General features: G+C 39.5%; 1 long non-coding RNA gene across 1 annotated transcript; it reads right to left on the reverse strand.

Moving 5' to 3' along the window:
- Window positions 1-25,283: 25,283 nt before the first annotated feature.
- Window positions 25,284-49,797, reverse strand: LOC133549404 (uncharacterized). The gene is made up of 2 exons (XR_009806079.1): window positions 49,738-49,797; window positions 25,284-26,143 (listed from the first exon to the last, which is right to left on the reverse strand). It is a non-coding gene; the product is annotated as an uncharacterized LOC133549404 (long non-coding RNA).
- Between the last annotated feature and the right edge of the window lie 22,292 nt (window positions 49,798-72,089).

Below are 72,089 nucleotides of genomic sequence, written 5' to 3' on the forward strand. Positions count from 1 at the left end.
GTCAGAACGTGGACTTTTTCGCAACTTACTGCGAGGATTGTTTTCCCGGGATGCAATCGGACAGGACCGTACAAGGCTTGCAGGTAAATACATGATTTAATTTTGACAAAAAATGTACAAACAAAAAGAACTCACAGCAGAGGCACGACTTGGCTAAGGAACAAAAAACAACCCGAAGGCGAGCGTGCCTAACGCATGTGAAAGCAAAGGCAAAAAACTTAGGACATGAAAAACTCGCTAACTGTGCACCTCTGCAAAACATAACATCCTTATTGATATTAAAGATAACAAGAAATAAAGCATAACTTTATTAACATTGTTTTTTTCAGTCAAAAAACCCCCAGCAATCCTAATTTAAACTATACATGTTTTTTGACCGATTTGAACCATTTGATACTGAAAAAACATTTGAATAAACCCAATGAATAATGTTAAATTGAAATTGACCAGCAACATTAACTCAGGAGCACTGCAATACAAAACACAATTTACAAAACAAACATGATTTTCAGGTCAAGGGTAATGGCTAAAATGAGCATGTTTTATACTGCGCAGCTTTTTGAAGTGAGGTTTGAAGCATGTTACTGATAAAGCATATTCCACGAGGCTACACACGCCTCCTTGGCATTGCACTGCGCCTTCCAGAAGAACTTCCAGTGACACTCTAGTATGGGGAACATATTTCTATGTAACAAAGACTTAATTTAGAGTTATTTGGTTAGGGATAGGGTTAGAGCAGGGGTAGGGAACCTATGGCTCTAGAGCCAGATGTGGCTCTTTTGATGACTACATATGGCTCTCAGATACTTATATTTATATAGCGCTGTTCTCTAGTGACTCAAAGCGTTTTACAAAGTGACACCCAATATCTAAGTTACATTTAAACCAGTGTGGGTGGCACTGGGGGCAGGTGTGTAAAGTGCCCAAGGACACAACGGCAGTGACTAGGATGGCAGAAGCGGGAATCGAACCTGGAACCCTCAGGATGCTAGCACGGCCACTCTCCTAACCAAGCTATGCCGAGTAACCGTGTAATACTCTTCCATATCAGTAGGTGGCAGTCGGTAGCTAATTGCTTTGTAGATGTGGGAAACAGCGGGAGGCAGAGTGCAGGTAAAAAGGTGTCTAATGCTTAAACCAGGGGTAGGGAACCTATGGCTCTAGAGCCAGATGACTGCATCTGGCTCTCAGATAAACATTAGCTGACATTGCTTAACACGATAAGTAATGAATAATTCCGCTGGTAATCACAGTTTCAAAAATAACGTTCAAATTATAAAACATTCTCATGCATTTTAATCCAACCATCCGTTTTCTACCGCACCTGTTCAAGATGTCGCATTAATGGTAAGAAGTATTATATTTATTATCTGTTAACTTTTAGAATAACAATGTTGTCAAAAAGAATAAGAGACTTATTACACTCTACAAATGTTGGTCATACTTAAAAATGCACGAATTTATTTGTATTCAGTATTGAAAAATGTTATATGGCTCTTACGGAAATACGTTTTGAAACATTTGGCTTTCATGGCTGTCTCAGCCAAAAAGGTTCCTGACCCCTGGGTTAGAGGGTTAGGGTTAGGGTTAGGTTTATTAATGGTGAATATGTTCCCCATACTAAAGTGTTACCGGCTTACTGGTTGTATAATAAGGCCATGCAGAATAAGGCAATAATAAGTACTTAGTAAAGATTAATTAAGAGCCAATATGTTACACGGCAGCATATAAACCCAATCCTCGAGAGTGTGCACTTGCTAGCTGTTCATTTTAAAATTGATTTTAAAACCTTGCTCTTTGTTTTTAAAGCTTTACATGGACTGGGACCTCATTATATCTCGGACGTCATACAAACTTACAATCCTGCACGCGCTCTGAGGTCCGAGAGCCAGCTCCAGCTCGTGGTGCCCAAGACCAGACTTAAAACTAGGAGAGACAGGGCCTTCTCTGGGAGACTTGCGTGGCATAGCGATCCCGGATTTGTTCTTTTGTGGATGTGTCGGGCAAGAACACAGCGTAAGGTAAGCAACAATGGATTTATTAAACTAACAAAAAGGCTAAAAACAAAAAACACTGGTGCTAAGCAGAAAAGGCAAACAAAAGGAGCTAGCATGGGAGTTAGGGAAACAAACAGAAACACCAGACTTGGCACGAAGGCACAAAAAGGGAAAACAAAACCACTAGCATGATAACTAGGGAAAAACGAAGTGTTGCGCGAAAGTAGCGTGTAAATGTAAAGAAAAGCAGTCGTCATCTGTTGCGTGAAAGCAAATTATGATCCGAGAATGAACAAACAAAAGGGGGAGTCTTAAATAAGGCAGGTGATTAGCAAAACAGGTGTGTGTAAACCGAGAGTAGCAGGTGGAAACAATATGCAACCATGGTGCCAGAGCAAAACAGGAAATAAGGAGGTCAAACTACAGAATGTGATACAGGAAGGAACAAAACTACAAAATGGAACGATCTGGGCAGTTGATCGTAACAGGATCCCTCCCTAAAAGGACAGATCCCAGATGTCCCGAAAACAAAAAACTTGAACCCCGCCCCCCTACAACAAGAAAGTTCACAAGCGAAGGGAGGACGGAAGGAGGACACGGTGGAGGGTCGCCAGGTCGTGTGTCCCCGAATCCACCGAGGACAAGTCAGGTGGCGGCGGCAGATAGTACGCCGCTGTCTCAAAAGTCTTGGTGGGTGACCTTGAAAAGGCCACATCGGTGGCCGCCGAGAAGGTGGGTGTGAGTGGCGCCAAAAGTTGAGTAGCCGGAGAGTTTTAAGATAAAGTCTTCTGTTTGGCTGCTGTTTGCGCCAATGGCGTCCATGTACTGACCTCTAAGAAGGCCGTCTGCAGGCCCCAGATTGCTGCTTGCGCAGCTGGCCAGCTCGAGGACGCTGAGACATCGTCATGGAGGCAGGATGGAGAGTTGTCATTGCGGTAGAAGCAGGAGGCGGAATCTTTGTCGTTGGGGAAGCAGGAGGCGGCGTCGTCGTCGTCGAGGAAGCGGGCGGTGGTGGTGTCGTTGCCGTGGAAGCAGGAGGCGGAAGCATCGTCGTCGCCGTAGAAGCAAGTGCGGGTGCTGCAGCCGAAGAAGGTGGCGTCATCGTGGAGACAGTAGTAGTCGTCGTGGAGACAGACGTAGTAGTCGTCGACGTGGAGACAGGTGTAGTAGTCGTCGTTGTGGAGACAGGAGTAGTAGTCGTCGACGTGGAGACAGGCGTAGTAGTCGTCGACGTGGAGACAGGAGTAGTCGTAGTCGTCATGGAGACAGGCGTAGTTGTCGAAGCAGGAGCTGGTGTGGGCTCCAGCCCTGGAGCAGGCACTATGGTGGGCTCCAGCCCCGTAGTAGGTACTGGTGGGAGCTCCAGCCTTGAAGCAGGTGCTGAAGTGGGCTACAGCCTTGGAGCAGGTGCTGGAGTGAGATCCAGGCAAGGGTCAGGTGCTGGAGTGAGATCCATGAAAGGGTCAGGTGCTGGTGTGAAAACCAGGCAAAGGTCAGGTGCTGGTGTGAGAACCAGGCTTGAGTCAGATACTGGTGTGAAAACCAGGCTTGGGCTAGGACTAGCTACAGGTGCTGGCCATGGTGCAGGTGGAGGCGGCCTAGCGGGCCGCGGTTTGACAGGCCGGAACACGGGTGGAGGAGGACGCACAGGAGGTTGTGGCTTAGCGGGTCGAAAAACCGGTGGAGGAGGTCTAAGGGGCGATTTAGGCTTGGCGGGGCGGAAAACCAGTAGAGGAGGACGCGCAGGATGTTGCGGTTTGACGGGCCAAAAACAGGTAAAGGTGGCCGTATAGGAGGTTGGCGTTTGACAGTTCGAAAAACCGGTAAAGGTGGCCTGCTTGGGGGTTGCGGCTTGGCAGGTCGAAAAACCGATAAAGGTGGCCTGCTTGGAGGTTGCGGTTTGGCTGAGTGCAGCTGTGTTACCTCAGTAGTACAGCTTCTAGCCCTAGCCTTTGTTGTCCTCTGTGTTTTAAAATGTTGATTTCTATTTACTGTTTTAATTGGTTTTACCCTTTAAAATTGTTTTTAATCATATTTATTTTATATTGTTTTATATTGGTTTTATATGTATTTATTTTATTGTTGTTTTTATTAAGTCATTGGTGGAGCTCAGGATTGTATTTGAATGTTGTTTTTAATATTGTTGTGCGGCACTTTGGAAACATTTTGTTGTTTAAATGTGCTATATGAATAAATTGGATTGGATTGGATGTTACTAATGTGCAAGTTAATAAGCAACTATTCAATGGTGAATATGTTCCCCATACTAAAGTGTTACCAAACTTCCTAAATTGGACAACATTAAAGTTTAAAACATGACATTAGTCAATATAGACAAGTGTTAAATGATTATAGTTGTATATTGCTTACACATACTGTACAATGTCTCCAAGACAGAAGAAGCACATTTGGAAGTATCCAGTAACAAACGTGTCTGCAGCATTCAACTTACTGGGACTTGAGCGGAATAACAAATAACACATTTACCATAATTAAAACTTAAACGTGCATATATTTCTATGTCGGTGATTTAATTCTCAGCACCAGTACTAATTTACCAGCGCAGCACTGTGCGTGTCAGTGGAAATTTGCTGTTATATTCTTACCAGTGACAAAGCAGGAAGGGGCTTGGAATATGTTTGCAAGAAAATGTCCATTTTAAAGCACCTGGTCATTCATTAATTGCCATTTTCCACATCAAACAGGAGTTATTGTTATATTTTGTAGAAGTGTAATGATAAAAGGTTTGTGATATTGCGTCCCGCTCGCTGTCTGTCACCAAGAACCCTCGCAAAGGGATTTCCTTTAGTGAGGCGAATTCCAGCATGTACTCGCCAAGCGACCCATGACCATGACCCCCCACAGGAGGGTCACCGGTCCCGACTTTTACAGCCATGTCTGTGTCTGTGTCTGTGTCTCCCCTCCCGAAATAGTACATAGGCTGGTAATGAAAAGCAGCAAATTGTGAGGACGAAACCGCTGCTGCTCCGGTGCCCTCCAGGCTTGAGCTGACAAAAACATCCAGACAATGACGGCAAAATATGAGAGGGGAAAAAAACCCCAAAGGATGTTCCAGGGGAGACGGGAGCAAAAGGTGACAGAGTACTAGAATCTACGTGCTGAATAAAAGAGCAATTTAGCACCTTTATGGGTCCGGGGTCTTGCGTGCTGCACCTGTGGGGTGGAACTCATCGCTACATGTGTAACCTTTTGTACTCACACCTATTCAACATGATCCATGACGAAGAAAATGTATTTATAAGTGCATTCATACAATACGTTACATTGTAAATGGAATATAACGGTTTTGTAGCGGCTGCTATTTTGTCAACATGCTTTATTGAAAATATATTTATTAGGGATGCTAAAAAAAAACAGATTCATATCGAAATCGCAAATTGTATTTATTTCTTTTTAAAATCGATTCATAATTTTTGAGATTATATATATGTGTACATGTGTATATATACTCTATATATTAAGTGTATGTATATATACTGTACATGCATATATATATAGATATATATATATATATACATATATATATATACATACATATATTTGTATGTATGTATATATATATATATATATATATATATATATATGTACACACATATATATACATATATTTGTATGTATGTATATATATATATATATATATATATATATATAGATATATATATATATATATATATATATACATACATACATACATATAAATATATATATATGTAGGTGTGCGTTCAACCACGGTATCGAGCACTATTCTCTGGATAATCCAATCAAGATACATATATATACATATATATATATATATATATATATATATATATATATATATATGTATATATATATATATATATATATATATATATATATATATATATATATATATATGTATATATATATATATATATATATATATATATATATATATATATATATATACACATATACATATATATATATACACATAAATAAATGTATATATATATATATATATATATATATATATATATATATATATATATATACACATATATATATACTAGGGCTGTGAATCTTTGGGTGTCCCACGATTCGATTCAATATCGATTCTTGGGATCACGATTCGATAATGTATCGATTTTTTCGATTCGATTCGATTCTCGATTCAAAAACGATATTTTTCCGATTCAAAACGATTCTGTATTCATTCAATACTTAGGATTTCAGCAGAATCTACCCCAGTCTGCTGCCGTTTTGAACGCTCAGCAACACACCAGACAAAAACGCGCTCTGGCCACATGGCAGACAGAGAAGTTTACGAGGGATTGCGAAAATTCTACGTTTTTAAAGAAAAAATAATCCAAATTGGCGAAGCTAAATGAAAATTTAAAACTAACAATTACAATTATTTTATCATTATATATTTTATTTCTTTGCATTATCACAGGTGAGGCACTGCCTCCCCTGACTGCACCTCATTGATTTTACATATATATATATATATATATATAAATATATATATATATATATATATATATATATATATATATATATATATATATATATATGAAAAATATTAAACCACTATTACTGATATTACTATCATTATTTTTATCAATACTGTTGCTTTTATCAATTTTTGGTTTTCCTTTTGTTTTTCTTATTGTATTTGTAAGCCATCTTAATAGCTTTTAATATTTGTATTTTAACTATTGTAAAGATGGGATTGAATTGGTGTTTCTCTATTTTATTTTGTTCTTTGTTATTTTGTTTATTTGAAAAATATGTGTTTTAGGCCAAACCTGCACGTATAGGTCAAATGTCAGCAGCTAAGAGGGGCTTTTGTAACGTGTGACGTGTTTTCAAAAGTTTGTTTTAATTATAATTCATATAACAAATAATGAATTGCAAGAATCATGTTGAAAAGAGAATCGATTCTATATCGAATTGGAATTGCATCGAATGATAAGGTGCCCAAAAATTCCCACCTCTAATATTTATAAATATTTTTTTAGGAACATCTTTTTCCAATAACATTTTGTTCAAAATACTGTGAAAAGTAAGAAATCACATTCAGTTAATGTTTAGTATTTGACTAATCAGAAATGTCTACATTTAGTTTATGGCACCATTAAGAAAATGAGTTATCATACATTTGAGTTGCCCACAGGAACAGATTTATTAAGACGTACAGAATCCACCATTTCCTTCATATTTGTGTTTTTAAAAACAAATACTCCTCTTAAAAAAAACACAATAATTCAAATATATTTCCAAAGTATGTATGTCGCCACAATTTTAAGAACACGTTCCAGAGCAGGGGTCGGGAAACTCTTGGAGTGAAAGAGGCATTAAAACCCAAATATTTGAAATGCATTTCTGTGACAGCCACATAATATTTAAACATGAAAATTAATATTACTGATTTTTGAAACAACGCCATTGGTGGCCACAGTGATGGATGTTGGCTGGATCTGATATATATATATATATATATATATATATATATATATATGTATATATATATATATATATATATATATATATATATGTGTCTTGATTGGATTATCCAGAGAATAGTGCTCGATACCGTGGTAGAGCGCAATATGTAGGTGTGGGAAAACATCACAAGACTACTTCATCTCTACAGAACTGTTTCATGAGGGGTTCCCTCAATCATCAGGAGATCTCCTGATGATTGAGGGAACCCCTCATGAAACAGTTCAGTAGAGATGAAGTAGTCTTGTGATTTTTCCCACACCTACATATATATATGTATATATATATATATATATATATATGTATATATATATATATATATATATATATACATATATATATTTTTTTGTTTTCTTTTGTAAAACGTAACCTAACATAAAGGTAGAGGAAGCATGCATGGCTGGCAGTCAGTTGTCAGTATTAGTGTGTGTGTGTGTGTGTGTGTGTGTGTGAGTGTGTGTGTGTGTGTGTGTGTGTGTGTGTGTGTGTTCATAGAGGTATGAGTGCACATGGTACCTGAGATCACAATAAAGCGCCACCTGTACTGCCAGGGGGCGAAAGATCCAGGCTGGTGCTGAGATCAGAGGAGGAGGAGGAGAGAAGCGTTAACTGAAGCCAGGCTTTGGACGAGCGTCTCTGTTTAGCACAGGTGATGACAACACACACGTGTCAACAACAACTCTCTAGGCTGAGAACACACATGGGAATATGCAGTACACATTTTCTCTGCATATTGTGTAAAGCCCTCTTCCACGTAGCAAATCACCCCCATTGTCACCTTCAGAATGTCACAGTATGTGTCGGAACTCATGTTTCCCTCAAGGAACCGTAGCTCCATAGTGCCAACGGCACTCATGCATAAGAACGCTACCGTCACCAAAACACAACTATCCCTGCACTCGATGCGTTTAGTCATTTTCAGCGGAAGGTACATCTACAATACTGTATAAAACTGTCCACTAAGATTGTAATGATCTGAACATTTCATATCACAGTTATGGTGACCAAAATTATCATGGTTATCATTATTATTGCGGTGCCAAAAAGTACTTATACATATTGAACTATATTGACCAAGTTTTTTTTTTTAATAACTAAAATAAATAGACACATTGTTAAAAAAATATATATATATTTTGCATGTTTTGTGTTTCTTATACAGTACTTCACAAAACATGTTTGAGTCTTAGTATTTTTACTCATTTAATGGCTAAGCTTTTATTGTTTTAAATATTGGTTTGTACTGTAGCACTTCATATTGATTTACAATGTAAAAGTGGGTAAAAAATAAAATATTGTATTATTATTATTTTGTTTTTTTTCTGGCAAGCGTTGGCGTCCTACTCTGTTCTGCGGTCCTTGAATGCACTGAAAAAACCCAACCTGTGTGTTGTATTAATCTGAGTATAGAACATTTTTTTATGTTCTAAGAGCGCAGAGCTTGTAGGTTCAATGTACACAATGTTTTTATATATGTGTAGATTGGGGTGTGTCAGTTTTTAATGGGGAAATGCATTTATAACTCTTGTTTTATGTTAGCATTTAAGCTATCGGGCTGGTGCCAGTCAGTCTGTGAGTTAAAGGGGAACATTATCACCAGATCTATGCAAGCGTCAATATATACCTTGATGGGGCAGAAAAAAGACCATTTATTTTTTTAACCGATTTCCGAACTCTAAATGGGTGAATTTTGGCGAGTTAAACGCCTTTCTGTTCATCACTCATGTGGTGATGATGTCAGAATGTGACGTCGCCGAGGTAATACAGTCGCCATTTTCATTTTCAACACATTACAAACACCGGGTCTCAGCTCTGTTATTTTCCGTTTTTTCGACAATTTTTTGGAACCTTGGAGACATCATGCCTCGCCGGTGTGTTGTCGGAGGGTGTAACAACACTATCAGGGAGGGATTCAAGTTGCACCACTGGCCCGAAGATGCGAAAGTGTCTGCCGCCAGAACCCCATTGAATGTACCAAAGTGACTCCCCATTTTACCGGCGATGACAGACATGGCACAGAGATGTATGGAAAACCTGCAGATGCATTTGCAACGATAAAGTCAAAGAAATCACAAAAGTGAGTTTTGTTGATGTTGACTTATGTGCTAATCAGACATATTTGGTTGCGGCGTGACTGCCAGCTAATCGATGCTAACATGCTGCACTAATCGACGCTAACATGCTATTACTGGCGGTGCTAAGGCAGACATGGCACAGAGATGTATGGATAACCTGCAGATGCATTTGCAACTATAAAGTGAACAAAATCACAAAGGTGAGTTTTGTTGATGTTGACTGCCAGTTAATCGATACTAACATGCTACGCTAATCGATGCTAACATGTTATTTACCGGCGGTGCTAAAGCAGACATGGCACAGAGATGTATGGATAACCTGCAGATGCATTTGCAACTTTATTACGTTTCCTTCCACCCACATTTAATGCGAAAAAAACACTTACCAATCGACTGATTTAAGTTGATCCAGTGTCAAGAGATGAGAAAGTCCTGATCGTTTGGTCTGCACATTTTACCGGCGATGCTAACGCAGCTATTCGGCCATGCTATGGCTATGAATAGCGTCAATAGCTATTCGCTCAATAGCTTCAGTTTCTTCTTTAATACTTTCATACTCCAACCATCCGTTTCAATACATGCGTAATCTGTTGAATCGCTTAAACCGCTGAAATCCGAGTCTTAAACCGAGCTAATGTCGCTATATCTTGCTGTGGTATTCGCCATTGTTTGTTTGTATTGGCAGCACTGTATGACGTCACAGGGAAATAGATAGTCACATCGCAAATAGCGAAAATCAAGCACTTTAATGCTGTTTTTAGGGCTATTCAAGGACGGGTAAAATTTTGAAAAAAACTTCAAAAAATACAACAAGCCACTGGGAACTGATTTTTATTGTTTTCAACCCGTTTGAAATTGTGATAATGTTCCCCTTTAAAGTTAAAGTTAAAGTACTAATGACAGTCACACACACAAAAGGTGTCGTGACATTATCCTATGCATTTTAATCCATCACCATCACCCCCTAAGAGGTGAGGGGAGCAGTGAGCAGCAGCGGTGGCCGCGCCTGGGAATCATTTTTGGTGATTTACCCCCCAATTTCAACCCTTGATGCTGAGTGCCAAGCAGGGAGGTATTGTGTCCCATTTTTATAGTCTTTGGTATGACTCAGTCGGGTTTAAACTCATGACCTACCGATATCAGATCTAAAACTGTAACACTAACTATCGGGAGTTTTACCGTGGTTATTATTGCTGTTTACAGTTCCATCCCTTCTGTACACAACTACTTTAAGGTATATCTTTGTTTAACATCTACAGAATACTATTGTCCCATGAGAATATATATTGGAATTCAAAGTTGCTCACATTTGTGAAATTATGTACTTTCTTGTAAGAATATTTCAAACCAAAAATAAATAATTAAATTAATAATAGTACCTTTGGATTAAGTCTGACTGTAGAGTCACAGGCACTGTAGGTCACAGGTGTCAAACTCAAGGCGTGGAGGCCAGATCTGCTCCGCGACATCATTTGTATCAATTAAGTACTGAATATTTTCTCACTAAATGCATTAGATTTGTTTCATTTCGACAGAAGAAATTGCAAATGTTGCTGTATATTTTTATACTTTCCAAATGTTTTTTTCTCTAAATAAAAATACTTAAATATCTGCTTGACTTATCATTTTACAGCAAACTAGCCATCAAATTAAAACAATGACAATTAATTTTACAGAGATCTTTACAGCATTTTACTGTAAATTGAAAAAAAACTACCATTTTTTTGTTAAAATTCTGTTGACTGAGCTACCATATTTTTATTGTAAAATCTTGTTTTTAACGGTGTATTACTGTAAATGGAAAAACGATACATTTGTTTTTTTTAACGGTAGAAAAACTGGCAGCTAAATTGCCAGAATAAAAAAGGAACCTGTACTGTGTTTCCAATAGATAGATGGATAGAGATATAGTACTTTATTGATTCCTTCAGGAGAGTTCCTTCAGGAAAATTCAAATACAATTTTATAAAATAAAATGTAAATTGAACACAAAAATTATTGCAGTTAAGCTGCTAGCTTTTACCGTAGTACCCCCCCGCCCCCCTTAACAACAACAAAAACAAAACAGTGGTACTGTTTTTCCTTTCAATGTAAAATGTATTAAAAAACAAACAAACAAAAAGTTTGTTTACAGTACAATTCCATAAATGTAAAGTTTTTACTGTAACATCGACAGTCCACTTAAAACAATTTATATAATTAATAATGAAATCCAGAGGCTAATTCATACATTATTCACTGTTACATAACTGCCATGTGGCCCTCAATGAAAACCAGTTTGACATCCATGCTCTAGGTAGTTAAAATAAAGGTTAACATTTAAAAAAACAAAACTATACATGGGTTTAACGAGGCTGACATGCACAGCCCTGCACTTCAATAGCAAAAAGTAGCGATGTCACATGCAGGCTCGAGGGGCCTGGCCAGTGGGGGTCAGTTGTATGCTGCTCAGTCACTTTGTGCTGTCCTGAGAGGAATTCTTCACCAACCTGCTCCTAATTTCATGGCAAATTTCCACCCCGGACTACATCTGTTAGGGGAATGTAAAGCGAGGCAGCAGGGGGCAGTTCTCAAGGATTAAGTCTGCTCGCCAGTTTATCATTCATCAGACAGCAGGAGTTGGAGTACAGCGTCGTGGATTAATGGCAGGACTACAGATCAGATATTAAAATAGTACAATTTAGAGTTCATATTTTTTGGCCCTCTACTTCATAGCATAGTCGGCGGCTGATAGCGAAATATGTTATTGCAATCTTGAATCGTACTAGAAGACCGCTACGGAACACTAACTGCCATTACTGTAGTTGGTGTTATTAATGGTGAAAACACACAATGAGCGGTACAAAGAGCAACTTCCTGAAAGCAAGCAGAAATGTCTCTGATCATCTCCTGGGGGACTCAACAGTGTCAAAATGTATACCATTTTTACATTTCATTGTTGTATTTATAGTGACTTAAAGCAGGCTTGGGCAATTATTTTGACTTGGGAGCCAGATTTAAAGAAAAAAATGTGTCTGGGGACCGGTATATCTATTTTTAGGAACACTAATAGAAAACCTCACAATAAAGTCTGATTGAATGCTAAAAACATTATGACAGACCACCTTAAAAAAACGTAATGGAATTTTAACTTTTTCTATGAACGATAAAACACTGAATATTGACAAAATATGAATGTCACAACATCTTTTGATGGACATATTTTACAATCGAGTGAAACGCGACAAAAATGCAACAAACTGTGAAATATGAACACGAAAGGTACAAAATAAACCCACCTACAAAATGATTTAGCTGATATATCACTAAGCTTTAGAACTTTGTTGTGAAAATCTCCTTCCGCGGCTGTGGAAACGCTTCCCACCCACACTGCTTGGTGCCTCGTCTGAGCTGCTGTGACGTAGATTACCATAGTAACTAATTAGATTACCATAGTAATTAATTAGATTACCATAGTAACTGGTACATCATCCAAAAGTGCAGATTCCAACCATTGAAATACATTGAATAGTTCAAGACATACGGTCATTAGAAAACATGACTGCACATCATAATGGCAGCTACACTTTCCATCTTAAAGATCTAAAAAAAAAGTATTTGGTAATGTCCGGCGGGCCAGATTGAAAAGCTTAACGGGCAGCATGTGGCCCACGGGCCTTAATTTGCCCTGGTATGACTTAAAGCCGACTTATAGTTGTCAAGAAGTGGACTATGGTGAGGTTTTCCAAAAATTATGGACATAAATCAAAAACTGGCACTAAGGCATGAATAACGAAAAACTTACCTCGAACGAGATATGGGCATGCATCATCGGCATACATAGCAAGGGTGTGAAGAGGGTGATAGAATGTGATGTTGCCAGGCTGACTGCCTAGCATCTACAGGTTTAAATAGTGCTGTGGTGCTTGAAAACAGGTGCGTGAGTTCAGGGGGACAGGTGAACTTTTCGGTTGGCATGGTGACAAAACAAAGAAGAGTGCACAATGAATCCAAAATAAAACAGAACGTGACCACAAAACATGACAATAGTTTCTGGTAGCAGTTTTTAACAGACTTAGGCCCCTTCTACACTAAGGTTATCCAGGGTAAATCCACCTAACCTTATCCTTGTCCACAAACACACAGTGGTCGTTTAAGACCCCCTCACCCCCTCTGTCCAGCGGTGAGACGCGACCTAGTGTGCATGTGTGGAAAATGCGCATGTCATAGTCACCTCCAGTGTTGCTTTGTGTGCAAGTTTTTAAATTAAATGTATCTTATCTGAACAATATCCAGTGTTGTGGTCCATCTTCTTCCGCTTATCCGAGGTCGGGTCGCGGGGGCAACAGCCTAAGCAGGGAAACCCAGACTTCCCTCTCCCCAGCCACTTCGTCTAGCTCTTCCCGGGGGATCCCGAGGCGTTCCCAGGCCAGCCGGGAGACATAGTCTTCCCAACGTGTCCTGGGTCTTCCCCGTGGCCTCCTAAAGGTTGGACGTGCCCTAAACACCTCCCTAGGGAGGCATTCGGGTGGCATCCTGATCAGATGCCCGAACCACCTCATCTGGCTCCTCTCGATGTGAAGGAGCAGCGGCTTTACTTTGAGTCCCTCCCGGATGGCAGAGCTTCTCACCCTATCTCTAAGGGAGAGCCCCGCCACACGGCGGAGGAAACTCATTTCGGCCGCTTGTACCCGTGATCTTGTCCTTTCGTTCATGACCCAAAGCTCATGACCATAGGTGAGGATGGGAACGTAGATCGACCGGTAAATTGAGAGCTTTGCCTTCCGGCTCAGCTCCTTCTTCACCACAACGGATCGGTACAATGTCCGCATTACTGAAGACGCCCCACCGATCCGCCTGTCGATCTCACGATCCGCTCTCCCCCCACTCGTGAACAAGACTCCTAGGTACTTGAACTCCTCCACTTGGGGCAGGGTCTCCTCCCCAACCCGTAGATGGCATTCCACCCTTTTCCGGGCGAGAACCATGGACTCAGACTTGGAGGTGCTGATTCTCATTCCGGTCGCTTCACACTCGGCCGCGAACCAATCCAGTGAGAGCTGAAGATCCCGGCCAGATGAAGCCATCAGGACCACATCATCTGCAAAAAGCAGAGACCTAATCCTGCGGTCACCAAACCGGAACCCCTCAATGCCTTGACTGCGCCTAGAAATTCTGTCCATAAAAGTTATGAACAGAATCGGTGGCAAAAGACAGCCTTGGCGGAGTCCAACCCTCACTGGAAATGTGTTCAACTTACTGCCGGCAATGCGGACCAAGCTCTGGCACTGATCGTACAGGGAGCGGACCGCCACAATAAGACAGTCCGATACCCCATACTCTCTGAGCACTCCCCACAGGACTTCCCGAGGGACACGGTCAAATGCCTTCTCCAAGTCCACAAAGCACATGTAGACTGGTTGGGCAAGCTCCCATGCACCCTCAAGAACCCTGCGGAGAGTATAGAGCTGGTCCACACTTCCACGACCAGGACGAAAACCACACCGTTCCTCCTGAATCCGAGGTTCGACTATCCGGCGTAGCCTCCTCTCCAGTACACCTGAATAAACCTTACCGGGAAGGCTGAGGAGTGTGATCCCACGATAGTTGGAACAAACCCTCCAGTCACCCTTCTTAAAGAGAGGAACCACCACCCCGGTCTGCCAATCCAGAGGTACCGCCCCCGATGTCCACGCGATGCTGCAGAGTCTTGTCAACCAAGACAGCCCCACAGCATCCAGAGCCTTAAGGAACTCCGGGCGGAAGTCATCCACCCCCGGGGCCTTGCCACCGAGGAGCTTTTTAACTACCTCGGCAACCTCATCCCCAGAAAAAGGAAAGCCCACCAAAGATGCCCCAGGCACTGCTTCCTCATAGGAAGACGTGTTGGTGGGATTGAAGAGGTCTTCAAAGTATTCCTTCCACCTATCCGCAACATCCGCAGTCGAGGTCAGCAGAACACCATCCGCACCATACACGGTGTTGACAGTGCACTGCTTCCCCTTCCTGAGGCGGTGGACGGTGGTCCAGAATCGCTTCGAAGCCATACGGAAGTCGTTTTCCATGGTTTCCCCGAACTCCTCCCATGTCCGAGTTTTTGCCTCAGAGACCGCTGAAGCTGCACACCGCTTGCCCTGTTGGTACCTGTCCACTGCCTCCGGAGTCCTATGAGCCAAAAGGACCCGATAGGACTCCTTCTTCAGCTTGACGGCATCCCTCACCGCTGGTGTCCACCAAGGGGTTTTAGGATTGCCGCCCCGACAAGCACCAACTACCTTGCGGCCACAGCTCCGATCAGCCGCCTCGACAATAGAGGTGCGGAACATGGTCCACTCGGACTCAATGTCCAGCACCTCCCTCGTGACATGTTCAAAGTTCTTCCGGAGGTGGGAAATAAAACTTTCTCTGACAGGAGACTCTGCCAGACGTTCCCAGCAGACCCTCACAATGCGTTTGGGCCTCCCAGGTCTGTCCGGCATCCTCCCCCGCCATCGCAGCCAACTCAGCACCAGGTGGTGATCGGTAGAAAGCTCCGCCCCTCTCTTCACCCGAGTGTCCAAAACATAAGGCCGCAAATCCGATGACACAACTACAAAGTCGATCATGGAACTGCGGCCTAGGGTGTCCTGGTGCCAAGTGGACATATGGACACCCTTATGTTTGAACATGGTGTTTGTTATGGACAAACTGTGACGAGCACAAAAGTCCAATAACAAAACACCACTCGGGTTCAGATCCGGCCGGCCATTCTTCCCAATCACGCCTCTCCAGGTTTCACTGTCGCTGCCAACGTGAGCGTTGAAGTCCCCCAGTAGGACAAGGGAATCACCCGGGGGAGCACTTTCCAGTACTCCCTCGAGTGCTCCCTAAAAGGGTGGGTACTCTGAACTGCTGTTTGGTGCATAAGCACAAACAACAGTCAGGACCCGTCCCCCCACCCGAAGGCGGAGGGAGGCTACCCTTTCGTCCACCAGGTTAAACTTCAACGTGCAGGCTTTGAGCCGGGGGGCAACAAGAATTGCCACCCCAGCCCGTCGCCTCTCACTGCCGGCAACGCTAGAGTGGAAGAGGGTCCAGTCCCTCTCGAGAGAAGTGGTTCCAGAGCCCTTGCTGTGCGTCGAAGTGAGTCCGACTATATCCAGCCGGAACTTCTCGACTTCGCGCACTAGCTCAGGCTCTTTCCCCCCCAGTGAGGTGACATTCCACGTCCCAAGAGCTAGTTTCTGTAGCCGAGGATCGGACCGCCAAGTGCCCTGCCTTCGGCTGCCGCCCAGCTCACATTGCACCCGACCTCTATGGCCCCTGCTATGGGTGGTGAGCCCATTGGAGGGGTGACCCACGTTGCCTCTTCGGGCTGTGCCCGGCCGGGCCCCATGGGAACAGGCCCGGCCACCAGGCGCTCGCCATCGTGCCCCACTTCTGGGCCTGGCTCCAGAGGGAGGCCCCGGTGACCCGCGTCCGGGCGAGGGAAATCTGGGTCCATGTTTTTTCTTCTTCATAAAGGTCTTCGAGCTGCTCTTTGTCTGATCCCTCACCTAGAACCTGTTTGCCTTGGGAGACCCTACCAGGGGGCATAAAGCCCCCGGACAACATAGCTCCTAGGATCATTGGGACACGCAAACTCCTCTACCACGATAAGGTGGCAGCTCAGAGAGGAGCAGTGTTGTGGTATTTCAATTAACTGGAATCCAGTGTGCTGTGGGGAACTATTGTCGTAAATCACACCTGAGCCATCATAAATTAATCAAATATTTAATGGACATGAGAATGTAAACAATGTGATAAATTTTACATCAATAAAACTAGGGATCTAGATATCTGGTCAGGACACTCCTCACTCTTTTGCCTTCACCTTCATTGTCCATTCGTTTTTGGTGACTTTTTATACTCTGGACCTAGACGGTGAGCCCGCAACATACGTGGCGGACAATAACTGATACAGTCTGCTTTGCCAGTCCAAATGCATTCGTGTCAGGTTGAAACACTGATGTCATCTATTAAAACAGACAAGAAGCAAGGAGTCATGCAGAGACAGAGTTAAATATTGCTCAATTGAGGAGACACGTTATTTGGGCTGTATTCTAGTTACAGATCCAAACTACGTTCTAAAATTCCAGCCCGCGTGCTTCCTCTATTTATTTGGGAGGTCCTTGTTTACAACACTGAAGCTGTCGCTGAGCGAAGGGGGCTATCTCGACAACTCCAGTTAGACACAATATATGATCATACAAAAATGCAAATGTGTTGACGCTGGTGATATCGCCTTGTCTCTGCACTGTCTGCGTCACGGCGGTGTTCGGCCTTGGCAGTCAGCAGGCCGTTCCTGGACACAAACACTGATACCAGACTGGCTTGCAATATTTTGGATTGCCAGCTTTGCACAGACAAATAAAAAAAAAACACTTCAGCACAATTGACAATAATTATAGCAATGGCCCTTAAGCATAAAAGTTTTGTGATAATATTTACATAATTATCCTAACAATTCGCTGTTTTCCGTAGTCTTCCATCGACGGCCAGGTAATACAAAGCCCACGTTACCTTTGTTATTAATCACATCCATAGGAGTCCGAATTTTTGTTGTCTCTCCTTTGACAAATGGACAAAGTTTTTCGGTAAGTCACAGCTGACCTGGACTTTCAAAACTTCTCTTGCCGTCTGAGAAATGTTGTATCTGAAATAGCTGCAATCGCTTTCTCTTAAGGTAGTCATGTGTGATTTCCACAAGTGTCTGTACATGTAGAAGAATGAAAAACACGGGCATGTCTGGATGACTCGTCTCCATCTTTCATGTGGTCAGCTCCAGTTGTTATGAAGCTGGCTGACGTCACTTCCTGTGTGGGCGTGGCCTTTCTGACTTCACTTCCTCTAGAACTCTGTTTGTAAACAATCAGTGAGTCCATACAAAGCTACGAGCCAGAGATTGAAAAAATACGCGGCGCACTTACCCGTATAAAAAAATATCCAAGGAGGGGAACTTTAAGCCAGGGGTGTTGAACATACAGCGCGGGGGCCGGATCAGGCCCGCAAACAGGTTTTATCTGGCCCGCGGGATGAGTTTCCTCAGTATAAACATGAGTCAAAATATTTGAATTGAAGAAAATCAATCAATCAATGTTTAATAAAATGGCCTTAAATCACGAGTGTCTCACAGGGCTGCACAAGCCACAACGACATCCTCGGTTCAAATCCCAAATCAGGGCAAGGAAAAACTCAACCCAATAGGACAATGAGAAACCTTGGAGTTGTTCTAATGCTGTTCTAAATGTGTCCACTAGATGTCACAATAGCAATTCTTTGTATCTTTGTAGATGATGCTAAAGGTGTAAAAAAATTAATAAATAAATAAACTACATGATGTTAGTGCACCAGTTGAGGAAAATGATAAAACTACATAAATAACATCCTGTAATTTGATTTTGATATTATTTTTGTATCTTGATCTTAACACCAGTGAGTTGACTGATGAACATTATCACAAAATATATTCAGAAAGTATAGATAACGACATATAAAGATAGAATACTATTAACCGCAACATGTAAGTGTAAACATTTTTTAAAATCAACAACATTATGATTTGTACATTTTCAGAATGTGCTTGTTCTATGTTTAAACAAAAAAAACAATCTGAAGTTGTCTTTATTCTTAAGTTATCGTGCCGTGAATTTACCAGTACGGCCCACTTGGGAGTAGATTTTTATCCACGTGGCCCCCGTTCTAAAATAAGTTTGACACCCTTGCCTAAACGATGGTTTAGTGTGGCTGACACAATGCTTAGGCTAAATAATTATTTGTTTAAGTAGTTATCTGACTTTAATGTAGACAGGGCTTTAGTCGTTTGATTAAAACGTGACCTTGAATTGAACCATTGCCTCACCCAGACGTCCCCAAGGCAAATTAAGTTTGAAACCGTTGCTCTTAACTGTTAATAGCATGTTACTTTTTTCTTTTATTTTCAACCAACGATGGCAAAGAAGAAACATCTGATTAAGATACCTTTTCCGCCGCAAAAGTCAAGCATGTTGCATCTTCCTGATCTTTTATTTATTTTTTTAAGAAATCTGAACTTTCCCAAAAAATGAAAAATATTTAGGGATACTGACGGTCAAACATATCTTCCGGAACACCTTTTTTTAAATGCATATGTTGACAGCAATGGTGATGATTACCTCTGAATAGGAATGTTACGATCAGGCTTTTAGGCTGTTGATCTTGATACAGATCATCCATGAGTGAGATCGATCGATACTGATCACATGTATTAACTGTAATTTCGAAAAAGAAAATAAGGTGAGTGTTGTTAGTGTAAAAATATCAACACAATATCTTAACTAGTTCCTTATTATGTTTAATGGCATACTGTAACCATCGGGCCGCATGGTGATGCGGAGGTCGATCTCCCAGGATGCAGATGGACTCCGGACACAGCGTGCAGGTAGGAAATGATTTATTCTCATAAATCATGCATGAAAAAACAGAAACACAAAAGTATGCCGATAGCGCGGATGCAAAGCTTAAGGAGGCTAGCGCGGGAGCTAGCATACAAAGAGGAATCATACTATGGAACAATACTTAGCGTACGGGTTTGCATGGAAGCAGGTAGAAACTGTTGTTAGCTGTTGTGTGCAGCAAACTAGGAAGCCAAACTGAGTGTGGGAAAAAAAGGGAATAAATAGCTCTCTGATGAAGGCCTGGCAGCAGGTGAGCATCCTAGACACTAATCAGAAGCAGCTGCACCCATTCAGCACCCATGGTAACCAAGAAGACACGGAACAGCGGTGCTATAACAAAACTAAGGTAGTCAGAACATGATCAGGGCTATGAATCATAACCTACAATTGTTTGGTCTAAACAATGTCAATAGCAAACAATAAATAAACAAAAGCAAAAACTACCATCTACTACAGACCAGGACAAATTAAGGCCCGGGGGCTGAATTCGGCCCGTTAAACTTTTTAATCTGGCCCGCCAGACATTCCCAAATATTTTTTTTAGATCCTTAAGATGGAAACTGTAGCTGCTATTATGATGTGCAGTGATGTTTTCAAATGACCGGAAGTCTTGAACTATACCATATATATATGTATATATATATATATATATATATATATATATATATATATATATATATATATATATATATATATATATATATATATCCTATCGGGTTCCTTTGGCTCATAGCACTCCGGAGGCAGTGGACAGGTACCGACGGGCCAAGCGGTGTGCAGCTTCAGCGGATACGGAGGCAAAAACTCGGACATGGGAGGAGTTCGGGGAAGCCATGGAAAACGACTTCCAGACGGCTTCGAAGCGATTCTGGATTACCATCCGCCGCCTCAGGAAGGGGAAGCAGTACACTGCCAACACCGTGTATGGTGCGGATGGTGTTCTGCTGACCTCAACAGCGGATGTCGTGGATAGGTGGAAGGAATACTTCGATGACCTCCTCAATCCCACCAACACGTCTTCCTATGAGGAAGCAGTGCCTGGGGAATCTGGCCTTTCCTTTTTCTGGGGATGAGGTTGCCGAGGTAGTTAAAAAGCTCGTTGGCGGCAAGGCCCCGGGGGTGGATGAGATCCGCCCGGAGTTCCTTAAGGCTCTGGATGCTGTGGGGCTGTCTTTGTTGACAAGACTCTGCAGCATCGCGCAGACATCAGGTTTTGGTACCTCTGGATTGGCAGACCGGGGTGGTGGTCCCTCTCTTTAAGAAGGGGGACCGGAGGGTGTGTTCCAACTATCGTGGGATCACACTCCTCAGCCTTCCCGGTAAGGTTTATTCAGGTGTACTGGAGAGGAGGCTACGCCAGATAGTTGAACCTCGGATTCAGGAGCAACAGTGTGGTTTTCGTCCTGGTCGTGGAACTGTGGACCAGCTCTATACTCTCGGCAGGGTTCTTGAGGGTGCATGGGAGTTTTCCCAACCAGTCTACATGTGCTTTGTGGACTTGGAGAAGGCATTCGACCGTGTCCCTTGGGAAGTCCTGTGAGGGAGTGCTCAGAGAGTATGGGGTATTATATCTTATTGTGGCGGTCTGCTCCCTGTACGATCAGTGTCAGAGCTTGCTCCGCATTGCTGGCAGTAAGTTGGACACAATTCCAGTGAGGGTTGGACTCCGCCAAGGCTGTCCTTAGTCACCGATTCTGTTCATAATTTATATGGAGAGAATTTCCAGGTGCAGTCAAGGCATTGAGGGGTTCCGGTTTGGTGGCCGTGGGATTAGGTCTCTCCTTTTTGCAGATGATGTGGTCCAATGGCTTCATCTGGCCAGGATCTTCAGCTCTCACTGGATCGGTTCGCAGCCGAGTGTGAAGCGACCGGAATGAGAATCAGCACCTCCAAGTCTGAGTCCATGGTTCTCTCCCGGAAAAGGGTGGAGACCCTGCCCCAAGTGGAGGAGTTCAAGTACCTAGGAGTCTTGTTCACGAGTGGGGGAAGAGTGGATCGTGAGATCGACAGGCGGATCGGTGGGGCGTCTTCAGTAATGCGGACATCGTACCGATCCGTTGTGGTAAAGATGGAGCTGAGCCGGAAGGAAAAACTCTCAATTTACCGGTCGATCTCCGTTCCCATCCTCACCCATGGTCATGAGCTTTGGGTCATGACCCAAAGGACAAGATCACGGGTACAAGCGGCCGAAATGACTTTCCTCCGCCGTGTGGCAGGGCTCTCCCTTAGAGATAGGGTGAGAAGCTCTGCCATCAGGGAGGAGCTCAAAGTAAACCCGCTGCTCCTCCACATCGAGAGGATCCAGATGAGGTGGTTCGGGCATCTGGTCAGGATTCCACCCGAATAGCTCCCGAGGGAGGTGTGTAGGGCACGTCCAACCAGTGGGAGGCCACGGAGAAGACCCAGGACACGTTGGGAAGACTATGTCTCCCGGCTGGCCTGGGAAAGCCTCGGGATCCCCCAGGAAGAGCTAGACGAAGTAGCTGGAGAGAGGGAAGTCCGGGCTTCCCTGCTTAGGCTGCTGCCCCCATCACCCGACCTCGGATAAACGGAAGAAGATGGATGGATGGATGGATGGATGGATATATATATATATATATATATATATATATATATATATATATATATATATATATATATATATATGTATATATATATATATATATATATATATATATGTATATATATATATATATATCCATCCATGTATATATATATATATATATATATATATATATATATATGTATATATATATATATATACATGGATGGATATATATATATATATATACATATATATATATATATATATATACATATATATATATATATATATATATATATATATATACATATATATATATATATATATATATATATATATATATATATATGTATATATATATATATATATATATATATATATATATATATATATATATATATATATGTATATATATATATATATATATGCATATATATATATATATATCCATCCATGTATATATATATGTATATATCCATCCATATATATATATTTATATATATATATATATATATATATATATATATATATATATATATATATATATATATATATATATATATATATATATATTTATATATATATATATATATATATATATATATATATATATATATATATATATATATATATATATATATATATATATATATATATATATATATATATATATATATATATATATATATATATATATATATATATATATATACCAGCCCCCAGACACATACGTTTCTCTAAATTTGGCCCATTGAGTCAAAATAATTGCCCAGGCCAGATCTGCCTACTCATTTAAATATTCTTGTTTTGTTCCTATTCTGCATGTAACATGTATTGAAGTGACTTGATAATGATACTTGAGATACCCCAAAAAAGTTATTCTTTTTGCTGGAAGGGAGGATAAGATTTTATCATACTGTAGAGGAGCGGCTCAGAGATACACAATTAATTGGCTGATAGCTAATTAGTTACTTAGCCGGGAGACTTAAATTAAAGTTTCAGCCAGTGGGGATTGGGGTTTATGATGGGCATTAAAAGGCATCAGTCGGCAATGGCAATCACATACTTTTTCATAATAAAACGACCAATTGGAGAAAAAAAATTATTACAAATGGTATCTTTTACAACGTAGGAGAAATGGCAATTCGCAAATAATGTTTTACGAAGCAGATGCTAATGTAAACAACATGCCTGCTCAGTACCCTTGTGTTTAGTGTCCGCCCTGAGATCGGTAGGTCGTGCGTTCAAACCCCGGCCGAGTCATACAAACGACTATACAAATGAGACCTATTACCTCACTGCTTGGTACTCAGCATCAAGTGTTGGAATTTGGGGTTTACTCATCAAAAATATTCCCGAGCGCTGCCACCGCTGCTGCTCACTGCTCCTCTCACCTCCCAGGGAGTAATGAAGGGGATGGGTCAAATGCAGAGGACAAATTTCACCACACCTAGTGTGTTTGACTATCACTGGTACTTTAACTTTAGCCAAAATCATATGGCTTATGACTAGCATAAAAATGACTCAAGTTTTCAAACAACGGCGCTAAAAAGCATGAATTATTTTAAGTTACAAGCAACCGTGAAACGTTTTTTCTGTTGATAGGCACACAAAAAATGCTAAATAGTTTGCGCAATACCTATAACACACCACTTGGTGACTCTGCAAATCATGTTTTGTCAAAAGGTAAATAGCATTACTTTATTTCAGTTTTATTTAGTTGTGGAAAATGCTACTTTCATGATTTACAATGCGATTTAACAGTTTCCAGTATTAAAATGGCTCATGTCATTGTTGGCGGTAACTTATTAAAACTGAGAAGGGCTGAACGAAAAATGGCACCGAAAAGGAAATCATGTACTGCAGATTACAAGCTGGACGTAGTGAAATATGCAGCAGAAAACGACAAGAGGAAGCAGGGCATACCTTATGAGTTGGCAGAGTTGTTTGGAAGCGACATCGAGGAAGAAGATTTCATGGGATTTATGGATTAAGAGTGACAGATTGTTTGGTATAGCATGTTCTATATGTTATAGTTATTTGAATGACTCTTACCATAATATGTTACGTTAACATACCAGGCACCTTCTCAGTTGGTTATTTATGTGTCATATAACGTACACTTATTCAGCCTGTTGTTCACTATTCTTTATTTATTTTAAATTGCCTTTCAAATGTCTATTCTTGGTGATGGATTTTATCAAATACATTTCCCCAAAAAATGCGACTCATACTCCAGTGCGACATATATATGTTCTGTTTCCTTCTTTATTATGCATTTTCGGCCAGTACGACGTATACTTCGGAGTGATTTATAATCCGAAAAATACGGTAATAACGTGCTCACGCCACAATCATTGAGGGGATCTGGACATTGTTTTTGAGCATCAGGAAAGTGTTAAAAGTACTTCTACACATCTAACTCTTTTGACTGGGTTTTTTTTTAATAACTAAAATAGATACATTGTTAGAAAACCGACTATTTTGTATGTTTTGTGTTTCTTATACTTCACTAATCCTGTTTGAGTCTTAGTATTTTTACTCATTTAATGACAAAGCTTGTATTGTTTGAAATGTTTGTTTGTGCTGTAGCACTTTAACCTCTTAAGGCCCAAGCTGTTTTCTTACATGCTTTTTTATTTCTCTTTGCTATTTGGGCTTATTGGACCCTAATTAGAATAAAAACTAAAAAGCATCTTTTGATACGATGTACTTAGTCCATAAGTACACAAACGTGGACTTCATGTGTAGTGACATGCTAATTTTTATTTTCACACTATTTTTCCAAATTCCATTGTATGTTATACTCTTCTGACACCACCAGATAGCAGTATAAGTGTCCATATGTTGGCATATTTAGTAGTGTACACAATTTTGGAAATAAGAGCTAAAAAGGTGCTGCCCACACATGAGGACACCAAGGCCTTTTTAAGATTGATTTAAATGAAAAGTGCATGACAAAAAAATCTAATATTATTATTTTTTATCCATTTCTGGCAAGCGTTGTGGTGTCCTACTCGGTTCTGCGGTTCTTGAACGCACCAAAAAAAAAAAACACCTATGTCTCGTAGTCCTCTGAGTATAGAACGATTACTCTGTTCTAAGAGTGCACAGATTGTAGGTTCAATGTACACATGTGCTTGCGCCGAAATATATGAGGGGATCTGGACATTTATTTTGAGCATCAGGAATGTTTTTATAAGAGTATTTTTTTTACCTCGGCCACACTTTGTGTCACCTCTTCGGTGCCAATTTACAACAATTAGAGTATTCACAGCTGGACACTTTTAAAGTGCTTTGCCCTGTGATGAAAACCGGTAAAAAGTCCAATCACCCTGCTACCCGTGGCCGCCGTGTCAGAGTCCCGGGTGTCACCCTCTGAGAGATAATTGTGACTCTCAGCGGCACACAGACCCGCCAAGCGGCCGCAGACACGTCTTCCTCCCCTGGCTTCCTCGTGTTATCATAGCACGGGCATCCAGGAGCGGACCCTTTGTGGTCGGCAGGTCCCCCCCCGTCTTCCGCTCGCACACGTGTGCGTCACATTATCTGCTGAGAGGCCAGACTTTGCATCCTGTCAGGTGGGGGAGGGTCAACGCAGCGAGGCTGGAGACAGGAAAAGGAAGTGGACACAAGCAGCGATTAGGTGAGAGAATGGAAGGAACAGAGGACAATATCTTCTCCTCCGACGCTCTTCAATAACTTAAACAAGTGTGTCATGTTTTCTAAACTGTAAAAGCTGACTGAGCCATCACAATGCAAACAACTTTCCTCCCATCGGGATGAATTCTGTGTCACGTTTTTCTCCATCCCTCCTCCGCTTGCAGGGTTGGCACAAATCTACTCTACTCTGAGATTTGTTTTGCATCATGTGATCCGTGCACATCTCCGTTTTTGCATATAAAATGTCAGTTTATGAGTGACAGGGTGTTTCATATAAAAAATATTCCTAGCCCCTTCCTGCTCTGTCACTGATAGTCTGATGGCAAATTCATCCCCGACTTTCTCTCTGTGGTTTGCAGCCTGGTAGTATTAACAGTTAGACTGGCCTCAGAGATGTTTCAGGAAGATTCGCAAATTGATGTTAATTGTAATAAAAAGGTGTTGAATTTGATATTTGGCACCAAAAAAAATATTGTACAATTTTTTTCTCAGGATTTTGTTTAAGTAATTAATTCATCCAACCATCCATTTTCTGCCGCTCGTTACTTTGATTAAAAAAAGTATAAAACGTAGTTTCACATAAGATTAAAGCTGTTGACTTTTTCGTAAGCGGGGGCAAACAATCCAATTTTGCTTAGGGCCCCAATTTACCATGGATTCTCTACACACTGAGTAAAATATTGTATATTAAATACATTCTTATGTACAGCTTGTAATTATATATATATATATATATATATATACAAGCGTTTGTATATAAATACACATATCTGTTTATATACACACATGTATATTCATATATACATGTATATACATATATATGTATTTACACACACACACACATATATATATATATATATATATATATATATATATATATACTGTATATATATGTATATATATACATACAGTACATATCTATATATATACTGTATATATACTATATATATATATATATAAATACTGTCTATCCATATTTATATATATATATATATATATATATATATATATATATATATATATATATATATATATATATATATATATATATATCCTTATCTGTCCATCGGTTTTCTACCGCTTGTCCCTTTTGGGGTTGCGGGGGGTTCTGGAGCCTATCTCAGCTGCATTCGGGCGGAAGACAGGGTACACCCTGGAAATGTCGCCACCTCATCGCAGGGCCAACACAGATAGACAGACAACATTCGCATTCACATTCACACACTAGGGCCAATTTTAGTGTTGCCAATCAACCTATCCCCAGGTGTATGTCTTTGGAGGTGGGAGGAAGCTGGAGTACCCAGAGGGAACCCACGCTGTCACGGGGAGAACATGCAAACTCCACACAAAAAGATCCCAAGCGCAGGATTGAACTACTCAGACTACTACAGGAACATTGTATTGTGAGGTACATTCACTAACCCCTGTTAGTGAATATATATATATATATATATATATATATATATATATATATATATATATATATATATATATACACTTACATATATATATATATATATATATATACACATACATATATATATATATACACATATATATATATATATATATATATATATATATATATATATATATATATATATATATATATATATATATATATATATATATAATTCATTTTTTAACAACTTTGATCTTTGATGTTTGTAGTTGACACCTAAAAAATAATACTTGTATGTAGTGTCTTATAAAATGGGAACAAATCTCAAAAAAGTAAATATTGTGAATGACTGACCATTATAGAACCACCACATTAGCAAATATGCTAACACGCTTACCAGTGTTGATGTGAGTATTACCAACTTACAATGCCATTTTTTTTGTTTTGTTTCACTTCATTCACAACATCTTTCATTCCACGAGAAATCTGCAACTTATGGTCCGGTGTGGCTGATATATGTGAAAATTTTAATTTCTTCTAAAAAAATAGTGGGTGCGCTCTGTAGTACGGAAATTAATGTACATATTTTTTTTTAGAGACTAGGTGATACATCCATTGTTGGCCGCTTTGTGCTAGCAGTTTTTTACTAATTAAAATGCACATACAAGGGCCTATTTCCTTTAATTAGGGCCCGCATGGCCCATTGCTAAAGGACTCCCTGAGTCCTTTGGCAATGGCCAAAGGACCTATTGTTTTTCGTGCATTTTATTATTCTTTATTTATTATTATTCCGACGCCTCTTTGAACTGTAATTTGACCCCCTGAACATGCTTCAAAACTCACCAAATTTCACACACTCATCAGAACTGGCGAAAATTGCCATCTAGTAAAAAACAAACCCCAAAAATCAAAAATGCGCTCTAGCGCCCCCTAGGACAAAAAAAACAGACTGCTTGTAACTTCCGTTAGGAATGTCGTAGAGACATGAAACAAAAACCTCAATGTTGGTCTGACTTAGACCTACATTTCTCAATTTAAACTTCTATAGCAAAAATCAACAGGAAGTTGGCAAAAACCCCTTCAAAGCAAAATTTTCGCATCTTTGAGCTGTAATTTGACCCCCTTAAAATGCTTCAAAACTCACCAAACTTGGCACACACATCAGGACTGGCAAAAATTGTGATATAATGAAAAAACCGAACCCCAAAACTCAAAATTGCGCTCTAGCGCAATTTTTGAATGAAACACAGAAAAAACTGCTCCTAGGAAGAAAACACGGACAAAACTGCTTGTAACTTCCCGTAGGAATGTCGGAAAGACATGAAACAAAAACTTCCATGTAGGTCTCACTTAGACCTACATTTTAATGATCAACATCCTTCAGCAAAAATCAACAGGAAGTTAAAAATTACCCCTTCAAAATAAAAGTTTTGTAAACACCCGTCACCTTTTTCAAACGTTATCTCCTCCAAGCGTGTTTGTCGTTTCAGCTTCAAACTCGCACAGAAGAGAATTTGAACCCTTTTAATTAAAAGTTATCGAAAGAGTTTTGATTTCTGCTCCGGTTTGGATTTTACGCACCATCAAAAAAACCTGCACAAATTTTCCTAAAAAATATCATTTTTGCCAATTTGAGCTGTAATTTGACCCCCTTAAAATGCTTCAAGGTGCAAGTTAAAGCACTACTATGCAAAGTGAAAGCCATTTATCAACAACATCCAGAAAAAAGGATCTGTAATTTCACCCCCTTAACATGCTTCAAAACTCACCAAATTTTACACACACATTAGGACTGGCGAAAATTGCCATCTAATAAAAAAACAAACCCCAAAAATCGAAAGTGCGCTCTAGCGCCCCCTAAGAAAAAACACAGACAAAACTGCTTGTAACTTCTGTTAGGAATGTCGTAGAGACATGAATAAAAAAACTTCTATGTAGGTCTGACTAAGACCAGGGCTTGAGTCTCGGCGGCAGCAGCCAAAGGCGGGCCCGACCATGAATTGATTAACGTGGACCCCGACTTAAACAAGTTGAAAAACTTATTCGGGTGTTACCATTTAGTGGTCATTTGTACGGAATATGTACTGTACTGTGCAATCTACTAATAAAAGTATCAATCAATCAATCAAAACCAACGCTGCTTGCAGCTTTAATTCTTTCTTTATTATTCCGCACCTATGCGCTGTAATTTGACCCCCTTAACATGCTTCAAAACTCACCAAATTTGACACACACGTCAGTCCGGCAAACCTTCCCAACTTATTAAGCAACCAAACCCCAAAAATCAAAATTGCGCGCTAGCGCCCCCTAGGATGAAACAAAAAACAGACTGCTTGTAACTTCCGCTAGCAATGTCGTAGAGACATGAAACAAAAACCTCTATGTAGGTCTGACTTGGACCTAAATTTCCAATTCGAAACGTCTGTAGCAAAAATCAACAGAAAGTTGGCAAAAACCCCTTCAAAACAAAATTTTTGCAAAAAATGCTATTTTTGCCTCTTTGAGCTGTAATTTGACCCCCTTAAAATGCTTCAAAACTCACCAAACTTGGCACACACATCAGGACTGGCAAAAGTTGCGATCTAGTGAAAAAAACAAACCCCAAAACTCAAAATTGCGCTCTATCGCAATTTTTGAATAAAACACAGAAAAAACTGCTCCTAGGAAGAGAAAACAGATAAAACTGCTTGTAACTTCCGTTAGGAATGTCGGACAGACATGAAACAAAAACTTCAATGTAGGTCTCACTTAGACCTACGTTTTAATAATTGACCTCCTTCAGCAAAAATCAACAAGAAGTTAAAAATGACCCCTTCAAAATAAAAGTTTTGTAAACACCCGTCACCTTTTTTCAAACGTTATCTCCTCTGAGCCCGTTTGTCGTTTTGGCTTCAAACTCGCACAGGAGAGACTTTGAACCCTTCTGAATAAAATTTTTCGAAAGAGTTTTGATTACTGCTCCGGTTTTGATTTTATGACCCTTCAAAGATCAACTGCTCTGATGCTCCTGCGCTGCTGTTGTCTCAAGATGGCTACTACCACTGGATAAAAGTATTGGGAAACTTAGGACTAACACTAGGCGAAAGTATTGGGAGACTTATTGCTAATAGTAGACAATGACAATGTAAAATGGAATTAAATATTTTTTGTCCTCAAAATTCTACACACAATACCCTATAATAATAGTAGCTACTATCCATGCTTCTACCGCTTATCCGGGTTTGGGTCGCGGGGGCAGCAGCCAAAGGCGGGCCCGACCGACGCTGCTTGCAGCTTTAATTTTTCTTGTCGTCTTAATTGTAATCAAATAACTTTTGGACGATATCGTCATTTATTGAGATATGCTTGTATAGCACAGTATTTTTGAGAGGGATGGGGATAGATACATATGTATGTTTGTTGTTGTTGACCTTTTTATTACAAAGGCATCTATCGGTTAGTGCATAGGTGTATTAAGTGAGCGTTTACAGAATCAAACGAACGTTTTACGTTTGTCGGCCAACGACTTGGCAGCAGCGTGAGGGAGTAAGTCAAGTCAGGCCACGCTCTGACTCTGTACTCCTAACTGGGCTCCGAGCTCTTATTTCAATGGATGCCTAAGTAGAGTTTGACTTTGAAGGCTTTGATCCGGAGGCGATGCTATGGCATTTGACTTCTAGCTAAAAAAAAAAAAAAAGAAGCAGTGTGTCGGACCTCTAGGGTCACGGGGATCACTTATCGCAGCTGAAAATAACCAGTGGCAAGCCACGATTTGGGGAATCTAAAAGAGGCCTGACATTAGCAGGTGCCCTGAGGTGGAACAGAGACAGCTACAGAGAAGGTCAGCGACCTTGGACCGTGGAGAACGTCTTTCTCCTTCTCTATTTTTCGTTTAAACCGCAGGGCCTGGTTTCACTTAGCAGGAAGGTTCTTCAGCCCGATCTGGTGAACAATAAGACGACTTCACCGAGTGTGTGATTCGCTGCAAAATGGTGTTTACTGAGCCACAAGTCATTTATTGATCATTTCCCACAACCTTGGCTCCAACTTTCTCAGCAGTATGGAAGATTTTTTGTAAATGTGTGTCCGTATACTTTTCGAACACTGTTTACGGGGGGAGTTTATTTACTCAGGAGTGGGGGGAACAAGCCATTATTAGATCAGGGGTAGGGAACCTATGGATGTGGCTCTTTTGATAACTGGATTTGGCTCTCAGATAAATCTTAGCAGACATTGCTTAACACAATAAGTAACAAATAATTCTGCTGGTAATCAGTGTTAAAAATAACGTTCAAATTATAAAACATTCTAATGCATTTTAATCCAACCCTCCGTTTTCTATCCCACCTGTCCAAGATGTCGCATTAATGGTAAGAAGTATTGTATTTATTATTGGTTAACTTTAGAATAACAATGTTAATAAAAAGAATAAGGGACTTATTATACTCAAAAAATGTTAGTCTTACTTAAAAATGCACGCATTTAGTTGTATTCAGTGTTAAAAAAATATATATTATATGGCTCTCACGGAAATACATTTCGAAATATTTGGCTTTCATGGCTCTCTCAGCCAAAAATGTTCCCAACCCCTGTATTAGATGGTTGATAAGAGATCAGCTGATGCTTAGTTAAATTCACATACTTCACTGCAAAAATCAGCTGACAAAATATAATATAAAGTTGATTTTAGGAAAAAAACAAAAAAAATTGTGTGAAATATTCTGTTCATACAGCTAATTGTACTTGGTTAAACCTCATAAAATAGGATTTGTATAGGGTTGTACGGTATACCGGTACTAGTATAGTATCGCGGTACTAATGAAGTAAAAACGGTACTATACTCTGTTTGAAAAGTACCGGTTCGTCCACTTCCATCCATCCATTTTCTACCGCTTGTCCCTTTTAGGGTCACGGGCTGGAGCCTATCTCAGCTGCATTCTCGCGGTAGGCGGGGTACATCCTGGACAAGTCTCCACCTCATCGCAGGGCCAATACAGATAGACAGACAACATTCACACTTAAATTCACACACTAGGGCCAATTTAGTGTTGCCAATCAACTTATCCCCAGGTGCATGTCTTTGGAAGTGAGAGGAGTACCCTGAGGGAACCCACACAGTCACGGGGAGGACATGCCAACTCCACACAGAAAGAGCGCGAGTCCAGCATGGAACCCAGGACTGCTCAGGACCTTCGTATTGTGAGGCAGATGCACTAACCCTCTTCCACCGTGCTGCCCCCGGTTCCAAATATTTTTAGATATTTTTACAGGCATGACGGCGCACCGGTGCTGGTTTTACGAGCATAGGAGCATGTTCGGCAGCGCACACACATGGAGACAGAAAAGGGAGAACAGACGCATTTTGGCCTAAAATTGATGATAAAGGGGAAGTTATAACACTGAAAAAGGTGCTTTAAGACATGGCTAGCAAGTTAGTGGCTAATGTCCTTCCGCAATCAGCAGTGTTTTTGCTTCTTCTCAATCACTAATCCTTGCCTCCATGGCGAGAAATAAAGTACGCTTCTTACAAGTAACATTATCAATGGAGGACGAGGAATAGCTAAACATGCTTCACTACACACCTCAGGAGTATACAATAGCTTACCGGCGTCATAATGTAAACAAATGCCATGGGTGTATCTACACCTAACATCCACTGTAATGATAACAAGTACGAGAGCGTATCTAGTTGATACTATTATAATTGCATCGATATTTTTTATCATCACAAAAAAAAATGTATTTTATTTTTTTAAAATTCATATTAAATTCATAAACTCAGGAAATATGTCCCTGGATACATGAAAACCTAAATTATGACCAATGGATGATCCTGTAACCACTTGGTAATCACCTCTCGCCGTGTAAAAGGGGAGCAGGAGATGCAGGAGAGGCAGAACGAGCCGGAGAGCCGCTGGGGAACGACGAGCAAGTGTGAGGAAGAGCGAGACACAGACGACGACGGGGACGACTGAAAAGCGAGATGTGCAGAAGAGGCAAGAGCTGCTGAAAAGCGACTAAAGCAGGCTGAGTTCTATTGAAAAATAAACAAAGTCACAAAACTGCCATGCCGTCATGTCTCACATTGGTGGTCCAAAGAACCCGGAGGGAAGATGTCTTATTACATTTTAAAGAAGTGTAGAATGAACATGTTGAAACAGAAAATAAGCAGATATTAACAGTCAATGAACAAATAGATTAAAAAAACAAAAACAATTTTTACAGTTTGTCCTTTATAATTTTGACTGAATAATAGTATGATAAATGACACAATATGTTACTGCATACATCAGCAGACTAATTAGGAGCATAAGTTTGTTAACTTATCACAAAAAGATAAGTTGTCTTGTATGTTCACTATTTTATTTAATGACAAAATTGTTTTTCGATTGCAACAAGAAATATATGATTAATGTACCGTTAAATTTTTTATTTAAAATAAAGCCAATAAAGTAATTTTTTGTGGTCCCCTTTGTTTGGAAAAGTATCGAAAAACATTTTGGTACCGGTACCAAAATGTTGGTATCGAGACAACCCTAGATTTGTATACCTAATAATTAGCAGGAATGCTAAAATAGAAATACAGTATATATTTTATTCTGAAAACAAGCATTATTCAAGGCGGTAACTTAACTGGTCGTGTACGCGCAGGGAGTGCGTGCTGAGATACGAAAGCAGTCCAAGAGACGCAACGAACAATTTGCAATCATATTGTTATGATTGAATAAACATTCAATGACCTCTAAGGCTAGCTATCCTAATTGCTGTTATTAGCAAACTACAACTAAAACTAATGTGTGTGCAGGTGTTACAGTAGCGAAGGGATTTACTGTATATGGCCCCATTCCTGGGTGGATCTCACATGAGAGGAAAAGGGGGGGTGATTATTTTGTAATGCAGTCTGAAAATGATAAAAAGTGCCACTCTACCTGGCAACTGACGCTGTAGTCAAACACAACACATTTTAAGATAATTAACACTACTAGTGCCTGGCAGCTAAAGTAAATAGTGCATCCCCAATTTGTCACGCTTCATGTGTCAGGTAATTCTTGACATGGGGCCATATGAATCCCCTTTCTTCAATACGTACATACATAAGCATGACATTATGTACGAGAAGATGTGAGAGGGCACAACATACTGTGTAAGTTGGTGCCCTTTAGGCATCAATGTTTATTTTGCAAACAGCCCTTTTAACTTGCAATTCTTAAATTAAGCATCCATGAGATGTTGCAAAATCTTTAAACAAGATGATCTATGTGGGAAAACCCATATAAATATATATATATATAGTAGAACCATTTAAAAACGGGTGACAAAGGCTCACAATTTGTCATACATGGTAACATATTGTGTCAATTCTGGTTTCATTATTTTCTCAATACAATTATTATTTCTAATCGTTAATACCTGGTTACTTTCTGTTGTAACATGGTTCTAACTACATTTTGGTTCAAATGTAATAACACTTTTTATTATTTTGTTTGGATACCTATTATTTTGGACAATACTATAAATTGGCATATATATTTACTAATCACGAATAATCTAATTAATTACTTTTATTTACGTTACAAGGCTGATACCAGAAAGTTTGATGTAATGTGGCACACTACTGTGGATGTGGTTTTAATGTCAACATGAAAATGTTAGAAGCACAGCAAGTTCAATAAAGAAAATATATTTTTTTACTAATGCAAGCAACAAATAGCACCAAACTTAAATGAACATGATATCAAGTAGAAGGAGGCAACATCACACTGCAAACAACACATTAGAACACATACACTACAGCTGCAGCTACATGGGAATAATAAACAAATCAATGATTGAAGTGATAAGTTTGCAATCCAACTATATTCTGTGGACGAGGAGACTACAGCCATTGAAGCACTTTTGTTGTCTTTATCAACCAAAGGTCCTGTGAAAAGATTCGTCAGAGCTGCCGCACACACTCACACACTCTGCTTTCATGAAACGTCTTTCAACTACATATGCCTGATTTTATTTAAACACGCAATATCACGCAAGAGTAATTAAATACATTTATTAAACAGTAAATCCATTACTAAATATGTTACTTTTTTGACAAAGAAATGACTATCGGTAATCAATTACTTTTTATAATTAATTTTCTAAACCCTGATAGTTACTTGGGCAGTATTTGACATACCAATGCTGATACTGCAAATTAAAATGTACAATATAGTTAAATAATTACATTTTTGATCACAATTTTAATCAGTCAAAACACAGAAAGGCGGTGTGACAACATCGATAAAATATTAAAATTATTTCCCTGTTCCATTTTATTAGAAACAAAATTCTAAGCAAAGTAAATAGTGCAAAATAACTAAAAACATAAGGAAAAAATAATATATATATTTTTTGCCCTTAAAGTCCTATTGTGTCCAGTGTCTTATTTCCTTAGTATGTAAACACTAAAAAAAGATGACAATCGATTTTGTGCAAAAACAAAAAAAAAAGATCTAATAATTTTAGTGTCTACCATGTATTGGTACTATATTCGGTATTGTTACAGCTGATATTAATATTGATCCACCCACCTTTTTTTTACATTCAAGAGCTCAGTGGTTGGGCTTCTTGTATCCTATCATGTTAGCTATTCCTTGTCCTCAAATTATAATTGCACTTCTAACAAATTTAGTTTATTTTCCGCCATGTAGGCGAGGCGGATTCACACAGTGGAGGGACATTAGCCAAGCTTGCAAGCAAATATGCAACATTGCGTTGAGGACACGTGTTCCGGATTGTCCAGGCAAATTTGAGGGGCACAACTTGAATGTGTCATAAACAACGACATATGATATGGATATATGATTGAAATCTATTGTCTGACAAATTTACCGGATTTTTCGGATTACCAGGTGCACTAAAAATCCTTTCATTTTCTCAAAACTTCACAGTTCGCCTTATAACCCGGTGCCCCTAATGCACTGAATCATTTTGGTTGAGCTTACCAACCTCAAAGCTATTTTATAAGCTATTTTGTATGGTATATAGTGAAATGATGAGTGTGACCAGTAAATGGCAGTCACACATAAGAGATATGTGTAGACTACAATATGACTCAAGTAAAAAACATCCAAATGTTATATTTTCAATTGAAAATATTTAACATGACACACGGCGCTCATAAATCTATCAAGATGTTTTAGTAAAACTTTGGTAAGCTATGAAGCCTCACCACTTTATGGATTGTAATGTGCGTCAACATACGAGTATTATTATGGGGTGTGTATAAGGTAAGACATATCTGGCGTTTTGTTTTGCAATATTCTGCAAAAGCAACGTTTCTTACCTTCTGGTACCTGCTGATCTGTATTTGGGATCTGCATAAGTCCTGAAAATTTGCGTTGGTCTGCCTTTGTAGTCCGTGGAAGAGTCGATAACCTTATTTTTCTCTATCTCCTTGTTATGGGACATTCATCCTCCGCTTTTGCCATTTCTAATTTAAAGTAGTGTAAAGTTCTTACTTAAATCTGTCAGTAAACGCGTCATGAAAGCGCTAAAACATGAGAAGATGCTGCTCTTTAATTGATTTAAGTAAAGTCTGAATGTCTATAAAACAGTTAGCTCGGTGCATCCTGAAGCGAATGTCAGAAAGTGGCGTGAAAAACATAGCCAATGCAACATTTTGACCAACTAACCACCATTATATGTTATGTAGACTACAAGGTTTTCAATTTAGAAACAAAATATATAATAATATCACCCCTTTAATGCGCCTTATAATCTGGTACGCCTTTTGTATAAGAATAGACCTGACTAGACCCAGTCATCGGCAGTGCGCTCTATAATCCGGTGCGCCCTATGGTCCGGAAAATACGGTATATATATATATATATATATATATATATATATATATATATATATATATATATATATATATCATTTATATTTTGCGACACTACTGTGTACTTTTATCTTGGCGATGCAGTACACACAGTATTGGGAAGTGAAATGGTTGTTTAAATATGCAGGGACACCTGGATGGAGACAACTAATCTGAAGATCTGACAAAAGACACCCACAACCCTGTGGAACGATCAACGAGGCAAAAGACGTTCCAACTGCCTCAAAAGATGCTGGTTCCAGTGGACAATGATGGAAAAGTAACGTCGACAAATCGAGACAAGGCATTTATTGGGGTGGAGCCCACTATTTGGACAATGAATAAAAAATAAAATAAAAAGTAATGAGAAAGGTACTGCTTTTCCTATCCACCTATTGTCAAACATGTTACATGCGCTTTAACTTCTGCGAAAAGAGGCCAGATGTCCGCTTTAACTATCAGTTCTAACACAAAGAGCTGGAACACCTATGAACTAGTTTATTATTTCCTGCTAAACAAGTCTCTGCAGACAGTCCGCAGGGTGGACGTGCTGACTGACACAAACACCAATAACCACCATAGCGTGTTACAAATGTTGCATTGTTACGGCATTTTTTTTTTTTTTACATCTCTGATTCAAATCATTGAATAAATAAAGCTACACAACCTTAAAAGTAGCACATTACTTTTCTGCTCGCTTTGTTTTTAAGCCAGGGGCCCCCAAACATTTTGACTGGGGGGTCGCATGTGCCTCACAATACGAAGGTCCTGAGTAGTCCTGAGTTTAATCCCGGGCTCGAGATCTTTCTGTGTGGAGTTTGCATGTTCTCCCCGTGACTGCGTGGGTTCCCTCCGAATACTCCGGGTTCCTCCCACCTCCAAAGACATGCATCTGGGGATAGGTTGATTGGCAACACTAAATTGGCCCTAGTGTGTGAATGTGAGTGTGAATGTTGTCTGTCTATCTGTGTTGGCCCTGCGATCAGGGGGCAACTTGTCCAGGGTGTACACCGCCTTTTGCCCGATTGTAGCTAAGATAGGCACCAGCGCCCCCCGCGACCCCAAAGGGAATAAGCGGTGGAAAGGGCAATGTTCTCGGTCCCCTGCTTTTCATCATTTACATTCTTCCCCTTGGCAATATTTTCCATACATTTAAAATATACTTTCACTGTTATGCAGATGACACCCAGCTCTACATCTCAACCAAACCAACTGCCTCTCTTCCTCCATCCTCCCTTACAGACTGCTTCAGTGAACTCAATTTCATCCAATTTCCTTCAACTTAATAATAATACAACTGAAATCCTACTTGTAGGTACAAAAACCATACTAACCAAAACCAACAACTTGTCCGTTACTCTCTGCAATTCCTCTGTCTCCCCCTCCTCCCAAGTCAAAAGTCTGGGTGTCATCCTGGACAACACACTCTAAGTTCAAGCACACATAAACAGCATTACCCGGTCTGCTTACTTTCATCTACAGAACATTAATCATCTTCGCCCATCCATTACCCGACATACTGCTGCCATATTAGTCCATAGCCTGGTCACCTCTCGCCTAGACTATTGCAACTCTCTCCTGTTTGGTCTCCCTCACAAGTCACTTCACAAACTTCAGCTTCTCCAGAACTCTGCAGCCCGGATAATCACTGGAACCCCTTCAATCCAGCACATTACCCCCGTTTTGCAGCAACTCCACTGGCTACCCATCAAACATGGTATCCATCCATCCATCCATCCATTTCCTATCGCTTATTCCCTTTTGGGGTCGCGGGGGGTGCTGGCGCCTATCTTAGCTACAATCGGGCGGAAGGCGGGGTAAACCCTGGACAAGTCACCACCTCATTGCAGGGCCAACACAGATAGACAGACAACATTCACAATCACATTCACACACTAGGGCCAATTTAGTGTTGCCAATCAACCTATCCCCAGGTGCATGTCTTTGGAAGTGGGAGGAAGCCAGAGTACCCGGAGGGAACCCACGCATTCACGGGGAGAACATGCAAACTCCACACAGAAAGATCCCGAGCCTGGATTTGAACCCAGGACTGCAGGACCTTCGTATTGTGAGGCAGAGGCACCAACATGGTATCCACTTTAAAATAATTATCCTCACTTTCAAAGCCATCCATAACCTCTCTCCAACCTCATCCATGTCGCCACGCCCTCACGTTCCCTAAGATTCTCTTCATCCATCCATCTCACTGTCCCCTTATTTAAACTGACCACCATGGGTGCCTGAGCTTTCAGCCGCTCTGCCCCACATCTTTGGAACTCATTACCACCAGACCTTCGCAACTTGGACTCATTATCCCTCTTCAAGTGAAGACTCAAAACACACCTATTCCGGACTGCCTATTCTTTGTAATCATCCTATCTTATCTATCTTTGTTGTTGTTATTGTTGTTTTTATCCAATTTGATTTTATTGTTTTGATTTTGTACGGTGTCCTTGAGTGCCTAGAAAGGTGCCTTATAAAGAAAATATATCATTATTATTATTATTATTATTAAAAAATCGATGGATGGATATATTGTTGAGTATTATATTGTGGGGATTGATGAAAATATTCACTAAGCGGGATTTCCGTTTCCAAGGCCACAATCTCAAGTTGACCAACTGTTGGCAGAACACATTTTTGATGGATTTCAAATTCGTCAATTACCCATCCCCACATTGGTGAGACCATTACTCGAGCGATGTTAAAAATACAACAGCGGCATGTAGTGAAGGACATTCGGCGTTCAGCTGTAGAGATAAACTCTAGATTCAAGATGCACTTCATCTACGACATCAATAATTCAATTTAGACGTGATCGACTAGGAACGCAGATACGTAATGCTAATGCTAACAACATACTGGTAGCTAATAATTGCACCTCCAACCGTTGAACGAGGTTTTGCAGAAGTAATTATGCCCGTGTTTTCGGCATATGGAAGCCCATTTCTAACTAAGAAAAATCACCCAGGATGTGATGGAGTATTTTCACGTTACAGCCAAGTTGTAAAGTTAAAGTACCAATGATTGTCACACATACTAGATGTGGCGAAATTATTCTCTGCATTTGACCCATCACCCTTGATCACCCCCTGGGAGGTGAGGGGAGCAGTGGGCAGCAGCGGTGCCGCGCCCGGGAATTATTTATGGTGATTTAACCCCCAATTCCAATACTTAATGCTGAGTGCCAAGCAGGGAGGTAAAAGGTCTCATTATTATAGTCTTTGGTATGACTCAGCCGGGATTTGAACTCACGACCTACCGATCTCAAGGCGAACACTAGAAACACTAGGCCACTGAGTAGGTGTAGTGGCCAGGTCACGGCCATAGCAATGAAGTTTGGAGGATCATCTAGATTACTGTTGAGTACTTTAATCTACAACCGAACACATTCAAGGCTACAATAGTGGGTGATACGAGTGTAAAGGTGATTATATGTTATGTTTAGAGAGCTTTAATTGTGTGAAAAAATACTTTTTTTGAAAGTTGTCAACATTTTTTAATGAAAATATTTGATTTATAATTACAATCTTACTTGTTTACCACAATCATGTCCCGTAACAATTAACCACGATGAACGAGGGTAGGACTGTACACAAAAACTACGACGTCTTCTTGTTGATTTGCTTTGACAGCTTGAAACACGTTACCGACAGATTTCAGGTTTTATGTAAACACTTCAGTCGTGATTGATTGATTAGCTGTTAGAGATTTGAAATGTGTCTCCAACCAACCAGTACTAGTTTTCACACACGAGCATGCGAGTAGTTTTCAAGAAAACCTTAAAGCAAGTCTTATCAACCACGGACTCCTAAGGTTTCACCCGAAAAGAATGCCATCACCGGTGGTCTTTGTGGCATTATGTCACAAGGAGCGTATAGAATTACCCGGGGAACTCATAGAAGTCAGAGCAGAAAAGCCCTTGGCCGTGTTGTGTGACACAAGCAGGTGCTCTTTATTACTATGGCACCTCCATCTCCAAACATGGGGTCAGCTACGTTTGTTTAACAATCACGTTAGATGAATATCTTTACTACCATCTGACTGCTGCACAATCTGAAGTGATCAGATACGAGATCATTTTGTTTAGCCGATACCTTTATTATTGAGGTTGTCCATTGCAGTGGTGTAGAATTGCACTGCCTTGTACCGAATGCATCTTTAGCTATTTAACTAATCTTATTTAGAGACAGAAACAGAAGAGACACATGGACCAAGAATGTACGCCATGGTATTTACAGGGTCATGGGAGGACACAATGGCTTAGACCAGGTGTGTCCATACTACGGCCCATCTACGCCATTGATTGGCCGACAAAAGTAACTGCCACAATCATACTTTTCAAGTAATTGGAATACAGAATTGTATTTACAAAACCCAATCCAAACAACCTTCCTTAGTAATTGTGCAGAAATAAAGAAATAACCAGCACAAAAATTCAACAGACATGGTGTCACATTACATAACCTGCTAAATGAACTTTGTGGATATTATAAAAAAAACAAAAACGTCCAAAAAACATAAAATAAATAAAAATGACAGCCATTTAAATCCATTACAAGGAATGATATATATTAAAAAAAAAAAAACTCTCTCTCCACATTATCCATGTTTGGCGCATTTTAGCTGCTTGATATTTTTGATTGAATAAAAAACCTTAAGGAGGTTGTCACGAAAGTATAGGTAGAAGTGGAACTCTTAATAACAGTTATAATAATTATTAATTATACATCGATTATATTGTTATAATAATATAATAATACGTTTTACTAATATGTACTCATATATGTATAGGTTATATACATTTGTATATATATATATATAAATGTATATAACCTATACATATATATATATATATATATATAAATGTATATAACCTATACATATATATATAGATATATATATATACATATATATATATATATATGTATATATATATATGTATATATATATATATATATATATATATATATATATATATATATATATATAGAGGGGGGGTTGCCCACATATGCGGTCCTCTCCAAGGTTTCTCATAGTCGTCATTGTCACTGTCACCGACGTCACACTGGGTTTGAGTTTTCCTCGCCCTTATGTGGGCTCTACCGAGGATATTGTTGTGGTTTGTGCTGCCCTTTGAGACACTAGTGATTTAAGGCTATATAAATAAACATCGATTGACTGATTGATTGATATATATATATATATATATATATATATATATATATACATATATACATATATATATACACATATATATATATATATTGAGACTTGGTTGGCATAGCGATGCGGGATTTGTTTATCCAGGGATACGTCGGACAAGAACACAGCGTGAGGTAAAAAATTAAGATTTATTAAACTCGAAAACAGGCTAGGAACAGAAACACTGGTGCTACGTAAGCAGAAAAGGCAGACAAATGGCGCTAGCATGAGAGTTAGGGAAACAAACAGGAACACTATACTTGGCACAAAGGCACAAAAAGGGAAAACAAAAACAACTAGCATGAAAGCTAGGGAAAAATGCAATGTAGCGCGAATGCTAGTGAGTAAGGAATGGAAAGTATTTGTCATCTGTTGCGTGAAAGCAAATTAGGAACCGAGGACAAACTAACAAAAAGGGCAGACATAAATAAGGCAGTCATCAAGAGGAACGGGTGTGCGTGGAAAACAAGGGGCAGGTGAAAACTAATGAGCAACCATGGTAACAGACTAAACACAGGAAGTAAGGAGGTCAAACTACAAAATGTGATATAAAAAAGGAGCAAAGCAACAATATGGTATGATCCGGGCTGAGACAGGGAAATAAGTTCAAGGGAACAAATGTGTACATGAATGAGCATCTCACAAAACGCCAAGAAAGCACGCAACTTGAGAAAGCAGGGAAAAATCCAGGGGACTTGGAGCGCCAACTGTAAAATCTACATCAAGCTGAATGGAGGTCCAGAAGCAAGAGTACTTATTGTCAATGACATCAAGGACCTGGACAATTTTTTAAGTTTACACAGCTTCCACAACAACGATGATAATGGACTCTGACAGAAAACTAGCACCTAAATTCAACATCAACACTACTATGATCCAAGGGACGACTAAAAAAGAAGACTTGGATTCAGGATTGCATCCACCTACATTTATAGAGATTATTGAAACAACATCAAAGATTATTGAACAAGAAAATATGGAACTAAAACATTTCTGCAACAGAGATCACAAAAACCAGGATTTTGAAAACGATATAGATCCAGACACAAATTTTTTTCTCCCACATCAGTAATAACTGTTTTTATTACACAGATGAGCAATATAATAGCAACATTGAATGTGATAACGAATTGTTAGTTATTCATTTTAATAGCAGAAGCTTGTATGCAAATTATAACAACATTAAGAACTTTTTGGAACACATCAACAAACCCTTCAAAGTGATCGCCGTCACAGAAACATGGATTGATGATAAAAAAGGAATAGATTTTGATCTGGAAGGATATGAACTAAACTATATCAACAGAACCAACAAAAATGGAGGAGGAGTAGCTGTGTACGTGATGAAAAACCTGAACTACAAAGTGGTAAAAAAACATGTCATTTGCTTTAAATAATATCTTACAATGTATTACCATTGAAATATGTCAGAAAAAAGGCAAAAACATGTTCATCAGTTGTATATACCGATCACCTAAGTCACTTATAGAAACATTTGAAGAATGGATTAAGGCAATTTACATGGACAATGGAAAAAAAAAAGTTTTTTATGCGGTGACTTTAATATTGACTTATTGAACCCTAACAAGCAAAAGTCTATTGATGACTTCATTGATACAATGTACAGCATCAGTTTATATCCTAAAATCACAAAGCCAAGCAGAATCACAGGACACTGTGGCACGCTTATTGATAATATTTTTACCAATGATTTTGATAATAACACTACAAGTGGTCTACTTATAACCGACATTAGCGATCATCTGCCAGTTTTTACAATATATGATAGAAACTGCAAAAAGAACATGGAAGACAAAAGGACATTTCGAAGACTGTGCACAGAGAAGAGGATGATTGCTTTCAAAATTGAGCTACAAAAGCAAGATTGTGACATTGTGTACAATGAAAAAGAGGTTGATGAAGCATATGAACATTTCTTAAACAAGTTCATAATACTTTATGACAAACATTGTCCATGGAAGCAAGTCAGTAGTAAGCAGAGAAAGAATAATCAACTATGGATGACAAAAGGATTAAAAAAATGCTTGTAAGAAGAAGAATACACTATATAGAACATTTAGAGCACAAAGAACTACAGAGGCAGAAATTAAGTACAAAACGTATAAAAACAAGTTAACAAACATACTACGATCATGTAGAAAAGAATATTACAGTGAATTATTGGAGAGGAACAAAAATAATATGAGAGCAACATGGGGCATTCTCAATAGCATTATTAAAAATGGCACTAAGAGGGATTACCCCCAATACTTCTTAAATGGAAATAAACATAATGACAACATAAAGAAAATAGTTGAAAGCTTTGATAATTACTTTGTAAATATTGGACCAAAATTGGAAGAAAGGATTCCAAACCCAGTTTCAATTGAGGACTATAATGATACCATAGAGCGAAATCCCAACCTCATGTTGCTCAGTAATGTGACACAGGAGGAAATAGTCAAAATCCTGAAAAAATGAAATTCAAGACATCAACTGATTGTAACGGAATTGATATGGAAACGATAAAAAAGGTTATTGAAGAGATCTCAGGACCATTAATGTATATTAGTAACCTATCATTTCAAACAGGTACATTTCCAAACAAATGAAAATAGCTAAAGTTGCACCATTTTTTAAGACAGGAGACAAACATCTATTTACAAATTGTAGACCTGTTTCTTTACTTCCACAATTTTCTAAAATCATTGAAAAACTGTTCAATAACAGATTAGAAAGTTTCATAAATAAAAATAGAATACTCGAAGAGAACCAATATGGATACACAGCTAATGTTTCAACTTCAATGGCTTTAATTGAAATTACAGAAGAAGTTACCAATGCAATAGATAGTAAAAAATGTGTGGCAGCAGTGTTTATGGATCTAACTAAAGCATTTGACACAATTAATCATAATATTTTAATAAAAAAACTAGAACGATATGGCATCAGAGGGTTAGTCTTAAACTGGATAAGAAGTTATCTAACGAACAGGAAACAATACGTGAAGCTAGGCGAACACACTTCTACAACGCTAAATATATCCTGTGGCGTACCTCAGGGATCAATACTAGGACCTAAATTATTCAATCTCTATATAAATGACATTTGTAAAGTTACAAGCGATTTAAAGTTAGTATTATTTGCGGATTATACAACAGCGTTTTGTTCAGGAGAGAACACACAAAAGTTAATGCAAACAATAACAGAAGAAATGAACAAATAAAAGCGATGGTTTGACAAAAACAGACTATCATTGAATCTCAGTAAAACTAAAATAATGCATTTTGGTAACAGTAGAAGAGAAAGTCAAACACAAATACAAATAGACGGAATAGAAATTGAAAGAGTAAATGAAACCACATTTTTAAGTATAATGATGGATGACAAATTGAACTGGAAACCTCATATAAAAAATATACAACATAAAGTAGCAAGAAACATGTCAATAATGAATAAAGCTAAATATGTTCGAGACCAAAAATCACTTCATATTCTCTACTGCTCACTAGTGTTACCATATCTGAGTTACTGTGTAGAAATATGGGGAAATAATTACAAAAGTACACTTCATTCACAAACAGTGTTACAAAAAAGATCAGTTAGAATAATACATAATGTTGGTTATAGAGAACATACAAACCTTTTATTTATTGAATCAAAAATACTGAAATTCCACGACATAGTGAATTTGCAGACAAACAAAGCTAACTATAACCAGCTACCCAAGAATATACAACAATTCTTCTCAACAAAAGAGGAGATATAATCTTAGAGAAAAATATAATTTAAAACATTTGTACGCACGTTCTTTGAGGTTTCCCTCTTAAACACATGTAAGAAGGATGTGTAATATGGCTATGAGTTGTTTTTTTTGTTTTTGTTTTTCCCTTGGCCTCAGTCTGCACCCCCTCTCCGGGGCCCAGGCTAAGACCGATTTTTTTTTATTTTATTTTAATCTTCTTTACCTGTATCTCATCTTTTTTGTAAGGGGCGCTGGAAGCCGACAGACCCGTCAGCGATCCTGTTCTGTCTCCCTGTAATGTTTGTTTGATCTTGAATGGGATTGTGCTGAAAATTTTAATTTTCCTGAAGGAACTCTCCTGACGGAATAAATAAAGTACTAACTATCTAATCTAATCTAGAATGGACCTGCTATCCCCGTTTAAATAAGAAAATCTCATTTCAGTAGGCCTTTAAGAACAATAAATTAGTTTTTGTATAACTTTGCTGAGCGCATATCATTATGTCAAGATAATGCCACTAGCATTTAATTCATTTAAGAATATTTTTCAACATAATGAGCAAAAGGTCTTTTTTTCTACCAAGAAAAGTGCACTTCTTATTAGTGAGAATATACTTATATTAAGGTATTTTTGGGTTCATAGAGGTTAGCTAATTTTACTTGTTTTGAAAGGTCTTGAGAAGCCAAATTTTCTTGTTGTATTGGCAGATAATTTAGCTTAGTTCTAATAAAATACCCCTCATTTTTATAATTTTTTCCCTTGTTTTTGAACACTGACTTTTTGCAGCACATGCACTAACCCCTGTCCCACCGTGCTGCCGTGACCTGGTTCCATTTTTTTTATTATCATCAATTGTATTTTGTCCGTGTCGAGGGCTAATAAAAACGAGCCGCAGGCAGCAAATGATCCCCGGGCCGCACTTCGGACACCCCTGAAATAAAACATCACTTAAGGCTTTGGTGTGAATTGAACCGCATTAAGGCAATTATGGTACTAGAAATAAATTAGTGTATTTCTAACATGACAAACATTGAAGTACATCACAGTGAGGTGAAAAGGTTTTATTTTAATAGCATGCGTTTTAGAGTTCATCCATTTAGCTACCTTATTAAAATAAGAGTACAAACACCCTGTCTATATAATTTGATTGTAAGAAATGTTATAATTCTGTCGCACACACACACAAATAATCCAAAATACAACTACCGTATTGTTCGGACTATAAATCGCATTTTTTTTCATAGTTTGGCCGGGGGTGCGACTTATACTCGGGAGCAACTTGTGTGTGAAATTATTAACACATTACCGTAAAATATCATATAATATTATTTAGCTCATTCACGTAAGAGACTAAACGTATAAGATTTCGTGGGATTTAGCGATTAGGAGTGACAGATTGTTTGGTAAACGTATAGCATGTTCTATATGTTATAGTTGTTTGAATGACTCTTACCATAATATGTTACGTTAACATACCAGGCACCTTCTCAGTTGGTTATTTATGCGTCATATAACGTACACTTATTCAGCCTGTTGTTGAATATTCTTTATTTATTTTAAATTGCCTTTCAAATGTCTATTCTTGGTGTTGGGTTTTATCAAATAAATTTCCCCCAAAAATGCGACTTATACTCCAGTGCGACTTATATATGTTTTTTCCTTCTTTATTATACATTTTCGGCAGGTGCGACTTATACTCCGAAGAATGCGGTACATAACATTGAATCAAATAAATTTAACTTATTAAGATTTCTTTAAAATTATGATAAATATAAATATTTTTGTACAAATGCATTTTTTTATTGGGACAAACAAATGTTAAAAATTGCAGTCCCTTGGCACTCCCACTGTTTGTAGCAATAAACATCTTAACTGGTGTGTTGGAGCCATGCGGCCGAGATAAAGTGAGGGAAAAGAGTAGAGACGGCACAGACGGTGAAAGCAGAGCACCGATCAATACGAGTCGGGAATTAAGGTAGAAAAGGTTATTTACTTGACATTGATCCGTTGTAGCAGCCACGGTGTTTGCCCTGTTTCTCTTTTGTTAACCTCTAATCCTGAGTGTACTCACAAATGACGGGGGAGTCCACTAACAGGTGTGAATTATGGATCGAAAGAGGTCGCGTCACCTCTGCCACCGACTGGCGCCTTTACGGCTGCAGCCGTGAAGAAATGTAGTCTTACGTAAGGATGCCGGGGACCTTCTTAATGGCATATTTTAGAGGTAAAATGGGATGGATGGATGTGACATAATTTAGGTTGTCAAATTATTTTTATTAGAATAGAATAGAATAGAATAGAATAGAAAGTACTTTTTTGATCCCTGGGGGTAATTCAGCACCACAGTTCGCTCACAATAGAAGTACAACCCATTTATCATTTATATATTCTACTATATATGAATATATTATATTTTATATGTATATATGTAGTGAGTCTTATTCTGCGTTGTGTAGTTTTTTAAGTAAGAGACACTCCACCATTCCGTTGTTTCATCATTTATTGGCCACCTGTTTTGGAAACACGAAACACATAAACAGGTCTCTACTTTTCTGGCGGAGTGATACCTCATCATCAAAAGTCCGATAGAAAAGAAAATAAACATCATTCATTCATACAAAAATAATAATTTAAATTACATTAACAAAAACGTTTTATCACAAAAACAATAATAATAACACACAAATCCACATACCTGTTTTGGAAACACGAAACACATAAACAGGTCTCTACTTTTCTGGCGGAGTGATACCTGCGTAAATACCATGTGTAATTATGACCAAACATTTCAAACATAGGGCTTCACGGTGGGAGAAGGGTTAGTGCGTCTGCCTCACAATACGAAGGTACTGCAGTCCTGGGTTTGAACCCAGGCTCGGGATCTTTCTGTGTGGAGTTTACATGTTCTCCCCGTGAATGCGTGGGTTCCCTGCGGGTACTCCAGTTTCCTCCCACTTCCAAAGACATGCACCTGGGGATAGGTTGATTGGCAACACTAAAATTGGCCCTAGTGTGTGAATGTGAGTGTGAGTGTTGTCTGTCTATCTGTGTTGGCCCTGCAATGAGGTGGCAACTTGTCCAGGGTGTACCCCGCCTTGCGCCCGATTGTAGCTGAGATAGGCGCCAGCGCCCCCCGCGACCCCGAAAGGGAATAAGCGGTAGAAAATGGATGTATGGGCATTTCAAACATACGACGCTCTAATCTTTACTTAACAAAATTGTGCATAAAAACATACTTAAAACAACACATCACTTATACCTACAACATTAATGTTTTAACTTTTAAAGTATTATGAAAGTTTAAAAATAATATTTACACAAGAAACATAGAGCAATGAAGAACTATTACCTCATCAGCAAAAGTCCGATAGAAGAGGAAGTAGATATCCGAAAAAAACGCTGAGTCACTTCCTGCACCGGACATCCGGTTCTTCAAAATAAAACCATTACTTCAAAATAAAACATAACACCCTGTCTCGTTCATAATATAGCGCATCAACATCACACTATTAAATGTTTATATATATATATATATATATATATATATATATATATAAATATATATATATTATTGTGTGAATGCTCCAAAGCATTCTTACACATATGGTTTTCAACACCAAAATGAATCTATGTATTCTTCTTCTTCTTCTCCACATTTTAGCGCACTATACCTTCAACATTTTCCATCATGTTCAAACTGTTCCAACTTCAAACTATCGGCCTATTCGTGAATTGCGGGCTTTCTCTTGACAAATTCCCAGATTTCCCAGAATTCCCAGTTTTTAGAACCATTTTCACGACCATGATTTATCCATTTTTCAAGCTTCCACAATTCCCACATTTTTTAACCGATTTAAGCCATTCTACCTTCAACACATTCATATCATCCTGGAAATTTAAACTACCATTTTTCCACATTCAACAAATTTCCAGGAATTTCTGTGTTTGTCTAACCTATTTTCCAACTTTTTTTTTTTTGTGCGATGACTCCTTTCACATTTTCAACCCATTTTAACCTCTTAAAACATTCCTCTGAATGAGGACAAAGAAATCAAGTTAGTTTAAGAACTTGAAAATGTCCCTGTTTTCCCAAATTTCCATAATACCGTTTTTCAATTAAAAGACTATTACTGCGTCAACATTTCTTGCCCGATTTAAAAAATTCCAACACCAACCAATTCAGCTCATTCAGGAAATTCATGCTCTTAACCTTTTTTTTTTCCAAATCCCGTTTTTCCCGAATTTCCATGAAGTTCCCATTGAAATGAATGGGGTATTTTTTCAAGTTGCACAATTACCACATTTTTCAACCGATTCAAACCACTCCAATATCAACACATTCCACTCATCCTGGACATTCAAACTAACATTTTCCCAAGTTGTGAACATAATTTGGGTTTTCCTGAAAATTCAAACTCTTCAACATTCAAACTATTCTTACATACATACTACATTCTTTCAGCATTTCAGTTCAACTTCAGCATTGAAGCATTCACACTTAATTCCTTCAGGAATTGCCTCATCTAGTTGTTTTTTATTTCGCACGGAGATGATTGAAACAGTTTTTTTTTTGCATGAAATCTTTGTCCTGTTTTTTGTCACAATCATTATCGGGACACTTCCATTTGCGGTGTAGAGTCCTGCCAGATTATTTTGTTCTAGGGCTGTTTAAGTAAAGAAATGTGACTTTAATGTGACAATAATTGAAGACTAATAATGTATTCCATAAAGGAGTAGGTACAAACAATAACATTGTTGTTGCTTCTACTTGGCGAAGATCGAAACCGAAAGTTAACTTTGCGTATATTTTGAGCACATACACATTCTTGCTCACACACACTCCACACCTGGTACATCCGAACACCCTTAAAACTAGAGGAAATAATGTGTGTGAGCCTACTGATAAGAAACAAGGTGAGATCATAGTGTTTATCTCTTCGAGCAAAACCAAAGCCAAAGGCGTTCCATTTTGCTGAAAGGAGGAATATCATAATTAACCAACTGAAGGAAAATTTACAAAAATATTTGACCATGACGTAGCATGTAAAAAGTATCTGTATTGATGTCGACGATACCGGCCAAGTACCGTGTTTTTCGGACTATAAGTCGACGTTTTTTTCATATTTTGGCCGTGGGTGCGACATACTCTCCGGAGCGACGTACGAGTGAAATTATTAACACATTACTGTAAAATATCAAATAATATTATTTATCTCCTTCGCGTGAGCGAAGAAGAAAATGTCAACAATCGTCACACACACGTCAACCAATAAGAATTCGGCTGGGGCGGGTCATGGCAGAAGTGCATTGTGGGTCGTAATATGCTAACTGCTATATGCTGTACGCTACTGCCGGTGCTATTAAAACGGATCACATCAAAATTGGCGGTATCTTATAAAGACTGAGACGGACTGAACTAAAATGGCACCGAAAAGGAAATTAGGTACTGCAGATTACAAGGTGGACGTAGTGAAATATGCAGCAGAGAACAGAAATCGAGCAGTAAAAAGAAAGGACACTAACGGGGCGAATACCAGAGGCGACACCGAGGAAGAAGGTCTCATCGGATTTAGCGATTAGTAGTGAAAGATTGTTTGATAAATGTATAGCATGTTCTATATGTTATAGTTATTTGAATGACTCTTACCATAATATGTTACGTTAACGTACCAGGCACCTTCTCAGTTGATTATTTATGCGTCATATAACGTACACTTATTCAACCTGTTGTTAAATCTTCTTTATTTATTTTAAATTGCCTTTCAAATTTGTGACTTGTACTCCAGTGCGACTTATATATATATTTTTTTCCTTCTTTATTATGCATTTTCGGCCGTTGCGACATGTACTCCGGAGCGACTTATACTCCAGTGCGACTTCTATATATTTTTTTCCTTCTTTATTATGTATTTTCGGCCGTTGCGACGTGTACTCCGGAGCGACTTATAGTCCGAAAAATACGGTACTTACTTCATACCAAAAAATGCCAGTATCACCCCACCCCTGACAGTAACAGGTGGGAAAATGTTGGTCTTTGCGGGAAAGGGGTTTCATGGAGGGGTGCAACGTTCCTGTTGAGGTTGTTGACAACAGTCGCTGACATCATTGCTCCCGCTTTTCTGCGAGTCAGAGCGACAGCTGACCCGCAAGCAACGGGAAGACACAACAGAAACTGGCGACCTTCTGTTACGGTAGCGCCGCATCGCGGATGTGCGGGGAGTGTCACCCCTCGATGCACGGGATCACAGCAGGCAGAAGTGAAGGTAGGAACAGGTTTTAATATCAATAACCAAAGTACCAAAGTAACACTTGTACAAACGGAAAGAAAAGGTGTGCCAACGCACGGGAAGCAGAACACAAACGTGAGCAAAAGGCAGAGTTCAAAAAGTCCATACAGCGCGAGCCGAGCGTGCGGAGGCTAAGCTATACTTCCATCCATCCATCAATTTTCTACCGCTTATTCCCTTACTTAGCAGAGAGAATACAAAAAGACAAAACTAACGTAGCAGAGAGAATACAAAAAGACAAAACTAACGTAACTGTTGCGTGATGCAAACAAACTGGCGACGAGGAACTGAGGTAGCAGGCGGTCTTAAATACAACACAATAAATCACAACAGGTGTGCTTCGGGAGTGCGTGCAGGAGGCGTAATTAAGTAGCCATGGTGACGAATGTAAACAAGGAAGTGTTCAACTGAAAGGATCGGCAGAGTCCAAACGTGATCAAAACATATCCAAAGCAAAACAATAAACGATCCGTGTAGCGGATCGTGACACCTTGTTCCTCATGGCAGCGCGTCTGTGATGAGGGAACATTTAAAGGTGAGGCATGTCGGACATCTGGAGGATGCCATTTTCCGACGCTCCTCGTTAAGGTAGTTAGCTTGCTAGCTCGCTGGCTAACAATGGAGAGACGGCAATGTCTGAAATGTTGTTTATATCCCTCTAAAGACTTTGTTGACAGTACAGGTTAAGCCAATGTTGTTCACTAGCGGTACACCATCAGTGCAGTGGTTCTCAAATGGGGGTACGCGTACCCCTGGGGGTACTTGAAGGTATGCCAAGGGGTACGTGAGATTTGTTTTGAATATTCTAAAAATAGCAACAATTCAGAAATCCTTTATTCATATATTTATTGAATAATACTTCAACGAAATATAAATGTAAGTTCATAAACTGTGAAAAAAAATACAACAATGCAATATTCAATGTTGACAGCTACATTTTTGTGGACATGTTCCATAAATATTGATGTTAAAGATTTATTTTTTTGTGAAGAAATATTTACAATTAAGTTCATGAATCCAGATGGATCTCTATTACAATCCCCAAAGAGGGCACATTAAGTGGATGATTACTTCTTTGTGTAGAAATCTTTATTTATAAACGAGTCACTTGTTTATTTTTCAACAAGTTTTTAGTTATTTTTTAATCTTTTTTTCCAAATAGTTCAAGAAAGACCACTACAAATGAGCGATATTTTGCACTGTTATACAATTTAATAAATCAGAAACTGATGACAAAGTGCTGTATTTTACTTCTTTATCTCATTTTTTTTTCAAACAAAAATGCTTTGTTCTGATTAGGGGGTACTTGAATTAAAAAAATGTTGACAGGGGGTACATCACTGAAAAAAGGTTGAGAACCACTGATCTAGTGGTACAACAAAAAATCACTCGATTAAAGTACAGTGTTTAATTTTTTTACATTCAAACACAGTGTTACTGTTCAAACTGTGCGTAATGTTAGAGTGGCCAAAAATATGAACTTTACTTGTAAAATAACATCTCTGACTTGTTTTAATAAATACTTAGGCCTACTACGCTACAGTATTTTGACTTTTGACTTTTTTTTAGTTTTCTTGCGCTCCTATTTTGGTGGCTTTTCCTGTTTTGTGGGTATTTTTCATGTCTTCCTTGGACGCTGTTCCCCGCACATGCTTTGGGTTTGGCAATCTAGACGATTTAGGTTGTTGCCATCCTTCTTTGGGGGGACATTGTTGATTGTAATGTCATGTACTTTGTGGACACCGTCTGCTCCGCACGCCGTTATGTGGGTGTGGAGAGGGGCGTGGCCTACGCGTTCCCTGCGGGCGGGGCATGCGCAGGAGCCGGTCACGAAACAGCAATCAGGTGAGCAGATACCTCAGCTGGGACGAGTTATCTAATCACCTGATCCTTTATCAGCAGGGCTGGAGATCATGAAAGGCAGACGACAGGAGGGAGAGACTGGCGGACGGACGGGGGAGTGGAAGGAAGAGACAATGCTGTATAATCTGAGTGAGCTGAAAAGCCAAAAAGGGTATTGAACAAAGTGACTGTGTTGTATAAATTAAGAAACATTAAAAAGAAAGTGTAACCACTGAACAAAGTGTGTTGTGTCCGTGACAAAGTGGAGGATCCAGGTCGGAGACCTTCTACAGTGGGTCTTTGCTGTCATCAAGCATTCTGTTTTTGTTTGCTTTGAGGCCAGTTCAGTTTTGGTTCCGTTTTCCAAGGCCTTCTAGGGACTTCAATACCTTTTATTATCGGCGCTCGCCTTGTGTTTATTTTTGATTTAAGCCTTGTTGCCTGTGCACTGCCTCCCGCTGTCGTCCGCGTGTTGTGATCATGACGGGCCACGTTCCCGACATCTGTAGGGCAGTTGGCTGCCTGCTGCCACCTATTGATGTTGGGGAATGTAACATGGTTGCTCTGCAGATCTAGACTATGGACTGGACTCTCACTATTATGTTAGATCCATGATGGACTGGACTCTTACAATAAAATGCTAGATCTACATGACGTCCATTGCACCGGTCGCCCAGGGGTGGGGGTCCCCAAATATGCAGTCCCCTCCAAGGTTTCTCATTGTTATCTCATTGAGTTGAGTTTTTTCTTGCCCTTATGTGGGATCTGAGCTGAGGATGTGGTTGTGGCTTGTGCAGCCCTTTGAGACACTTGTGATTGAGGGTTATATAAGTAAACATTGATGGATGATTGATTGATATTTTAATGTTAATTATTATCCAATCCAATCCAATCCACTTTATTTATATAGCACATTTAAACAAACATTTTTTTTCCGAAGTGCTGTACAATAATATTAAAAACAATATTCGAATGCTATCCTTAGCTACACCAATGACTGAATAAAAACAAAAAAATAAATACATATAAAACCAATATAAAAATAAATATGATTAAAAACTATTTCAACAGGTAAAACAAATTAAAACAATAAATAGAAATCAACATTTTAAAAAACAGGACAACAGAGGACCAAACAACTCTTGTGGTGTTAAAAGCCAAAGAATAAAAGTGGGTCTTAAGACAAGACCTAAAACACTCCACTGTAGGAGCAGTTCAAACAGTGAGTGTTCCAGGGCTTAGGGCCGACCACAGAAAAGGCCCTGTCTCCCCTGGTTTTAAGTCTGGTCTTTGGCAACACGAACTGGAGCTGGCTCTCGTACTTCAGAGTGCGCGCAAGAGTGTAAAATTGGTGAAACGGTGGCACTTGGAGAGCCACATCTTTTCTGAAGTGGTACTAGGTGAAAAAAGTTTGAGAACCACTGTTCTAGTCGTTAAAACCTTTTAACCCTGAATATAAAAACAGGCTTTAATATGCAAACTAATGGATCAGTTTGAACGACAAGCAGAAGCTTCACGCTGGCTGCACAAGCGGTGCGAGTTGGCCCAAACCCAGTGAGCACTCCTGCACATCTATCATGTCTCTTTTTCCCGCCACGAAGATGGCACAGACCTGATCCGCTGAATGGGGAACTATTTGTAGATCCATATGCCAGCACTTGTAATCGCTTTCTCTGGACCCTGCCAAATGTTGCCCTTTGCCAACAAAGGCCACATGTTGCCACAAAGGGAAAGTCTGGCAAACTGACCACTGACGATTTGGTCGAAATCTGATCCCACAAACTTCCCCGCAAGTCATTTAAAAGCCACTTCTGACTATTTCAAAGATGTTTCAAAGATATATACATATATATATATATATATATATATATATATATATATATATATATATATATATATATATATATATATATATATATATATGTATGAAATACTTGACTTTAAGTGAATTCTAGCTATATATACTATATTTATTTTATTATATATATATAAATAAAAGAAATAGTTGAATTTCAGACGGCATCCATCAAATACACAGTAATAAAAACACAGTTGTTCTACTAACCGTACTGTGCTGGCTGGTTACTTAAAAAAACAAAAACTTACCTTTCACTATTTGAGTGACCTTAGTTCTTCCATTTATTTCTTCATTTTGCTCGGTGTAATATATTGGGGTGGAGTCAATAACTAGGCGACGTGATGAAGTTACGTCTCTTTACTGTGGGCGTCAGAACAGACTCCCTCACTTGCCGTCAGGTGCCCAACACCACGTAAATTGTTGGTCAATCAAAAAGCAACCCCATAACGCTATAGCCAACATTCACCAGGAGATGGCAACAGACAACATAGAATCACTCTATTACAGACGGCTTCGCCATGGCTGTAACTTCCTCGTTCTTTTGCTTTGTCTCCTTGTGTGTGCAGTTTTTTATTCATATCCGTAGATGTTGTAACCTGACTGGGCAGGCAAGCTGTTTATATAGTAGGAAAGCGGAAGTGAAAACAGGCTGTCCCCACTCAGGTCCGCAAGGAGCTGAGTGGGGACAGCCTGAATTTCGAGAGATTTTTGGGAGAAAATATCTTCCGGGAGGTTTTCAGGGGAGGTGCTGAATTTCCGGAGTCTCCCGGAAAATCCGGGAGTGTTGGCAAGTATGAATGAAGCTAGCGTTGTTAGCATTAGCTCATTAGCCAATATGTTTACAAGTGTCTTTGATCGTATTATTAACTTACAATGGCATTATTGTTGTATTGTTTTAGTTTCCTAATTTCACTAAAACGTACCGTGGAGTTGTGAGTGGGTCTATGACGATAAAATCTGTTTTGTTTGATCAGCCGTTTTTACTGCCGTATTACAGACACCACTTGGAAACAATTAAGCTATGTAAATAATGATTTACAAAATATTGCTGTGTTAATAACTCATTTCACAATGCATATATTTGCGCCTAACGTATGGAACATGTATTTTCTTCTAAAACAATGGGTGCGGCTTATATACTGGTGTACTTTATAGTCCGGAAAATAAGGTACGAAGTTTTAATTAAAACAAGGTTGGATTTAAACATAACTGAGTCAAAATAGAGTATTCAAGTAAAACTGGTTTGCTAAATGTGTCATTGAAACTATGAATTATGTTGATTTTATTGAAAAATATCAATGCAAGGCTGAAATCACGTGTTACCTTGCTCTACATTGGAATAAAATAATGGGAATGTTTACATCAGGTATCTGTTAATAATTGAAAGATACCATAAAACATAGAGATGCACCTTCTGATAGTCTACCAGGCAGTACTGGCCAATTTCCGTAGAAAAATACAACTTAAAACTGATCCCCTAGGTTAATAACCATCACCTCCACTGCGGAAAATTAACTACATTTCTTGCAAGTATCATTATTACTTGGGGACGAGGCTATACATGTTACACGCCAATTAAGAACAAGCAGGACCGAACAAGAAGGCCTGCGAATAGTAACTAGTCGCTGAGCCAACTTGGCACAACATAAGAAATAAGTGCTTCGTAAAGTTAAAGAAGTGAAGAGGGAAGCGTGTTACAGTAGAAAGTAATCAGATATTGCAGGAAATTAACAAGTAGATGAATAAGAGTATATAGTATAATATAATAGTGTCTGTTGCTGTTTAGTGGGCAAGCATACACGGATCGATCCATATATTGGTGGCGTCGATACAAAGTGTGGTATCAGTAAATGTTCTATATTTTTATTTTCACATCCGTTTTTGTTTATATTTACAAAATCAAAGAATAAGTCCCTGGACACAGGAGGTCTTTGAGGGCAAAAATCAAAATGTTCATTGAAGTAGTATATACTGTATTATTTGTATGGTTTTCGTGCACTACTGACTTTGTTTTGCTCAAACAATTGTACAGAATGCAATAAAAGAGAATAAGGACTTCATTTAAATATTGTGCTTGTATTGTGACCGTTTTTTTCAGATTATAATTGTGGTATTATTTCACAGTTTATATATGTGAATGGGAGCGGATGATCTCACTCATGAATGATCAGAATCGGCAACATGAAATCTTAATCGGACCACCTTTAATAAAATGTACATGGGTTTTGCATTTGACTTACTTGTTATATAGATGCTAGCACAATATGTTCCTGGGACTGATGCTGTCATCTTTGTTATGTTTGGACAAAATACCCTATTATTGTTGTACAAATGTATACTTATAATAATAAGGACAATGTTTTAGTTGTAGCCATGTTGAAACATGGGTTTCGACCTGGTTTATTTTTTGGGGTCAAATAATTACGGTTGTTTTGAATGTCTACATGTTCCCATAACCACTTTTTAGTGGGCTACCCTGGGGAGTTGGGGAAGTATGTGGAAAACTCCCCAGAATGGGGGAACTCAATAAAATACACGCAAGGTTTGTTGTTTTTGTTTTTATTGATGAATTAACGCACCAACAGTATAAAAAAATACATATATATATATATATATATATATATATATATATATATATATATATATATATATATATATATATATATATGATAAATGGGTTGTACTTGTATAGCGCTTTTCTACCTTCAAGGTACTCAAAGCGCTTTGACACTACTTCCACATTTACCCATTCACACACACATTCACACACTGATGGAGGGAGCTGCCATGCATGACGCTAACCAGCACCCATCAGGAGCAAGGGTGAAGTGTCTTGCTTAGGACACAACGGACGTGACAAGGTTGGTACTAGGTGGGGTTTGAACTTGAGACCCTCGGGTTGCGCACGGTCATTCTCCCACTGCGCCACGCCGTACATAAAAGCGTTATTAGCATTGATGAGGTGACCTCTAGAACTGAAGTTGAACTATTTACCGTATTTTCCGGACCATAATGAGCACCATATTATTAGGTGCACTGCCGATGAATGGTCTATTAAAAAAAAACAAAAAAAAAAACGGATTATAGGGCACATTAAAGGAATAATATTATTCTATTTTTTTTGTAAATGTAAAACACTTCCTTGTGGTCTACATACGTTGATGAATCCAGATGGATCTCTATTACAATCCCCAAAGAGGGCACTTTAAGTTGATAATTACTTCTATGTGTAGAAATCTTTGTTTATAATTAAATCACTTGTTTATATTTCAAGAAGTTTTTTAGTTATTTTTATATCTTTTTTTCCAAATAGTTCAAGAGAGAACACTACAAATGAGCAATATTTTGCACTGTTATACAATTTAATAAATCAGAAACTGATGACATAGTGCTGTATTTTACTTCTTTATGTGTTTTTTTCAACCAAAAATGCTTTGCTCTGATTAGGGGTACTTGAATTAAAAACATGTTCACAGGGGGTACATCACTGAAAAAAGGTTGAGAACCACTGTTGTAGAGGACGTTAAAGGCAGTGCAGTCACGGCAGCCCTTAAAATATCGGCCGGTTAAAAAGTGGGAAAAATTCGGGAAAAAGGTTGCTACGGTAGCTTGTCGGGAGGTGCACTGAAATTCAGGAGTCTCCCGGAAAAATCGTGAGGATTGGCAAGTATGTTGCTAGGGCGGGAAAGCCATTCATAGAAGGTGAATTCATTAAAAAGTGCATGTTAGATTTTTTAAGAAATCTTTTCTTGCGGCCCAGCCTCACCCAGTTTCTGCTTGCAGTGGCCCCCAGGTTAATTGAGTTTGAGACCCCTGTTTTAAACGGTGTAGTTTTGTAAATGGAAATATGGTATATTTGTTTTTATGGTAAAACAAATCTAGCAGCTAAGTTGCCAGAATAAAACAAATAACTTGTACTGTTTTTCCAATAACAACATAATGTTGTAAAAACAAATGTAAATTTAATACAAACATTCAGGCAACTAAGCCAGAATTTTCCATAAACCCTTACCCAAAAAAAAAAACAGTGGCACTGTTTTTCTATTTACCGTAAAATGTTGTTAAACAATCAAAAACAAAAAAATGCATATTTTACAGTACCATTTTTACTTTAAAGTTGACAGTCTACTTAAAACAATGTATATAATTAAAAAAGAAATCCAGAGAAAAATTAATACATTACTCACTGTTATAAGCGACCATAACTGCGATGTGGCCCTAAATGAAAACCAGTTTGACATCCCTGGTCTACATTATTACTACCAATACCGTACTTTTAGGCACACTAACCCACTAAAATCCATAGGCGGCAGGTTTAACGCTCAATTAAAACATGCTTTACTTGACCTGCTTCACAACCTTCACCCAGCACAACCGACTGCCTTAAAGGAAACATCTCATTTCGTGCGAGTTACCATTTATCCGGAGCTATGAATGCATAAGTAAATTCATGGCGCAAGGGTCACGGAGAGCAGAAAAAAGGAGAACATGCACGTTTGCATACAGTATTATGTTGTGGCTAAACAGGTGAATGCGGAACAACAAATAAGTCCATCGTGGATTCTGGTGACCGGTTTCAAGGAAAGAAATAAACCCCCCCCCCGGGGTGAGTTGACCCTCAAAGAGGCAGGAAATGTGTTTTTTCCACCTCAACTTGGCCGTATCTCACTTTCTAGTGGTGCCTGTCTAAGTCAGTCATTTTCAAGGAGCGGGCCAATCTCCCTTTGTAAATAGAGCTACGCCTTATAACCCCCCCTCTCTCGGATGACCATATCAATAATGCAGGGGGAGCACATCTGTCCACCGGCGTGAGATGATTTCTCCGATTTGGGCTGACAGTTATGGTAATAGTTGTGCAAACAATCTACTGGAGCAACAATGAGCACAGATTACAGCTGTTTTCAGATTAAAGAGACTGCAGACAGAGAGCCATGATTGATTGTTCACCGGGAGACAAGAGTCATGTGCTTCAGCACCGCCGCTACCCCCCCAAATGTCTCCATTTTGCTTCTTTAATCTGCTAATGGAAACATTCCGTTATTCCTTTTTAAAGTTCCTGGAGGATTTTAATGCATTTCAGACACTGAAGCTGCTGCACTTTCAACAAATGTTGTACTGTTGTTTGTGCAAGTGGACCCAAGTCAACAAGACGAACTCCCTCCTAAATGAAAACTGTCTTATCCAATATACATCTCTGTGAAATTAGATAAAAACAGATACAAGTATACAAACATTATCCAGAAGCTCCTCATAGGAAAAACAACGTGCAAGTAAAAAAAACACTGACAAAATTATTGTCGTAAATAAATGTAGCACAATACAACAGTGTTTTTCAACCAACCATATTTTTTGCAAACCAGCTGTTATAATCCGCAAATAATGTGCCGTTGTTGAGTTTCTGTGTTGTCTAGAGCTCGGCAGAATAATCATGTTATACTCTTCCATATCAGTAGGTGGCAGCAAGTTGCTAGTGTCGTAGATGTACAATAGATGTCGGAAACAAGGTTTTTCGTGATCACAATATGCGGATGACAGCGGAAGCCAGTGTAAAGGTAAAAATGTATCTATTGCTTAAACCAAAAACAAACCAAAGGCGACTGCCTCTAAGTAAAGGCATTGAAACTTAGGGAAGGCTATGCAAAACAAAACTAAAACTGAACTTGCTGCAAAATAAACAAATACAGAATTCTGGACGACAGCAAAGACTTACAGTGTGTGGAGTAGAGACGACGTCCACAAAGTACATCCGTACATGACATGACAATCAACAATGTCTCCACAAAGAAGGATAGCATCCCTGCAACTTAAATAGGCTTGATTGCTAAAACAAAGCAGGTGCGTGGAATAGACATGGAACTGCTATGGGAATTTAACAACAAAACAGGAAAAGCCAAAAAAAAGGAGCGCAGGACAAGAACTAAAACATTACACGCAGAAAGACACCAAAAAACTCCAAAAAAGTCACTGCGTGATGTGACAGGTTGTGACAGTGAGACAAGAGTTCTCTCGTCCAAAGGCATAACCCAGTAACTCAATTTTGGTCAAAACTGAGCTGATAATAATTTTGGAGTTCCTAGGTGATATGCTTTACATTAGTGTATGCGATATTGTAATTTGTTCCGTAAGTAAGCTGTTACGCGCATGGCAGGACCTAGCAACTACCACCTAACCGCGTGGATACAACAGAAAAACCTAGTATCTCAAGGGACCAATCGGAGCTTCTTTGTCAGTCGCCTTATTGTCTTTAATGAGACATTTGCACGAATGGGGGCCGACGGTCAACCTGATTATGTGATATTATGGCACGAGGGGATATTTGGAAGATTGGCCCAGGACGTTGCAAGCACCTTCATTAAATGTATTGTTCTTGATTCTTCCCCTTGCATACTCTTTTGGGCAGATAACTGTGGAGGTCAAAATAAAAACTGGACGCTGTACACGGCTCTTGCCCAATGTGCAAACACAGAATGGGGCCCACCCGAGATTGTGATAAAATATCTGGAGAAAGGGCACACGTTCATGAGAGCAGATTCAATCCATGGCTCAACCGGCAAGAAAATGAAAGCTCAAGAAAACATCTATACGTTTGATGACTTTGTAGATCTTTGTAAGCCAGCATCAAGATAGATTGCTTTTCCTTTGTTGTCTCAAAATCATTTAGAAGTGAGTTACTAGGTTTTGCCTTTGGACGGGAGAGTTATAGTGACGCATGCTTGGTTATGGTTTGAATCTCCAACACTTGTGAGAACAACTTTTTTACTGTCAATATCTGGTGCTGAGTTTCATATTTTAATGTTTTCTGCTGGTGGTGTGCCTCAAAAATTTTTCTATGAAAAAAGTACGCCTTGGCTCAAAACATTTAGAAAAACACTGCAATACAACATACAGTAAATATTACTAAAAAATAGGGATTTTCTGATTAATTTTCATGAAAAAGTATGTGTTTGGGCTTCACGGTGGCAGAGGGGTTAGTGCGTCTGCCTCACAATACGAAGTTCCTGCAGTCCTGGGTTCAAATCCAGGCTCGGAATCTTTCTGTGTGGAGTTTGCATGTTCTCCCCGTGAATGCGTGGGTTCCCTCCGGGTACTCCGGCTTCCTCCCACTTCCAAAGACATGCACCTGGGGATAGGTTGATTGGCAACACTAAATTGGCCCTAGTGTGTGAATGTGAGTGTGAATGTTGTCTGTCTATCTGTGTTGGCCCTGCGATGAGGTGGCGACTTGTCCAGGGTGTACCCCGCCTTCCGCCCGATTGTAGCTGAGATAGGCGCCAGCGCCCCCCGCGACCCCGAAAGGGAATAAGCGGTAGAAAATGGATGGATGGAAGTATGTGTTTCTTATTACCAATGTATGCCTCTTAATTAGACTTATACTTAGACAAACTTTATTGGTCCATAAGGGAAATTGTTTCACGCAGTAGGTCAGTTTCAAAGGATGGAAAGGGTGAGGATGGAAAGGATACTGCAGGTATAAAGTAAACCTAAAATGTACCATAGTAGCAACATAAAATATAACATATGTAATATTTGCATATCATATATACAATATATAATGATATATTATATTATTATATTATATTACATTTGTTTATAATATACACAGGATATAACAAATCCCAATTGTCACGTACAGTATATGTAACAGCTGCAGCAAAAAAAAAAAAAAAAGCCAGTATAAAAACAAAAATCCAGCAGAAAATATACATTATAAACAAAGAGAGGTAGCTAACATACTGTGGAGGGGGTCCGATCCGGTGGCCATGTACTGCTTGCCTGTGTATCGGCTGGGGACATCTCTGCGATGCTGATCCGCCTCCGCTTGGGATGGTTTCCTGCTGGCTCCGCTGTGAACGGGACTCTCGCTGCTGTGTTGGATCCGCTTTGGACTGGACTCTCGCGACTGTGTTGGATCCATTGGGGATTGAACTTTCACAGTATCATGCTAGACCCGCTCGACATCCATTGCTTTCCTCCTCTCTAAGGTTCTCATAGTCATCATTGTCACCGACGTCCCACTGGGTCATTATTGTCACCGATGTCCCACTGGGTGTGAGTTTTCCTTGCCCTTATGTGGGCCTACCGAGGATGTCGTGGTGGTTTGTGCAGCCCTTTGAGACACTAGTGATTTAGGGCTATATAAGTAAACATTGATTGATTGATTGATAGAAGTGGTCGGGTAATGGACAGATATCTATTGCTGTATGGCGAGTGATTATACAGCTGGATGGAGTGTGGAATGAAGGAGTTCTTGAATCGAACAACATGGGAATGAAGCTGAAGGAGCCTGTTAGAGAATGAGCTAAGTTGTCCCTCAATTGTCTGTTGGAGTGGGTGGGCAGGATTGTCCATCATGGCGAGCACTTTGTCCAGTGTCCTCCTGTCCCTAACTGACAGAAACGCCTTCAACTGCGTGCCAATAGTTTGGCCGGCTCTCCGGATCAGTTTGTCAACCTAGTTTAAGTCCCTTTTGCTGGTGCTGCTCCCCCAACAAACCACTGCAAAGTACAGACTAAAAATGTATCTCGAACAGCTGTCGATCAAACGGCGACACTGTAGTTATTTTTTGCTGCTAGCAAACAGGCGGCTAGCATTGTGTCTCCATGCACAGTGGAGACACTCCTCTAAATTAATAATAATCTCCTCCATTACAGAAATTGATATATGTCGCATTTTCCGGACTATAACAGGGCTGCATATGAGGTCACAACCGTTTTTCTTCTTCGCGGCTTAATTGACACAATGGTCAAGCAGCTTGAGCGTAGCATTAAAGCAAGTGAGAGTGAGTGGAGAGTTTGGGCAGAACATGGCGTATTGCTGTTCTGTTCTTGGGTGTTCCAATCGTTCAAATAGAGTGATAGGAAAGAGCTTTCTTAGAGTCCCGAAATAAGTGGTTCATAAAGGTAGTAAAGTCAGGGAAAAATTTAAAGTCCCTCTGAGGAAATGGCTCTTAAAAATATCACTTTGATCATATTGTAGAATACATTCAGATCATGCTTGTGTCTGCAGTGATCACTTTGTAAAAGGTTTATTTGAACCTTTAATTTGTTTGAGAAACTTTCTGTGATGCAATTGAGTTTATTCTCTACTATATTAGTAGTTTTGGGAGTATAACTAAACGTAAAGAAAGGACAGATGATCACATATGTTTGTTGTTCTTTTGTGGTTGCAATGCCTAAATATGACTACAAAGACCTGCTTGTGCAAATTAACTAACATCATGTTAAATCCTAAGAATTAACATTTTAATTGTTGGTCCAATCCCCCATATTTTCTTTTTTGTCGCTTTTCATAACAGAAACTAAAAACTTAGTTGTTGTTATGCAGGAAAGTCAAATGTTTTATTCAACACAGATGACCACATTATAACGTCTTTGGTGATATGTGTTAGCATCAAGAAAATATCCCTAATGGTATTAATAAACTACATGAATAAATTGCTCATAGGCTGAACAACATATACTGAATCTTGATGTCGCTAGCGCAGATTAAATGCTGAACAACAAGAACCGAATATAGCTATACAAAAAGACACAATATTAACTTCACATCATAAAAACTACTGCAGACCAGAATTGTAGACAAGACAGGAAATCAAATGCAAGCAAACAGATCTTTTTCTCTTTAGCGTCTTGATCATAGCAGCATGACACACCTTATGTCAATAAAATATGTTACTTAGCGATGCACAAATAAGGCCAATTTTGCTTTTTACGGATTAATGTTTAATTTGTGGACCAAGGAATGATGTAGCTTCAATCTTTTCTTCTCTGTTAAATGAAACCAGGTTGCAGTAACCTCTTGGTGATGATGAATGGTTTAAATCTTTTTAAAACATATTTTTCTTAGGAGTGTAAAAATCCACTCAATTCCATTTGAATTATTTTTGTTCATGATTGCTTTGATATTTGCCTCTAAACCAGGGGTCTCAAACTAAATTTTCCTGGGGGCAACTGGATGCAGAAACTGGGTGAGGCTGGGCAGCAAGAAAAGATTTCTTAAAAAATCTAACATGCACTTTTTAATGAATTCATCTTCTATGAATGGCTTTCCCGCCCTAGCAACATACTAGCAATATTCACGATTTTTCCGGGAGACCCCTGAATTTCAGTGCACCTCCCGACAATCTACCTTTGCAACCATTCTCCCGAATTTTTCCCAATTTTCTCCCGGCCGACTTTATTAAGGGCTGCCGTGACTGCCCTGCCGTTAACGTCCTCTACAACAGTGGTTCTGAACCTTTTTTCAGTGATGTGCCACATCACTGTGGTACAGTGATGTACCCCTGTGAATTTTTTTTAAATTCAAGTACCCCCTAATCAGAGCAAAGCCTTTTTGGATGAAAAAAAGAGATAAAGAAGTAAAATACAGCACTATGTCATCAGTTTCTGATTTATTAAATTGTATAACAGTGCAAAATATTGCTCATTTGTAGTGGTCTTTCTTGAACTATTTGGAAAAAAAGATAAAAAAATATCTAAAAAAACTTGTTGAAAAATAAACAAGGGATTTAATTATAAATAAAGATTTCTACACATAGAAGTATTCGTCAAATTAAAGTGCCCTCTTTGGGGATTGTAATAGAGATCCACCTGGATTCATGAACTTTTTCTAAACATTTCTTCACAAAAACAGAAATCTTTAACATCAATATTTATGGAACATGTCCACAAAAAGTCTAGTTGTCAACACTGAATGTTGGATTGTTTTATTATATTTCCACAGTTTATGAACTTACATTCATACTTTATTGAAGTATTATTCAATAAACATATGTAAAAAGGATTTATTAATTGCTGTTTTTTATAGAATGTTTTTAATTAATGTCACTTGTCCCTTGGCATACCTTCAAGTACCTCCAGGGGTCCGCGCACCCCTAAAAGACGGCTACGGCTCCACTACATGTCATCGCGCACACTTTTATATCACACAACCAATGTGCCGGCTCTGTATCATGTTGTGTGAGACTTGTGCAGAACAACGTACGTGGCTGCAAGACGTACTTATTCAACAGCCATACAGGTCACACTGAGGGTGCCGTACAAACAACTTTAACACTGTTACAAATATGCACCACACTGTGAACCCACACCAAACAATAATAACAAACCCTTTTTGGGAGAATTTCCGCACCCTAACACAACTTAAACACAAGAGAACAAATACCCAGAACACCTTGCAGGACTACAATATACAACACCTCAACCGACGCAAGTAGGGAGGGTGGAGGCGTGGAGGGTGGGTGGTAGCAGGGATGTGTATATTGTAGCCTGGAAGAGTTAAGTCTGCATGGGATTCTGGGTAATTGTTCTGGTGTGTTTATGTTGTGTTACGATGCGGATGTTCTCCTGAAATGTGTTTGTCATTCTTGTTTGGTGTGGGTTCACAGTCTGGCACATGTTTGTAACAGTGTTAAAAGTTTTTTTACGGCCACCCTCAGTGTGACGAATGTAGCTGTTGATTAAATATATCTTGCAATTAGAGAATTGCGTCTCACTTGGTCAGATGCAACATAAAACTTGGCTTGCATGCTGTCAGTTTAGGATGTAGGGGGCGCTAAAGGCAGTGCAAATACGGCACTCCCTGAATATTGTTGATCTGGTAAAAATTCACTGGGGCTTCGAGAGAATTGGTGCCCTGAAATTCAAGGGTCTCCCGGGAAAATTGGGAACGTTGGCAAGCATGACCTATCAAGCGCTGTTCATATTAAACTCGTGGGCCCCGCCAACATTAAATTGTCATATCAAAGCACGGGCCGCATAATAACGTCTCGCGGGACGCAATTGGCCCACGGGCCGCATGTTCGAGACCCCTGGGTTTCACTATGTAAAGCGCTTTGAGTCACTAGAGAAAAGCGCTATATAAGTATAATTCACTTTACACTTGTTTTTCTACTCTACTGGTACTTTAATGTCTCTTGTTTTTAAGCTAGCTAGTGATGAGGAAATTAGGATCGAGGAAATGAGCAGTATCACCGTCAGTTTTTACTCAAAGTGGGTAATTAAACACTGTTTTACGATAATTAAAATTCGAAACGGTAACATTAACCGTAGAGAATTTTAACATTATCGTTAATACCAGAAAACATTGCATCCCTAATGTTCTCAGAGGAACTCCAGTAACTAATATATAGTAAATAACAGTTTGATGTTCATATCTAAACATTCATATCAAGGTTGTTTTTATTTTAAATATCAGCAATGCTGAAGTACAATGTGGCTAATCAAAGTTTATTAGAAGTTGTAAAATACCAAGTAAAAAAAAAAAAAAACGCTTGTCTACCCTTGGTTTCAATGTAACCTATAAAAAAGGTGAGAAATCAAAAAGGGAATAAAAGGGCAGTCAGAGAGCTATGTAGAGTGACGGTAAATGGCCTTTTTAGCATTTCCACCACCCTCCCCCCTTCAGGGATGGCATTAGAGACTGCAGACTGACATCCATTTTTTATAGCTTCATAAAGTCGTCCAATGACCAGGTCACCCTTCTCATAACTAGGGAGCAGACCGCTTGAAAAAAGCCATTCATCAACATGAAAAGGCCCGCTTGTCCAAGCGCCTTCAAACATGCGCACAGTCTGGCGAGGGAGACGCTCGGCGTAAATGCTAACGTACTTGTGTCACTAATGCCGGGTGACCTTCTCACATCTATTAGCGGGCCTGCTGATGTGGAGGGCAGACACAAGCCCCGCTCTGTCTCGGGCCAACATTTCAATGACAAGGAGGAGAAAATAGCATGCATGATAATGCCGCTCGCCTCCGTTCTTGCCTCGTTTTACGAAACAATGCAAGGTAATGGCGTTGAATATGGAGGCATCGGTGGCGTACCAAACCTCCAGTGTTGAACGCAATTCATTCTGGGACGCTTGTTGACTTCTGAGTTGTACACCTATTTCAACTGAAAATAATTACTGTTTTTACGTTTTTTGTGCACGGCCCGATTTTCACTTATCATGGGGAAAGCGTCCCAGGCGTTGGTGACACTGTGTACTTTGTTTTTTAGTACACCATGGGGCCAAAAGAAGTTGCGAGTGACAGCACTTTGATAAGGAATGTGAGAAACAATGTTAAATTTTATCCATCCATTTTCTACTGCTTGTCCCTTTTGGGGTCGCGGGGGGTGCTGGAGGCTATCTCAGCTGCATTCGGGTGGAAGGTGTTACACCCTGGACAAGTCGCCAGATAGACAGACAACATTCACACTCACATTCACACAATAACTAAATAAATCTAAATCAAATTCAATTTAAATTAATTAGATAAATAAATAAATAATAATAATGAGAGACGGAGCCGACCAGCCGACAGCGGGCCAGGGCAAACGGTGGTCCTGCCCAAGATGGCGGCCAGGAGGCGGAGCATGCACTAGAGCGGAGAGCCGGGGCACGCCTGGAGCGACACTGCAGCCGTCAAAATCAGGTGCGTACACAACACACCTGTTCTCAATCACTGCATCTTCTGCTGCAGCATAAAAGGGGAGAGGGAGGAGCAATCGTGGCAGAAGTAGGAGAGGAACCACCCGACAACGAAGACCACGAGAGCGGCGAGATCAACCCAGAGCGAGATGCCACACCGCGGAAGACTCAGCCATCGGCCACCGAAAGGTGCGCCACGAAGAGCAGGAAGAGCCGGCGCACTAGAAATTGGCGCGACAGACGGGCAAGAAGACATGATTGTTGAAATAATAAATCAGAGTCAAACCTGTTACGATGCATCTTGTATCGATCGGCACTGCAACCCACACGAGGACGGCCACGTGGGAAAGACCATCGGAAGCATAGGACAATGACGTCATCTGGGCCCAGGTCGCAAGGCTGCTTGAAGAAAAGCGTCAGGAAAACCAGATGCTGGAAGCGCTGTGGCATCAGATGGGGCAAGGCGGTGAGTGCACCCCCGAAGAAAAAGCCGAGGAAGACACCGGGGAAACCAGCGCAGAGACCGTCTACCTGGAAGGCGGGGCTGGACAGGCGGCAGTAGCGTCTACAGACCAACAGGACGAGGGCGACCCGCTAGTGGGTGAGAACGGCAGTGCAGCGGAAGCATCCCCTGCTGACAATAAAAATACAGCAGACAAGGTGGATGAAACATCATACCTGGAAGGTGGGGCTGGACAGGCGGCAGTAGCGTCGGCAGGCTAGCAGGGCGAACTGACGGCCAAAGAGAGGGAGGCAACACCGAGAACGGCCGCGGGACCCACCTCAGCACCCCGCCGTCGTCTCGCCCCGCGATGGGGGGTCGAAAGGACCGAATCCCCCGGTCAAGATGATAAAAATAAAGAAGCTAAAGATGAAGAAAAAGCTAAAGAATCTCAAGAAACTGAGAAAGAAGAGAAAACACTTGAATAAATTCGGGGAAGTGCTGAGGAGGAATCAAGCAATGGAAAAACTCAAGAAATTGAGAAAGGAGAAGAAGCACTTGCAGATGAAGAAAAAGAGGAAGATAAGAAGATAAAGATGAAGAAAAAGTTAAAGAATCTCAAGAAAGTGAGAAAGAAGAGAAAATACTTGAAGAAATTCGGGGAAGTGCTGGAGAAGAAATAAAAACAGGAACAACTCAAGAACTTGAGAAAGGAGAAGAAGCCTTTGGAGATAAAGAAAAGGACGAAGATAAAGAAGAAGATGAAGATGAAGAAAAAGACGAATGAACTCAATAAATGGAGGGAGAAGAGATGCCTGAAAGAATTCAAGGAAATGATAGAGACAAGGAAAAAGTCAAAGAGACTCAAGAAATTGAGAAGGAAAAAATGCGGGAAGATGAAGACAAAGTGGAAGAAACTCAAGAAATTTAGAAGGAAAAAGAAATACTTGGAGAAATGCAAGAAAAGGTCAAAGAAGAAGTCAAAGAGGACAAAGGAAGGGTTAAACAAGAAGAAGTGGAAAGAACTCAAGAAACTGAGAAAGAAGAAGATGAATCTGGTGATGAAGAAGAGGAAGATGATGATGATGATGATAAGGGGAAGGATGAAGAGGACAAGGAAGACAAAGATGAAGAAAGGGATGAAGGAAAAGAAAAAGAAAAAGTCGAAGAGGACGAAGAAGTGGGAGTGCAACCACAAGACGAAGAGATGTCAGAGGAAGAGGACAAGCTCGCCTTGGTGGAGGAAGCAACAGAAGAAGAGGAGACAGGTGGTCGTGGCAAATTTTTTTCCCGCTTCTTCAAAAGAAGGGGGGGGGGGAGTACGCTCAGCCGGACTGAAGCCCGGCTTGAGTTTTGCGATGGAGGCCTGTAAGAGCGGAGAGGCGGGGCATCCCTGGAGCGACACTGCAGCCGTCAGAATCAGGTGCGTATACAAACACACCTGTTCTCAATTACTAAATCTTCTGCTTCAGCATAAAAGGGGAGAGGGAGGAGCAATTGTGGCAGAAGTAGGAGAGGAACCACCCGACAACGAAGACCACGAGAGCGACGAGATCAACCCAGAGCGAGATGCCACCCCGCAGAAGACGCAGCCACCGGCCACCGAAAGGTGCGCCGCGAAGAGCAAGAAGAGCCACACTTCGTACACCCCTGCTCTAACATAACAAAATGTGGAAAAAGTGAAAAGCCGTGGATACTTTCCGGGTGCAATGTATATGGGTCTTGCATTATTTTCTGCAAGTAAAAGTATTATTATTCTCTACAAATTGGGTTTTGCGTTCCTATTTTTTGGTGTGGAACAGATTAATTGGATGTGTATTATTTCTCAGGGTAAATATTGCTTCGGTCTTTGTTTGACCTTTTT

The sequence above is a fragment of the Nerophis ophidion genome, linkage group LG03 (genome assembly GCF_033978795.1).
Source record: "Nerophis ophidion isolate RoL-2023_Sa linkage group LG03, RoL_Noph_v1.0, whole genome shotgun sequence".
Lineage (NCBI taxonomy): Eukaryota > Metazoa > Chordata > Actinopteri > Syngnathiformes > Syngnathidae > Nerophis > Nerophis ophidion.